A 72,089-nucleotide genomic window follows, 5' to 3' on the forward strand; every position below is an offset into this window, starting at 1 on the left:
GAGCCTCTAAAACATTAGGGGCGGGGGCCTGCTGCTGATCTGACCATCTAAAACATTAGGGGCGAGGGCCTGCTGCTGATCTGACCATCTAAAACATTAGGGGTGAGGGTCTGCTGCTGAGCTGACCCTCTAAAACATTAGGGGAAAGTGCCTGCTGCTGATCTGACTATCTAAAACATTAGGGGCAAGGGCCTGCTGGTGACCCTCTAAAACATTATGGGCGAAGGCCTACTGGTCACCCTCTAAAACATTATGGGCGAAAGCCTGCTGGTGACCCTCTAAAACATTATGGGCGAGGGGCTGCTGGTGACCCTCAAAAACATTATGGGCGAGGGGCTGCTGGTGACCCTCTAAAACAGGTCTGACCAACCTGTGGCTCTTCAGCTGTTGTAAAATTACAATTCCCACCAGGCCCTGCTGTAGGTTGATACCTGTAAGCAGTCTGGGCATGCTGGGAGTTGTAGTTTTGCAACAGCTGGAGGGCCGCAGGTTGACCATCCCTGCTCTAAAACATTTTGGGTGAGGGCCTGTTGCTGAACTGACCCTCTAAAACATTAGTAGCGAGGGCAGCCTAATAAGCATGTTCATATGATGGAGGAGGAGGAGGACGAGAAAAAGGAGATTGAATAGTGTTGATCGAGCATGATCGGCCGAACACCAGTTCAGCTCAAGCATCTTGATGCTCGTCACATGGCGGTATTCGGCCGATTACTGCATGTGCTCGAGTGCAATGCTCGAGTCTCCTCCCCGCACGTGCAGGTAATTACTGCCCTTAGTAAAGCAAATATCCAGCTCACTGAATCACCTTGGATCACCTGTGTGCACGGAACAGGCAGGTTAGCCTCTGGTATACAAATCAACACGAAAAAAGTTCCAGCACTTAAGCTCTTAAGAATAAGAACTTTGTTCGAAACGCGTCAACAGTCGCAACACTTGTGGGTGTACGTCCTGTATATTGTTTCTACTGCCTGAATAAAGATGAGGATTCTAAGCTATCAAAGAAAACGTAAGTGCTGGAACTTTTTTCGTATTGAATTATTGCCCTTCACTGTAATGCCGCAGTCATGTTGGTTACTGGCATTACAGTGATTGACAGGCCGGAAAGCGTCATCGGGTGCTATATAGCACCCGATGACATGTGTTCGGCTCAGTGTTAGTCAGGGAGAGCTGTGCTGAAGAAGGGAAAGATAGTGTAGGAGTGAATTATTTTTTTTCTGTAGAAAATTTTTTCAGAGACCCAAAAGTCCTTTTAAGGAATGTTGTTGTGTGTGGCAGCAGCAATATATATTTTTAGTGCAACCTGCGCTAAATTGCTAAAACGTTACAGACCCAAAAGTCCTTTGAAGAACTATTGTTGTGTGTGGCGGCAGCAATATCTATTTTTAGCACGTCCTAAAGTTAGGCTGCTGCAGACAGCGACATTATCTGAGCTACATCTCCTGTGTAATGTGTGCACATCCAAAAAATATCAGTGACATCCAGTGTACTTTTTCCGTAGATGGTGTCCGCTGCGGACAGTGACATTAGCTGTGCCACATCTCCTGTATAACATGTGCGCATCCTAAAAATATCTGTGACATCCAGTGTACTTTTTCCATAGACAGTGTCCACTGCGGACAGTGACATTTCCTGGGGTACATCTCCTGTGTAACGTTTCCACAACCCAAATAACTGTGACATTCCGTGTAATTTTATAATAGCCGCTGCTGACATCAGCGAGATTATCTGCGGTATTTCTCCTGTGTGTCGCGTGCACATCCCAAAAATATCAGTGACATCCAGTGTACTTTTTCCATAGACTGTGTCCGCTGTGGACAGTGACATTAGCTGCGCTACATCTCCTGTGTAACGTGTGCACATCCAAAAAATATCAGTGACATCCAGTGTACTTTTTCCGTAGACGGTGTCCGCTGCGGACAGTAACATTACCTTGGGTACATATCCTGTGTAACGTTTCCACATCCCAAATACCTGTGAAATTCCCTGTAATTTTATATTAGCCGCTGCTACATCAGCGACATTATCTGCGGTATTTCTCCTGTGTAATGTTTCCACATCCAAAATACCTGTGACATTCCCTGTAATTTTATATTAGCCGCTGCTGACATCAGCAACATTTTCTGCGGTATTTCTCCTGTGTAACATGTGCGCATTCCAAATACCTTTTTTAATTTTTTTGATACACTTCCTACGCTACTGTACGTGTGACATACTTTCAAGCATATATAACATTTAATAAAAAGAAGGCGAGTAGTAAGGGACAGGGAAGTGGCCTACGTGCTGCTGCCACCATTCTGATTTTGCCACCTGCCTGCTGCCTCTAATGCCATTCCTACAACGAGGCTTCTTGGCTTGCTGATATGTACGTTACATTAATACAAGGATATACATACCACTGGGCCTTGCTATCACACTGCTGTTGTTGGGTTCTGCCGCTGTCCCTATTCTGTCATAGCGCCACAATTGTCCCTGTTACTGCCACTGCTGCTGACCCCCCTCCCCACTCTGTTATGGGGCTACCATTGTCCCTGTTTGGCCGTGTTCACATCAGAACTCATTTTTCCATTCTTCTGATCCGACAGAAGAGCAGAAAAAAAAAGGTTCCTGTATCTTGAGCATCCGTACGGCCTGTTTCAAACTGTCAGAATTTGATCAGTATTTGTAAGCCAAAAGCAAGAGTGGGTCCAAATCACAGACGAGATGCAAATATTTCCATTGCATTTTATCTCTGTTACATTTATCTCTGTATCTTTGTTGGCTTTATTTCTTCCAAATCATCCTCCTTGGTCTCCATGTCATAGAAAAGTCAGCAAGATGCAGCCACCGTGATGTATAGGTATACCTGATTTATAGCGATTCATGACAAATTAATTTGTAATCGTAATCAAATTTCTTCGCTGAATTGGCTGAATCGAATTTTTCTAAACTTTGTTCATCGCTAATATTAAATTTAGTTTTTGAAAGTGTTCCCAACTTTCCTTGGTGTAGCTGCACTTGTGAGCGTGCAAACCAGCACTGCCAGTGATATAGTATGTTAAACATTCAAAGACTATTTGAGGCCATTGTCAGCTGAAAACACTGTAATCTAAGGCCTTTGTAACCTGAGGGTCCACTGTATATGGTCCCTTTCAGTTAGGATCTAGCTACTGTAAGTCATACAAAAAGCATAACGTATTTTTAAGCAAAAGTTTTGCAGACAATAAAGTTCTTGTTTCCATTGATTTGTACAGGAAAAATAGATGAATTGTGTAAGAATTGGAAACAATTAGAATCCACTAAACTTCAGCACTTTTGGAGTGCCCCCTCCCCAATCCAAACTTAATATAGTATCAAAGTCAACAGAAGTATTGCATTCGTCATTGTAGTTTTTCTATCACACGCATATAAACACAGCTGGTGGTTCAGCAGGAGCGGACAGACAACCTGCTGTGAGCACAGGCTCTATTCTGCCGATAGCTATGGCAAAATCAGTTTTGTCACACTGCAGCTCTGTTTAATTCAAGTCAGGCCAAATTAGTTTCAGAACTTGAGAATGTTTGTTCAAAAAAAGCAAAAATCAATAATGTCCGCCTATAAACAGCAATGATACATAATTTAAGAAAGCAATGTCCCTCATGTTTAGACTGGAAATAGTCTCCACGGCAAGCAGCTTTGAGACAAGGTTCTGGATACGTTGTTTGGATTACAGCCCGTGGCAATGCAGCAGGATGTTAATGACTCCTTAGTTAAAGTGGTTCTCCACACCATACACATTATTTGGATCACTGTCAGAGCTGTTCTATATTTCTGTACTATTGTATTGCACATCCACTACTTCTCAGTCTGCAAATGGAAGAAATTCTACCTTTTCTATGATTTTATGATCTGATGGCTGACTTAACTCAGGTCAAGTGTTTCCTCTTCTTCCTTTCTTGAAGTTCAAAATGAGGATAGCTGTGCTTGTTGCAGATAATTGCTCCAATTGGGCAACCCATAACTATATACAAGTCATACAATGTTGCTCTTTGCGAGTGAGCACATCTCCTATATGGAACACACCATCTCTCATAATGTCTTTTAAAGGCCATTTAGTGAGTTTGAGTGAGTGATTAAGTAGAACAAGTTTGTTTATTAGTCCATCATTGTTTCATCATGGTCAACTCACTCTTTCCCCTATTCTCCTTTGCATTACATTTCTCGAACACTCTCCATCAACTCAATCATCCACACCAAACACTAACTTTTGTCAACATCTGAGATTGCTGTTATAGTGGAGGTGGGCCTGCTGGGCCCTATAGCTGTTATTTCCACCCCTATGGCACATGTACAGCTACACCCCTGTACATGTATGAAATGCAATCTATGTTCAAGGTTCTCCTAGCACTGGACTATACAGCAGGAACATCACCGTCAAATACACTGTAGCAGTTCAACCCACAAGTCCTTGCATTGTAAACTTTGCAGCCAACCAATAAATGGCCAGAACAGAATAAGTGGGCATTGTATTACTTCCTTGAATTGACCTATGACAGAATGCATCAGTTTTCATATGTACCTTTCAGCCATAACATTAAAGCTACCTGTTCAATATTGTGTATAGTAGGTTTTCCTTGTGTTGACAAAACAGCTCTACTCCATTATGGCATGGACTCCACAAGGCCTCTGAAGGTGTCCTGTGGTACCTAGTACCAGGATGTTAGCAGCAGATGGCTGCTGCACGTGTTAGGACATGGATCAAGAAACTCTGGGAAGGCGGTACCAACCATAATGCCATGCATGCAGCCAATCAGCAGCCAGCCAGTCCTGTGATGTCACAGCCCTATAAATTGCCTCAGCCATCTTGGATTCTGCCATTTTTTTGTGTACTTAGTGCAGGAAGAAAGGTCAGCAGGCACTAGGGAAAATGCTATAAAAAATGTAATTGTGCTAAAAAAACGATTTACAAGTTCAGGGAAAGATTATTCAAGGTGTAGGGAATGGATAGGGAGGAATCATTCCACAGCATTTATGTTGAACAGGGTTCAGTAGGGGAGGTTACAGCCTGGATAATAGGAACAATCCTGTTACACCTTGCTGCACTGACTGGGGACCCAAATTGCCATTATACAGCTCTGTAATTCCAGCAAACAGTTTTTGTTATTGGGGATCAAGCAGGGGCATAAAGATCACAGTCGGAGAGGGTGCGACCGGGCCCAGCGGGGTGAGGGGGCCCGCTGCCCTCACACGTAATGGGAGCACTCTGACGGGGCCTGGCATAAAGTACAGTGAGAATGCTGGGCCCCATCAGAGCGCTCTTCAAACATGAGGGGGCGCAGGAGGTGGGGGGAGCTCAGAGGCAAGGAGGGGGCGCACTCACCCAGCAGTTCTTGTCACTGCCAGGCTGTTAATTTTCAGAGTGAAGCAGTGTGACCACTCTGCTCCCTGCTTCACTTTTCTTCTGAGCTCAGGCCCAGGAACCGGCCTCCAGCACAGCCAGCAGTGTGATGTGAGTGTGGGAGCGCGTCATCAGGGAAGAGGGTAAGTATGTGTTTTTTTTTTTCTTTCCATAAAGCTGCAGACTGGAGGCAAAAGGGGGGAAACAACTATAGTGAGGGGGCACAAAAGTGGGCATATTTGCTGAGGGGGCAACCTAATCTGAAATAACTACTGTGAGGGAGCACCTAATCTGTAATAACTACACATATGTGGGCATAACTACTGTGAGGGGGCACAATTGTGGGCATAATTACTGTAAGGGGGCACATATCTGGCATACTGTGAGGGGGCACATATCTGGCATAACTACTGTAAGGAAGGCACATATCTGGCCATAACCACTGTGATGGGGCACATATCTGGCATAACTACTGTGAGGGGGCACATATCTGGCATAACTACTGTGAGGGGGCACATATCTGGTCATAATCATATTAAGGGGGCACATATCTGGCATAACTACTGTGAGGGAGCACATATCTGGTCATAATCACATTGAGGGGGCACATATCTGGCATAACCACTGTGAGGGGGCACATATCTGGCATAACTACTGTGAGGGGGCACATATCTGGCATAACTACTGTAAAGAAGGCACATATCTGGCCATAACCACTGTGATGGGGCACATATCTGGCATAACCACAGTGAGGGGGCACATATGTGGCATAACTGCTGGGAGGGGCACATATATGGCATAACTGTCAGGGGGCAGATATCTGGCCATAACCACTGTGAAGGGGCACATATCTGGCATAATCACTGTGAGGGGCAGATATCTGGCATAACTACAAGAGGGGGCACATATCTGGCTATAACTACTGTGAGGGGCACATAATCTGGCATAACTACTGTGGGGAGACACCTTAACCAGCAGGTGGTGGCATACTGGGACCCAACATTGAAGATCTGCTGGACTACTGGGCAGCCAAACTTGATTTGTGGCCGCAACTAGCAGAGTTTGCCCTGGAAAAGTTGTCCTGCCCGGCCAGTAGTCTGGCATCAGAGCGGGTGTTTAGTGCGGTGGGGGCCATAGTTACCTCAAGAAGAACTCGCCTGTCCACCCAAAATGTGGAGAGACTGAGCTTTGTCAAGATGAATCAGGCATGGATCAGCTAGGATTTCCACCCACCAATGCCTGATGCATCAGACTAGATCATCCATTGTGCCACACCAACACTTTGACAAAAGAGACCAGTTTCTTCTGGCTACCTGCCTCAGCTACTATTCTAATGCTGCCATCTGCCTGATGCCACGCATCTGATGCCAAGTGCTCCTTCTTACACCCACCATCTTCAACTGGTACTGGTATTGCTACCCACCTCCCCACTCTGTCACCGGGTCACTCTGTCTTTTCCTGATGCTGCGGCCACCTCCACACTCTGTCACCGGGTCACTCCACGCACCTTGTCAATGTGCCACTCTGTGGCCTCCTGATGCTGCCGCCAGCTCCAGACTTTGTCATTGGGACAATCTGTGATCTCCTCATGCTGCTTCCACCTCACCACTATGATATAGGGCCACTCTGTGGACTTCTTATGCTGTTCCCACACTCCCCACTTCATTAGTGGGCCACTATTTGGCTTTCGTCCTGGCTGACATCATCATTTATTTGACCCTTCTTCTGATCTGTCAGAAGTAAGGCAAAATGAGACGCACAACGGATCCTGTCTATTTAACAGCTGTAAGGCCTGCATGACATGGTCCATATTTTGCATCAGAATTGGCTTATGATTTGGTAGCCAAAAGCAGGAGTGAGTACAAAACACTGAAGGCATGCAAATATTTCATTTAGGTGTCATCTCTGTTTTGGATCCACTCCTGTTTTTTGGGGCTTTAGCAATACTGATGCATTACTGACCAAATGCTGACCGAGTGAAGGCCGATGCTAAGAGCGACGCCTGTCATCTGCATGTCATACTGACTCACAGTATTGTTTCACTACCACAGCAGACTCCCTATGCGAGTTACTGCAAGACACAGTGTTCTACACCACTATAAAGGCTCTCTGCAGCCAGGAAATAGCCATTTTTTATGCAATTTTCTGCAAATAAATTCGTATCAAACCAAATATTTTCGAAAAATTCAGCTAACTGTCCGAATCAATTTTTTTTTTATATTCGCTTATCTCAAAGCAGAAGGTTTAAAGGGAGTCTTTCACCCCTGCTGTCAGACTAAGCACCCTTAGCACTGGGACCCACCAACCCACAGGCACAGCATCACAGCAATAAGGGCAACCATGCAATACTTGTCTGGGTCTCGCTGCCTGCTGGTGGGGTACTGTAGCGTTCGTGGTGCAGTGCCAAATTAAAGTAGGTACTCATTCGTAGAGGCAACCTTGACATTGTGAGTGGGCTTATGCATTTTGATCTAAACATATGCTAAATTAAACAAAAGGGAAATAGAACCCGCGCTGACTCAGTGACAAAGAAAGACACTTATGTTTAGTTTATCTCGTAAAGGTTTAAGATATATATCGTCCACTGAGATAATGCAATCAGATGACACCCGATTCCTTCCTAAGGTGCCTATGAGCAACGTTCAGAGTCCAAATGAATAAAGTCACAAAGCATGAATAAAACAAAGGCTGCAGGTACTTACTGCTCAGCGGTCTTGAGGATTTGCGGCTAGATGTTTCTCCCGCTTGATGTAAAGCTTCTGCTTGGAAAAACTTGTTCAGTATGCTCGCTGATCCTGTCTTCTGTTGCTGTCTTCTGCTTACCTGGTGGCACGCGCGTAGCTCCGGCCGGTAGCACGCGCGCGCTCCTGGAAGCATTGTTCGTTGTCCTGGAAACCTGGCGTGTGACATCACACTCAAGAGCTACAGAAGCCTCTTTGGTCCACAATACCTCCGACGCGTTTCGGAATAGTCGTATTCCTTCCTCAGGGAGAAACATCTAGCCGCAAATCCTCAAGACCGCTGAGCAGTAAGTACCTGCAGCCTTTGTTTTATTCATGCTTTGTGACTTTATTCATTTGAACGTTGCTCATAGGCACCTTAGGAAGGAATCGGGTGTCATCTGATTGCGTTATCTCAGTGGACGATATATATATCTTAAACCTTTACGAGATAAACTAAACATAAGCGTCTTTCTTTGTCACTGAGTCAGCGCGGGTTCTATTTTCCTTTTGTTTATACTAGGTTTTCCTATTTTTACCGGGATTTTTTGGCAATTATCCCTGTTTCAGAACCCAGCAGCGACACGCCCCACCGTAATCTCTTTGCAGTGTGGGTGACCCCTAAAAACCCACCCCCCCTCTCCAATTAGACGGCAGCGCTAGTATCTCTGCTTCTTCATATGCTAAATTAATGCCTTGTTTACAGTATGTATATTATGGGACTGTATACTATTTATTTTCCCAAAGTTTTTAGTTTTATTTTTTAAGTATTAAAACACAAGAAAAACTATACAATTGTGGTATCACTGTAATTGTGATGACCTGGAAAATGAATGAAGCAGGCCAGTTTTACTGGCAATGCAGTAAAATAAAAATCTCTAAAAATAAGTATGGCGGAATTGCGTTTTTTTATGGCGGAATACGGCTTTGTGAACAGAAAAATAAATAGAAAATGTATGGCTCCGGGATGGCACAGAGTAAAAAAAAAATCTCAAAGACTTAAAATCCCAGGGTCTTGAAGGGGTTAATGAGCACAGGAAAGTGGCCAGATTCTGACAGCCTTATTAGTATTCACTGAAGTGAATATTAATGAGGATGACTAAGCCATGGGGCCCTGGCTTAAGTGCCACTAGTATTGCGGGGATGACATTGCTGTGGGTCTGCATGGTCCAGCAACTATGCAGCACTGTACACAGGATGCTATGATTCACTGTGTGTTCTGACAACTTTTTATGATGTCTCACATTATGTTTTTAACAAGTAGCTCTTCTGTGGGATTAGGGCAAATGGACCAGCCTCCAATCCTGTGCATTTGGTAGGTACTTACTACTCCTTGCTAGGAACAACTCAGATGCAATTGTCTAGCTATCACAATTTGGCCCTTGTCAAAGATGCACAGATAATGACACTTTTAATGATGCCCATTTTTCCTGCTTCCAAAAGATCAATTTCATTGGCTGACTGTGCACTTACTGCCTAATATATCAGGGTTTATTTTATGGCTGGTCTGTGTATGTTATACTTAAAGAGGCTGTCTGAGATACTTTAAAACTCCAGCACCAGTAAATCTAATAAAATAACAAAAAAGTCATACCCCTTTGCTCCTCTGCAAATTCGAATACCATGCTCTGGCACAGCACTGCTAATGTCATCCTTCTGACAGTAGCAGTAATGTTCTGTACAGAGCAGGTCAACATGCAGCCAATCACTGACTTCAGCAATAGATGGGATATCATTACTGAGGCCAGTGATTGGCTGCAGTGGTAACATGAGCAGTACCCCAGACCTGGGTGTATCGGCAATTCCTGTGTTTTTTATATAAAGATATATAATATTATTTATTTTTTATACTATGCAATTTAACTAGCAGGGGAGGTAATGGTTGGCAGGAACAGAGTTAAAGCGAACCTATCACCTCATTTTCACTTTATAAACTAGCCACAGTACCTTATAGATTATATTGAATGTGTTGTTATCCATGTTAGTGCCGCTTTCCTGCGCTTTTTATTCATAAAAAAAACGTCTTATAAAGTTCTGATTTCTGCTCCAACAGTCAGGCAACAAGTCAAGGGGGTAGCCCTTCCCTCTCCTCTGGCCGTACCTCCCCTGCCCTAACGCCGCCTCTATGCTTTGTGATTGACAGCCGGCTCAGTCGCCGGGACGGCGCTTCTGAATCCTGCGCATGCGCCGTCCTCCTCATTCGCCGCGCGATCCCGTCTTTCTGGCGGACAGAAGCGCGACCATGTAACAGGATCGCGCATGCGCCGTACGCGATGCCTGCCTGTCTGCTCTCCCTCCCGTGCGCCCGCTCCACTATCTTCAGGCTCCAAGTGCCCCACGTGATCACTGTAGACTTGCCGCAGATTGCAAGCCAGTGATCATCGTGAGCGCCAGAAAGACGGGATCGCGCGGCGAATGAGGAGGACGGCGCATGCGCAGGATTCAGAAGCGCCGTCCCGGCGACTGAGCCGGCTGTCAATAACAAAGCATAGAGGCGGCGTTAGGGCAGGGGAGGTACGGCCAGAGGAGAGGGAAGGGCTACCCCCTTGACTTGTTGCCTGACTGTTGGAGCAGAAATCAGAACTTTATAAGACGTTTTTTTTTATGAATAAAAAGCGCAGGAAAGCGGCACTAACATGGATAACAACACATTCAATATAATCTATAAGGTACTGTGGCTAGTTTAAAAAGTGAAAATGAGGTGAAAGGTTCGCTTTAACTACCATGTTCCTCCCCTCTTGGTAGGAGTGGGCTTGTCTGACTTCCTACCAGGAGGGGAAGTACAGAGTGAGTTGGAGCTAGGATGAGAGGGGACAGGAGAGGTCCTGTTCTGATGCTGAGATATTTCCCCTGAGAGAGATGTTCAGGTACCAGATACCCTTCTCTTGCAACAATAACTGGTAAAGACAGCCTCAAGTGAAGCCTTGAGATTCCAAATTGCAGAGAAAACCGCTACATTTGCATCTCCAAACACTGATGTAAGGTGAGGGATGACAGCCAAGCCACCCATCACCAGCCAACTGTATCAAGTGCAAAATGCATCCATCCAACCAGCCACCATACTTCCTCAGCTGATGTCAGAGAAGAATTACAATTAAAGCCTGCTTCTACTGTATATATTTCAAGTTTCACGTTGCACTTAGTAAAAGGGACTTTGTTATGTTTAAACGTGTCCTCATTCTTCAGTTTTCTACTTTCACTGCATCAAACCCCAGGGAGAGACGGCCTCAGGTAGGACACAGTGACACTAAGGCCTCTTTCACACGGGCGCAATACGTGAGGTCAACGCATTGCACCTGCACTGAATCTGGACCCATTCATTTCTATGGGGCTGTGCACATGAGCCGTGATTTTCACGCATCACTTGTGCGTTGCGTGAAAATCGCAGCAAGCTCTATATTGTGCGTTTTTCACGCAATACAGGGGCTGCGTGAAAATTGCAAGCATCTGCAAGCAAGTGCGGATGCGGTGCGATTTTCATGCATGGTTGCTAAGGAGACGATCGGGATGGGGACCTGATCTTTATTATTTTCCCTTATAACATGGTTATAAGGGAAAATAATAGCATTCTTAATACAGAATGCTTCGTAAAATAGGGATGGAGGGGTTAAAAAAAAATTAAAAACTATTTAACTCACCTCATCCACTTGTTCGCGCAGCCCGGCTTCTCTTCTGTCTTCTTCTTTGATGCCCAGGAGGAAAAGGACCTGTGGTGACGGCACTGCGCTCATCACATGGTCCGTCACATAATCCATCACCATGGTGATGGGCCGTGGGATTAACCATGTGATGAGCACAGTGATGTCATCAAAGTTCCTTTACCCAGGTCCTGAAGAAAGAAGAGGAGATCCAAGTGGATGGGGTGAGTTAAATTTGTTTATTATTTTTAACTCCTCCAGCCCTATTGTACTATGCATTCTGTATTAAGAATGCTATTATTTTCCCTTATAACCATGTTATAAGGGAAAATAATAAAATCTACACTACACCTAACCCAAACCCGAACTTCTGTGAAGAAGTCCGGGTTCGGGTCTGGGTACCAAACATGCCAATTTTTCTCACGCGCGTGCAAAACGCATTAAAACGCTTTGCACTCGCGGGGAAAAATTGTGCATTTTCCTGCAACGCACCCGCATCTTTTCCCGCACGTCACCCGCAACGCCCGTGTGAACCCAGGCCTAAAACAACAACATTAGGACCACCACCACTCCCTGCATTGGCTCCCTCGGGGGTCCCACTGCACATGGCGTGTATGGGACAACACCACTGCAGCCAGGAAGACGAACACCAGAGTAAGGACTGGAATGCTACATTGGAATCAACAGTGGATAAAAGGGGTGAGTATGGCTTTTTTGCTATTTTATGACATTTACAGCTTAAATGTTCTATATCTTGGGCAACACCTTTAAGGAGAACCCCTTAAAAAAAAAACTTCAATAAAAGATTTTATCAAACAACTGACATATCTCATCAAATCTTGGCACCACCATGTATTCTTAAGGAAATGAGTTCAAAGAGAGTCAGCATTATGGAAGACAATATATCACTTCCAGAAGCCTGTGCTAGGTCATCTCTCATCCATACAAACAAGTTGCAATGGAGTCATAAGTGATCTGGTTATTAGGAAGAGCTGAGCAGAGCAATCATCCCATTGCATTCTGCTACTTGGTAGTCAGGGAAGCAAGGAAGGTATAAAGTGCAGCATTAAAACAGCGTTATCATTCTTTGTGCCAAGGCAATACCAGCTGTTCTGTAGATATAAAGAAAGAATAGAGAACGGTGTTCTGATGGTCATCATGTACTATGATTCTTGCTTACCTGGACTTATTTAAAGTATCTACCTACAAAAGGAAAATCCCTATATCTTTCCTAACTATATCTGCCCATTGGCTACCTTAACAGTCAAGAATAACCCCTCTCATATTGTTGACAGTAAATGCAGGCAGCAACTAGGGTCGCCACTTTTAGCAGCAATAAATACTGGCCAAGTTTTTTATTTTTTGGGGGGAAGGGGGGTTCTAGTGGTGGGCCTAACATGAGGTGTTATTTGACACGAGTGGTTTGTGCACACTTTTAGTTTTGCGCCATTTTCCCCCTGAAATTTTTTAAATATAATGCATTTTATGCATTTTTACATTATACTGTATGTATTATGCCCTCTTATATGCTGCCACACAGTGTAATACCACTTTATGTATCAATGACATAGTACAATGCTCCCTTATTTGCACCCCACGTAGTATTATGTCCCCATATGGTCCGACACAAAACATAACAACCCCTTATGTGCCCCCAACATAGTATAATGCTCCATTATGTGCCTTCTATGCAGTATGATTCCCTCTTATGTGCCCCGCAACATATGATGCACCATGAAGTGCCTCCACATAGTATGCTGCTGCATTATGTGCCCCTTATGTGTCTTCACACAGTGTGATCTATTTATTTTACTCACTTATATAGCGCTGACATATTCTGCAGCGCTTTACAGGCATTATCATTACTTGCTGTCCCCAAATGGAGCTCACAATCTAAGGTCCCTATCGGTATGTCTTTGGCGTGTGGGAGGAAACCAGAGTATCCGGAGGAAACCCACGCAAACATGGGGAGAACATAAAAGCTCTTGGTATAAAGTAGAACTGGCTTAGTTGCCCATAGCAACAATCAGATTCCACCTTCCATTTTCCAAAGGAGCTGTCAAAAATGAAAGTTGTAATATTATTGGTTGCTATGGGTGACTAAGCCAGTTCTACTTTACACCAGTTTGATAATTGACCCCATCTGTGCAGATGTTGTCCTTGGTTAGATTCAAACCTTGGATCCCAGCACTGCAAGGCATCAATGCCAACCACTGAACCAAATTATGTGCCCCCCTACGCAGTATGGTGTCACTTTATGTGTCCCACAAAGTCTGATGCCCCATTAAGTACCTCCACATGCAGTATAAAGCCCTTTTATGTGTCCTCAAAAAGTATAATGTCCCATTATGTGGCCCCAAAGTGAATACTCACTACAATGCAGTGGCCTCCAGACAGACCAGAGTAAATCACCACATACAGATCTAATCCAGTCTGTCTGGCAGTTAAGTGTGTGATAATACCACAGATGCAGATGCAGTTGAAACAGGTGCTGCTAGAAAGTACCCGCAATTAACATTGCTGGCAAAAAAAAAAAAAGTTTGACTGGCACCAGTATCTGGTTGTAGATAATGGCTGAGCTAGTGGATCCTGACTGGGTGGCAAATCTAACATAACTACTTTTGCTTGAGCAGTAAGTGAAATATCCTAAGGATAAGCCATCAATAATGTAGTCTTGGAAAATATCTTTAGACAATGAACATGTGGAGTCACTGTGGGTAGAGATACATGGAGCTAAAAACAATAATAAATTACTAATAGGAGTTTACTATAAACCACCTAATATACCAGAGTCCACAGAAAATCTACTACTAAACGAGATAGACAAGGCGGCAAATCATAATGAGGTGGTTATTATGGGGGACTTCAACTACCCAGATATACACTGCGTGCAGAATTATTAGGCAAATGAGTATTTTGACCACATCATCCTCTTTATGCATGTTGTCTTTCTCCAAGCTGTATAGGCTCGAAAGCCTACTACCAATTAAGCATATTAGGTGATGTGCATCTCTGTAATGAGAAGGGGTGTGGTCTAATGACATCAACACCCTATATTAGGTGTGCATAATTATTAGGCAACTTCCTTTCCTTTGGCAAAATGGGTCAAAAGAAGGACTTGACAGGCTCAGAAAAGTCAAAAACAGTGAGATATCTTGCAGAGGGATGCAGCACTCTTAAAATTGCAAAGCTTCTGAAGCGTTATCATCGAACAATCAAGCGTTTCATTCAAAATAGTCAACAGGGTCGCAAGAAGCGTGTGGAAAAACCAAGGCGCGAAATAACTGCCCATGAACTGAGAAAAGTCAAGCGTGCAGCTGCCAAGATGCCACTTGCCACCAGTTTGGCCATATTTCAGAGCTGCAACATCACTGGAGTGCCCAAAAGCACAAGGTGTGCAATACTCAGAGACATGGCCAAGGTAAGAAAGGCTGAAAGACGACCACCACTGAACAAGACACACAAGCTGAAACGTCAAGACTGGGCCAAGAAATATCTCAAGACTGATTTTTCTAAGGTTTTATGGACTGATGAAATGAGAGTGAGTCTTGATGGGCCAGATGGATGGGCCCGTGGCTGGATTGGTAAAGGGCAGAGAGCTCCAGTCCGACTCAGACGCCAGCAAGGTGGAGGTGGAGTACTGGTTTGGGCTGGTATCATCAAAGATGAGCTTGTGGGGCCTTTTCGGGTTGAGGATGGAGTCAAGCTCAACTCCCAGTCCTACTGCCAGTTTCTGGAAGACACCTTCTTCAAGCAGTGGTACAGGAAGAAGTCTGCATCCTTCAAGAAAAACATGATTTTCATGCAGGACAATGCTCCATCACACGCGTCCAAGTACTCCACAGCGTGGCTGGCAAGAAAGGGTATAAAAGAAGAAAATCTAATGACATGGCCTCCTTGTTCACCTGATCTGAACCCCATTGAGAACCTGTGGTCCATCATCAAATGTGAGATTTACAAGGAGGGAAAACAGTACACCTCTCTGAACAGTGTCTGGGAGGCTGTGGTTGCTGCTGCACGCAATGCTGATGGTGAACAGATCAAAACACTGACAGAATCCATGGATGGCAGGCTTTTGAGTGTCCTTGCAAAGAAAGGTGGCTATATTGGTCACTGATTTGTTTTTGTTTTGTTTTTGAATGTCAGAAATGTATATTTGTGAATGTTGAGATGTTATATTGGTTTCACTGGTAAAAATAAATAATTGAAATGGGTATATATTTGTTTTTTGTTAAGTTGCCTAATAATTATGCACAGTAATAGTCACCTGCACACACAGATATCCCCCTAAAATAGCTAAAACTATAAACAAACTAAAAACTACTTCCAAAAATATTCAGCTTTGATATTAATGAGTTTTTTTGGTTCATTGAGAACATGGTTGTTGTTCAATAATAAAATGAATCCTCAAAAATACAACTTGCCTAATAATTCTGCACTCCCTGTAGACTGGGAAACTGAAACTTGTATATCTCATAAAGGAAACAGATTCTTGGCAATAACCAAAGACAATTATCTCTCCCAACTGGTTCAGGACCCGACTAGAGGGACGGCCATACTGGACTTAGTATTAACCAATAGGCCTGACAGAACAACAGACGTGCAGGTTGGGGGACACCTGGGAAATAGTGACCATAAAGTAATAACCTTCCAATTATCATTCAAAAGAGCGTTTCTACAGGGAGGAACAAAAATACCAAACTTCAAAAAAGCTAAATTTAGCCAACTAAGACAGGCCATAGGCCTAACTAACTGGGACAAAGTCCTCAAAAATAAAAATACAGCCACAAAATGGGATATCTTTAAAAACATCCTAAAATCTCATTGTGAGAGGTACATACCGTATGGGAATAAAAGGGTAAGGAACAAAAAGAAACCAATGTGGATAAACAGAACTGTAAAGAAAGCAATAAATGACAAAAAGAAAGCATATAAAACACTAAAACAGGAGGGTAGCACGGAAGCACTGAAAAACTATAAGGAAAAAAACAGAACATGTAAAAAACAAATAAAAGCAGCCAAACTAGAGACCGAGAGATTAATTGCCAAAGAGAGTAAAACTAACCCTAAAATGTTCTTCAATTATATAAATGTTAAAAAGTATAAATCTGAAGGTGTCGGCCCTTTAAAGAGTAATGAGGGGGGAGTCGCAGAGAGCGACGAGGAGAAAGCAAAGTTGTTAAATAATTTTTTCTCCAGTGCATTCACTGAGGAATATAAACTGTCAGATGAAATGCTGAATGTTGAAATAAATTCGCCATTAAAAGTGCTCTGTCTGACCCAGGAAGAAGTACAACAGCGACTTAAAAAGATCAAAATAGACAAATCGCCAGGACCGGATGGCATACACCCCCGTATCCTAAGGGAATTATGTAATGTCATAGCCAGACCCTTATTTCTGATATTTGCGGACTCTATACTGACAGGGAATGTTCCACAGGATTGGCGCATGGCAAATGTGGTGCTAATATTCAAAAAAGGTCCAAAAAAAGAGCCTGGAAACTATAGGCCGGTAAGTTTAACATCTGTTGTGGGTAAACTGTTTGAAGGTTTTCTGAGAGATGCTATCTTAGAGCATCTTAACGGAAATAAGCAAATAACGCCATATCAGCATGGCTTCGTGAGGGATCGGTCATGTCAAACTAATTTAATCAGTTTCTATGAGGAGGTAAGTTCTAGACTTGACAGCGGCGAATCAATGGATGTCGTGTATCTGGACTTCTCCAAAGCATTTGACACTGTACCACATCAAAGGTTAGTATATAAAATGAGAATGCTCGGACTGGGAGAAAACGTCTGTAAGTGGGTAAGTAACTGGCTGAGTGATAGAAAACAGAGGGTGGTTATTAACGGTACACACTCAGATTGGGTCACTGTCACTAGTGGAGTACCTCAGGGGTCAGTATTGGGCCCTATTCTCTTCAATATATTTATTAATGATCTTGTAGAAGGCTTGCATAGTAAAATATCAATTTTCGCAGATGACACTAAACTGTGTAAAGTAATTAACACTGAAAAGGACAGTATACTACTACAGAGGGATCTGGATAGATTGGAGGCTTGGGCAGATAAGTGGCAGATGAGGTTTAACACTGACAAATGTAAAGTTATGCACATGGGAAGGAATAATGCAAGTCACCAGTACATACTAAATGGTAAAACACTCGGTAACACTGACATGGAAAAGGATCTAGGAATTTTAATAAACAGCAAACTAAGCTGCAAAAAACAGTGTCAGGCAGCTGCTGCCAATGCCAATAAGATAATGGGTTGCATCAAAAGGGGCATAGATGCCCGTGATGAGAACATATTCCTACTACTTTACAAATCATTAGTCAGACCACACATGGAGTACTGTGTACAGTTCTGGGCTCCAGTGAACAAGGCAGACATAGCAGAGGTGGAGAGGGTCCAGAGGAGGGCAACTAAAGTAATAACTGGAATGGGGCAACTACAGTACCCTGAAAGATTATCAAAATTAGGGTTATTCACGTTAGAAAAAAGACGACTGAGGGGAGATCTAATTACTATGTATAAATATATCAGGGGTCAGTACAGAGATCTATCCCATCATCTATTTATCCCCAGGACTGTGACTGTGACGAGGGGACATCCTCTGCGTTTGGAGGAAAGAAGGTTTGTACACAAACATAGAAAAGGATTCTTTATGGTAAGAGCAGTGAGACTATGGAACTCTCTGCCTGAGGAGGTGGTGATGGTGAGTACAATAAAGGAATTCAAGAGGGGCCTGGATGTGTTTCTGGAGCGTAATAATATTACAGGCTATAGCTACTAGAGAGGGGTCGTTGATCCAGGGAGTTATTCTGATTGCCTGATTGGAGTTGGAAAGGAATTTTTTATTCCCCTAAAGTGAGGAAAATTGGCTTCTACCTCACAGGGTTTTTTTGCCTTCCTCTGGATCAACTTGCAGGATAACAGGCCGAACTGGATGGACAAATGTCTTTTTTCGGCCTTATGTACTATGTTACTATGTTACAATACAGGGGCAGAAACGTTTTTCTGCAGGCCCCTTCACATCGCTTAGCTCACACCTGTTGCAGCAGTAAGCTCCATCCCATAGGAACCCTTAGCCCTGCCCCTCCATTTTTTTTTGCTAAGCCCGACCCCTTGACCTCACTATAGTCTGACCCCGTCTACCTGGAAAGCTTCACTTTAAGCTGAGGCTAGTTTCACACTGGCATAAGCTTTTCTGGCAGGCTGTTACGGCAGGGGCCCCATTCACTATAATGGGGACCGGACAGAGATCCAGCCGCAGAACGGCAAACATGCTAAGAGGCGGCCGGACAAAAACCGCTGCATGCGGTAGTGAATTGGGCCGAGCATATTTCCGGCAGCATGAGCACACATGTGCAAACGGTAGTAAGGATCCAGCAGGCTGTTCCCCTGCCGGAAAAGCTTATTGCCAGTGTGAAACTGGCCTTATTTTTTGCAGTCTAGACACTACTGCTACTTGACTACAGCTGGACTCCTATGCAGCTGAGTGCACAAGCTGTCCCTTTAGTCATTATTGCCAGCCAACCCCTTCTGGTCAGCACTAGGCCCCCTGATTTCTTGGGCCCTAAGCATTAGCTTGTTTTGGATGTTGACAAAATATAAATACACTATTCACCAAAAATTTGGGATATTTTGCTTTCGGGTGAAATTTATGGAAAAACGTAAAAAGTTCACACTACAGTGATATTATATCAAGAAGTAGTGCATTTAAGTAGAAGCATGCAATGGTCATTTCCTCATCTCAAACAATTTATTGGAACAAAAGCCAACAATAGTGGTGGTTATACCCCAACAAAAAATGGCAATGTCTCAAGACCTTGTCATGTGGCATTGAGCATCAATTACAGCTTGACAACAACATCTCATGCTGTTCACAAGTGGACTTATTGTCTGCTGAGCTATCATTTCTGCTAAGCTTGAATCGACTTTTATCAGTGAACAGCACTAAGGCCCTCTGGTCCTTCGGCAATCGTAGTTGCGCCCAGGCCCATACAAGACGATGACGCCTGTGCCTGGTGGTGTTGTCAGATCATGTAGCACATAGACCATGCTGATGTAAATGGTTTCGAATGGTCTGACGTGACACTTGGGTGCCTCTCACCTCCCTTAAATGTGCCTGGAGTTGTGTGGCATTCATCATCCAGTTCCGCAGGGCATTGTTCTAAATGAAGCGGTGATCAGTGTTGGATGTGGCCAAAGGACGTCCACTTCTATGCCTTTCTGTGACTCTTCCAGTTTCTCTGTATCTCTGTTGAAACCTGCTGATGATACTCTGTGAAACTCTAAACTCAGTGGCCACTTTTGTCTGAGAACATCCTGCTTGAAGCCTCAAAATGGTGAGGTACCGTTGGTCAATTATTAGGTGTCCTCTTGATGTTATCATCATGATGCTAAAATGTGAACAGCATGATGAGGAGGACTGTTTAAATACCAATTCTAATTGAACCAGGAAATTTTTAGATCAAACACCTGTTGTTAAAGAACAGCAAGTTGTGCAAAAAGTACTGAAACATTGAACAGTTGGAAATGTGCATTTAAAAGTTTAGAGAATATCACATTAAGTTCACCTGTAAAGGTTAAAGTGTATTTTAGGTTCATCCTGAAATTTTACCCACAAGCCAAATATCCCTAACTTTTTGTGAGTAATATATACAGTTGCAAGAAAAAGTGTGTGAACCCTTTGGAATTATATGGATTTCTGCACAAATTGGTCATAAAATGTTATCTGATCTTCATCTAAGTCACAACAATAGACAATCACAGTCTGCTTAAACTAATAACACACAAAGAATTAAATGTTACCATGTTTTTATTGAACACACCATGTAAACATTCACAGTGCAGGTGGAACAAGTATGTGAACCCTTGGATTTAATAACTGGTTGAACCTCCTTTGGCAGCAATAAGTTCAACCAAACGTTTCCTGTAGTTGCAGATCAGACGTGCACAACGGTCAGGAGTAATTCTTGACCATTCCTCTTTACAGAACTGTTTCAGTTCAGCAATATTCTTGGGATGTCTTGTTTGAATCGCTTTCTTGAGGTCATGCCACAGCATCTCAATCGGGATGAGGTCAGGACTCTGACTGGGCCACTCCAGAAGGCGTATTTTCTTCTGTTTAAGCCATTCTGTTGTTGATTTACTTCTATGCTTTGGGTTGTTGTCCTGTTGCAACACCCATCTTCTGTTGAGCTTCAGCTGGTGGACAGATGGCCTTAAGTTCTCCTGCAAAATGTCTTGATAAACTTGGGAATTCTTTTTTACTTCGATGATAGCAATCCGCCCAGACCCTGACGCAGCAAAGCAGCCCCAAACCATGATGCCCCCACCACCATACTTCACAGTTGGGATGAGGTTTTGATGTTGGTATGCTGTGCCTCTTTTTTTTCCACACATAGTGTTGTGTGTTTCTTCCAAACAACTCAACTTTGGTTTCTTCTGTCCACAGAGTATTTTGCCAGTACTGCTGTGGAACATCCAGGTGCTCTTGTGCAAACTGTAAACGTGCAGCAATGTTTTTTTTGGACAGCAGTGGCTTCCTCTGTGATATCCTCCCATGAAATCCATTCTTGTTTAGTGTTTTACGTATCGTAGATTCGCTAACAGGGATGTTAGCATATGCCAGAGACTTTTGTAAGTCTTTAGCTGACACTCTAGGATTCTTCTTCGCCTCATTGAGCAGTCTGCGCTGTGCTCTTGCAGTCATCTTTACAGGACGGCCACTCCTAGGGAGAGTAGCAGCAGTGCTGAACTTTCTCCATTTATAGACCATTTGTTTTACCGTGGACTGATGAACAGCAAGGCTTTTGGAGATACTTTTTATAACACTTTCCAACTTTATGCAAGTCAACAATTCTTAATCGTAGTTCTTCTGAGAGCTCTTTTGTGTGAGGCATCATTCACATCAGGCGATGCTTCTTGTGAAAAGCAAACCCAGAACTGGTGTGTGTTTTTTATAGGGCAGGACAGATGTAACCAACACCTCCAATCTCATCTCATTGATTGGACACCAGTTGGCTGACACCTCACTCCAATTAGCTCTTGGAGATGTCATTAGTCTACGGGTTCACATACTTTTTCCACCTGCACAGTGAATGTTTACATGGTGTGTTCAATAAAAACATGGTAACATTTAATTCTTTGTGTGTTATTAGTTTAAACAGACTGTGATTGTCTATTGTTGTGACTTAGATGTGTTGTGACTTAGATGAAGATCAGATCACATTTTATTACCAATTTGTGCAGAAATCCATATCATTCCAAAGGGTTCACATACTTTTTCTTGCAACTGTATATATATATATATATATATATACACTCACCTAAAGAATTATTAGGAACACCATACTAATACGGTGTTGGACCCTCTTTTGCCTTCAGAACTGCCTTAATTCTACGTGGCATTGATTCAACAAGGTGCTGATAGCATTCTTTAGAAATGTTGGCCCATATTGATAGGATAGCATCTTGCAGTTGATGGAGATTTGAGGGATGCACATCCAGGGCTCGAAGCTCCCGTTCCACCACATCCCAAAGATGCTCTATTGGGTTGAGATCTGGTGACTGTGGGGGCCATTTTAGTACAGTGGACTCATTGTCATGTTCAAGAAACCAATTTGAAATGATTTGAGCTTTGTGACATGGTGCATTATCCTGCTGGAAGTAGCCATCAGAGGATGGATACATGTTCTCATTCTGTTTACGCCAAATTCGGACTATACCATTTGAATGTCTTAACAGAAATCGAGACTCATCAGACCAGGCAACATTTTTCCAGTCTTCAACAGTCCAATTTTGGTGAGCGCGTGCAAATTGTAGCCTCTTTTTCCTATTTGGAGTGGAGATAAGTGGTACCCGGTGGGGTCTTCTGCTGTTGTAGCCCATCCGCCTCAAGGTTGTGCGTGTTGTGGCTTCACAAATGCTTTGCTGCATACCTCGGTTGTAACGAGTGGTTATTTCAGTCAACGTTGCTCTTCTATCAGCTTGAATCAGTCGGCCCATTCTCCTCTGACCTCTAGCATCCACAAGGCATTTTTGCCCACAGGACTGCCGCATACTGGATGTTTTTCCCTTTTCACACCATTCTTTGTAAACCCTAGAAATGGTTGTGCGTGAAAATCCCAGTAACTGATTGTGAAATACTCAGACCGGCCCGTCTGGCACCAACAACCATGCCACGCTCAAAATAGCTTAAATCACCTTTCTTTCCCATTCTGACATTCAGTTTGGAGTTCAGGAGATTGTCTTGACCAGGACCACACCCTTAAATGCATTGAAGCAACTGCCATGTGTTTGGTTGACTAGATAATTGCATTAATGAGAAATAGAACAGGTGTTCCTAATAATTCTTTAGGTGAGTGTATACAGTCCTGATCAAAAGTTTAAGACCACTTGAAAAATGGCAAAAAATCTTATTTTACATTGTTGGATCTTAACAAGGTTCCAATTAGAGCTTCAACATGCAACAAGAAGAAATCAGAGTGAGACAAAACATTTTTTGAGCATTCAATTAATTGAAAATAACGATTAAACTGAAACAGGTTGTTTTTCAGCTGATCCAAATTTTAGGACCACATGCCTTTAACCCCTTAAGGACCTAGGACGTACCGGTACGCCCTATTTCCCGAGTCCTTAAGGACCTAGGACGTACCGGTACGCCCTATTTCCCGAGTCCTTAAGGACCGAGGACGTACCGGTACGTCCTGACTTAAAATCGGAACTCCGGCGCCGCAGGGGTTAATCGGAACGGGATTTCGGCTGAAATCATTCAGCCGGCATCCCGTAACAATGCAGGGGGGGGTCATTTGACCCCCCCGTATCGGCGATCGCAGAAAACCGCAGGTCAATTCAGACCTGCGGTTTTCTGCGTTTCCGGTCCATTCGGGTGTCCTGTGACCCGATGAACCGGAAAAAGACTGCGATCGGTGGCGTAATTATACACCACCTATCGCAGTCCGAGGATTTGGAGAGGCGGTGCTGGCCCTGGTGCTGAATGCCGCTGTCCAGGGTGCTGATTGGTGCAGGGGAGAGAGGCGCGAGATTCAAACTTCCTGCGCTCCTCTCTCCCCTCCTCTTCCTGTCCAGCACCCTGACCGTGCAGCATCGTCCAGCACCAGCTCCTGTGTCCCCCTAATCGGAATCCATCACCCTCCTGCACCCATCGCCACCCAGGTAGGTTAGGGTCAGTGAGGGAGAGGCACCGTTAGGCAGGGAAAGAAGGGAAAAGTAAGTTAGAAAAAAAAAAAAAAAAGTACTTTTATTCCAAACTTCCAAACTTCCATCTAACCCTAACCCAGACCCCTCCTGCCACTTGCCCCCCCACCCACCCCCCACCAGCCACTTCCCCCCCCCCCCACCTGCCCCCCCCCCCCCACCCCCCCCCCACCAGCCCCCCCCACCCCCCACTCACCACCACTTTTTTTTTTCTGCGTGCGCTGACTGGCCGGCACTTTTTAGCGTCCGTCCACTGTTAGCGCATCGCCCGCCCCACCACCCCACCGACCGCTGATCAGCGTTGTACCGCTGATCAGCAAGTTTTAACTTTTTTTTTTTCTAACACTTGCCCATTTTTTTGCCTGGACTTTTTAGTACGCGAACACCCGTTGCCCCCACACACACGCACATATAATAAAGTTTGCCACACACGCACACCTACACGCACACACACCCATGGCCCACCGGATGTTCTCGGCCGAGGAGGCATACGCCCAGATTGCCTCCGACTCTGAGAGCCCCAGTGAGGATGAGGATGACCCCACATTCCTTTTGTCATCCGCATCCTCCTCATCATCATCTGATGACGATGAGCCACCAAGGCGGCGGAGACGCCGCCAGGCGGAGCCAGGGGCCCCACATGCTAGGGATCCTGTGGCCCACCCTAGTACGAGCCGCCCTGGGGTTCGTACTGGTTTCCCGGCCCACCAAATAAGTCCACCGGAGCCCCCTGCCGATGAACTTAGCTGGTGTCCCCCAGTGGACTTTGAGCCTGAGATTCCGGATTTTGCTGGCAATCCTGGAATCCAGATTCCCACAGTGGGGTTTACTGAAATAGACTATTTTAGTTTTTTTTTCAGTAACTCACTGGTGAATTTGATGGTGGAGCAGACGAATCTGTACGCCCAACAGTTCGTCGCTCAAAACCCAGGCTCAGTTTTGGCTAGACCCGGTGGCTGGACGCCGGTCAGTGCAGCCGAAATGAGGACATTTTGGGGCCTCGTGCTGCATATGGGTCTAGTCCAAAAACCCAGTGTCAGGCAATACTGGAGTGGGGACGTCCTATACCAGACCCCACTGTACAGTATGGTCATGATACGTCACCGGTTTGAGGCCATCCGGAAATGTCTGCATTATTCCGATAATGCAGCATGTCCCCCCCCGAAGTGATCCTGCCTATGACCGGCTGTATAAGATACGGCCGGTCATCGATCACTTTGGGGCCACATTTCAGCAGGCCTACGTACCTGGAAGGGAGGTCGCGGTTGATGAGTCTCTCGTTGCGTTCAAGGGGAGACTCAGTTTCCGCCAATACATTCCCACAAAGCGGGCGAGGTATGGCGTGAAGCTATACAAAATTTGTGAGAGTGCCTCAGGGTACACTTACAAATTTCGTGTGTACGAGGGGCGAGATTCCCGTATTGAACCCCCAGAATGTCCCCCCACTCTGGGTGTTAGCGGGAAACTCGTGTGGGACCTTATGTACCCACTGCTGGATAATGGTTACCACTTGTACGTGGATAACTTTTATACCAGCATTCCCTTGTTCAGGTCCCTTGCCGCCAGATCCACGTTCGCTTGTGGGACCGTGCGGAAAAATCAACGCGGCCTCCCTGCCTACCCCCTCCAGGTACCTATCCCCAGGGGTGAGACCCGTGCCCTTACCAGTGGAAACCTGTTGCTGGTCAGGTATAAGGACAAGAGGGATGTCCTTATGCTGTCCACAATCCACGGTAACGGCACCACCCCTGTCCCTGTGCGAGGTACCGCGGCAACGGTCCTCAAGCCCGATTGTATCGTCGACTACAATCGGTATATGGGAGGAGTTGATCTCTCTGATCAAGTCCTCACGCCATATAACGCCATGCGCAAAACCCGGGCATGGTACAAAAAAGTTGCGGTCTACTTGGTACAGGTTGCCATGTACAACTCTTTTGTACTATCCCGAAGCGCTGGCAGCACAGGGACATTCCTCCAGTTCTATGAGGCAGTCCTCAAAGACCTGATCTTTTCGGACCGGGAAAGAGCAGGCCGGAGTACCTCGGGAATTGGAGGCGCCCGGATCGTCCCTGGCCAACACTTTCCAGGTGTGGTCCCCCATACTGGAAAGAAGGGACGAACCCAAAAAAAGTGCAGAGTGTGTCACAAGAGGGGGATACGGAAGGACACCACTACTCAATGTGACACTTGCCCCGATCATCCGGGCCTCTGCATTATCAATTGCTTCAGGGAGTATCACACTTCCATGGAGTACTAAATTTTTATAATCCTCAACAGTCCACTAGAGAACATAAAACACTATGGCTCTCAGACTTTGGAGACACGGAAACAATTTTTCTTTCCCCAAAAAATATTAGTTTTAGAGCAGGCATCCTCAAACTGCGGCCCTCCAGATGTTGTAAAACTATAACTCCCAGCATGCCCAGACAACCTACAGCCATCAGCAGGGCATGGTGGGAATTGTAGTTTTACAATATCTGGAGGGCCGCAGTTTTAGGATGCTTGCTTAGTGTCTCCAAAGTCTGAGAGCCATACATATTGGGCATCGTCGCGTGCGTAAAAGTCGTCGCTATAAAAATAACTTTTGACCAAACGCCTCGGATGAACGGTGTTAAAAATATAAAATAAAAACTGTGCCAAAACACCAATTTTTGGGCAAAATTTCAATTTGAATCCATTTTGCCGGTAATAAAGCAAGGGTTAACAGCCAAACAAAACTAAATATTTATTGCCCCGATTCTGTAGTTTGCAGAAACACCCCATATGTGGTCGTAAATGGTTATATAGCCGCACGGCAGGGCATAGAACGAAGGGAACTCCATATGGTTTCTGGAAGGCAGATTTTGATGGACAGTTTTTTTTTTGACACCATGTCCCATTAGAAGCCCCCCCTGATGTAGCCTAGACTAGAAACTCCAAAAAAGTGACCCCATCTAAGAAACTACACCCCTCAAGGTATTCAAAAGTTACTTTACAAACTATGTTAACCCTTTAGGTGTTCCACAAAACCAAATAGTGAATGTAGAAACAATTTTAGAATTACATTTTTTTGTTACATTGCCTCAAAAAAGACTAATATAGAGCAACCAAAAATCAAATTTACCCCAAAAATAGTCCCAAAACAACAACCACCTTATCCCGTAGTTTCCTAGATGGGGTCACTTTTATGGAGTTTCTACTCTAGGGGTGCATCAGGGGGCTTGAAAGGGTACATGGTGTCAATAAACCAGTCCAGCAAAATCTGCCTTCCAAAAATGACGTTCCCCTTCTTCTATGTCCTGCCGTTTAGCCAAATAGTAGTTTACGACCACATATGGGGTGTTTTTGCAAACTACAGAATCAGGGCAACCCATTTTGAGTGTTGTTTGGCAGTTAACCCTTGTTTTACTCCTGGAAAAAATTGATTATATTGGAAAATTTTCCAAAAAATAGAAATTTCAAAATTGTTTCTCCATCTGCCATTAACTCTTGTGGAACACCTAAAGGGTTAACAAAGTTTGTAAACCCAGTTTTGAATACCTTGAGGGGTGTACTTTCTTAGATGGAGTCACTTTTTTGAAATTTCTATTCTAGGGGTGCAACAGGGGGCTTCAAATGGGACATGGTATAAACAAAACCAGTCCTGCCAAATCTGCCTTCCAAAACCCATATGGTGTTCCCCTCCTTCTATGTGCTACCGTTCGGCCAAACAGTAGTTTACAACCACATATGGGGTGTTTATGAAAACTACAGAATCAGGGCAACCCATTTTGAGTGTTGTTTGGCAGTTAACCCTTGTTTTACTCCTGGAAAAAATTGATTATATTGGAAAATTTTCCAAAAAATATAAATTTAAAAATTGTTTCTCCATCTGCCATTAACTCTTGTGGAACACCTAAAGGGTTAACAAAGTTTGTAAACCCAGTTTTGAATACCTTGAGGGGTGTACTTTCTTAGATGGAGTCACTTTTTTGAAATTTCTATTCTAGGGGTGCAACAGGGGGCTTCAAATGGGACATGGTATAAACAAAACCAGTCCTGCCAAATCTGCCTTCCAAAACCCATATGGTGTTCCCCTCCTTCTATGTGCTACCGTTCGGCCAAACAGTAGTTTACGACCACATATGGGGTGTTTTTGCAAACTACAGAATCAGGGCAACCCATTTTGAGTGTTGTTTGGCAGTTAACCCTTGTTTTACTCCTGGAAAAAATTGATTATATTGGAAAATTTTCCAAAAAATATAAATTTCAAAATTGTTTCTCCATCTGCCATTAACTCTTGTGGAACACCTAAAGGGTTAACAAAGTTTGTAAACCCAGTTTTGAATACCTTGAGGGGTGTACTTTCTTAGATGGAGTCACTTTTTTGAAATTTCTATTCTAGGGGTGCAACAGGGGGCTTCAAATGGGACATGGTATAAACAAAACCAGTCCTACCAAATCTGCCTTCCAAAACCCATATGGTGTTCCCCTCCTTCTATGTGCTACCGTTCGGCCAAACAGTAGTTTACGACCACATATGGGGTGTTTTTGCAAACTACAGAATCAGGGCAACCCATTTTGAGTGTTGTTTGGCAGTTAACCCTTGTTTTACTCCTGGAAAAAATTGATTATATTGGAAAATTTTCCAAAAAATAGAAATTTCAAAATTGTTTCTCCATCTGCCATTAACTCTTGTGGAACACCTAAAGGGTTAACAAAGTTTGTAAACCCAGTTTTGAATACCTTGAGGGGTGTACTTTCTTAGATGGAGTCACTTTTTTGAAATTTCTATTCTAGGGGTGCAACAGGGGGCTTCAAATGGGACATGGTATAAACAAAACCAGTCCTACCAAATCTGCCTTCCAAAACCCATATGGTGTTCCCCTCCTTCTATGTGCTACCGTTCGGCCAAACAGTAGTTTACGACCACATATGGGGTGTTTTTGCAAACTACAGAATCAGGGCAACCCATTTTGAGTGTTGTTTGGCAGTTAACCCTTGTTTTACTCCTGGAAAAAATTGATTATATTGGAAAATTTTCCAAAAAATAGAAATTTCAAAATTGTTTCTCCATCTGCCATTAACTCTTGTGGAACACCTAAAGGGTTAACAAAGTTTGTAAACCCAGTTTTGAATACCTTGAGGGGTGTACTTTCTTAGATGGAGTCACTTTTTTGAAATTTCTATTCTAGGGGTGCAACAGGGGGCTTCAAATGGGACATGGTATAAACAAAACCAGTCCTGCCAAATCTGCCTTCCAAAACCCATATGGTGTTCCCCTCCTTCTATGTGCTACCGTTCGGCCAAACAGTAGTTTACGACCACATATGGGGTGTTTTTGCAAACTACAGAATCAGGGCAACCCATTTTGAGTGTTGTTTGGCAGTTAACCCTTGTTTTACTCCTGGAAAAAATTGATTATATTGGAAAATTTTCCAAAAAATATAAATTTAAAAATTGTTTCTCCATCTGCCATTAACTCTTGTGGAACACCTAAAGGGTTAACAAAGTTTGAAAAAACAGTTTTGAATACCTTGAGGGGTGTAGTTTCTAGAATGGGGTCATTTTTGGGAGGTTTCTATTATCTAAGCCTCACAATATGACTTCAAACCTGAACTGGTCCATAAAAAGTGGGATTTTGAAGATTTCTGAAAATTTCAAAATTTGCTTCTAAACTTCTAAGCCTTGTAACATCCCCAAAAAATAAAATATCATTCCCAAAACAATTCAAGCATGAAGTAGACATATGGGGAATGTAAAGTCATCACAATTTTTGGGGGTATTACTATGTATTACAGAGGTAGAGAAACTGAAAATTTGAAATTTGCTAATTTTTCAAAATTTACGGTAAAAATTGTATTTTTTTATGCAAAAAAATTAACTTTTTTGACCCAATTTTAGCAGTGTCATGAAGTACAATATGTGACGAAAAAACAATCTCAGAACGGCCTGGGTAAGTCAAAGCGTTTTAAAGTTATGAGCACTTAAAGTGACACTGGTCAGATTTGCAAAAAATGGCCTGGTCCTTAAGGTGAAAATGAGCCTGGTCCTTAAGGTGAAAATGAGCCCGGTCCTTAAGGGGTTAAAAGGCCAGATCTGTGCAGAGATGTGGATTCATTGTCATTTTCTGTCAGGTAGTCACACGTTGTGATGGCAAAGGCAAAAAAACTCCCTTTTTGAACGTGGTCGGGTTGTTGAACTGCATAAGCAGGGTCTCTCACAGCGTGCCATCGCTGCTGAGGTGGGACGCAGTAAGACAGTCATTTGGAATATCTTAAATGATCCTGAGGATTATGGAACAAAAAAGTCAAGTGGAAGACCAAAATTTGTTTTATCAGCACTGAGCCGGAGGATCCAATTGGCTGTCCGTCAAGACACTGGATGATCCTCGACCCAAATTAAGGCCCTTACTGGTGCTGACTGCAGCCCCATAACCATCAGACGGCATCTGAGACTGAAGGGCTTCAAATACAAAAAACGTCTTCAAAGACCTTGTCTCCTTGAACGCCACAGAACTGCTCGTTTGCACTTTGCAAGAGAGCACCAAACATGGGACATTCAAAGGTGGAAGAAAGTTTTATTCTCTAATGGTAAAAAATTTAACCTTGATGGTCCTGATGGTTTCCAACGTTACTGGCATGACAAGCAGATCCCACCTGAGATGTTTTCTTTGCGCTACAGTGGAGGGTGCGCCATAATGGTCTGGGGTGCTTTTTCCTTCAGTGGAACAATGGAGCTTCAGGAAGTGCAGGGGCGTCAAACGGTCGCTGGCTATGTCCAGATGTTGCAGAGAGCATTCCTCATGACTGAGGGCCCTCGTCTGTGTGGTAACGACTGGGTTTTTCAACAGGACAACGCTACAGTACACAATGCCCGCAGGACAAGGGACTTCTTCCAGGAGAATAACATCACTCTTTTGGCCCATCATGCGTGTTCCCCTGATCTAAATCCAATTGAGAACCTTTGGGGATGGATGGCAAGGGAAGTTTACAAAAATGGACAACAGTTCCAGACAGTAGATGGCCTTCGTGCGGCCGTCTTCACCATTTGGAGAAATGTTCCCACTCACCTCATGGAAACGCTTGCATCAAGCATGCCGAAACGAATTTTTGAAATGATAAACAATAACGGCGGAGCTACTCATTACTGACTTCATGTTTGGAAGTTGGATTTCTGTTTTGGGGGGGTTTCGTTTTTTTTTGGAGGTGTGGTCCTAAACTTTTGATCAGCTGAAAAACAGCCTGTTTCAGTTTATTCGTTGTTTTCATTAAATTGAATGCTCAAAAAATGTTTTGTCTCACTCCCATTTCTTCTTGTTGCATGTTGGAAGCTCTACTTGGAACCTTATTAAGATCCAGCCATGCTAAATATAATTTTTTGCCATTTTTCAAGTGGTCTTAAACTTTTGATCAGGACTGTATGTGTATATATATATATATATATATATATATATATATAAAATGGTGTTATATTAAGTATTCTCTCTTCTGTCCCATAAACATTCTCTAATTGCTCAATGTGGAGTTCTATGAAAAGATTCTCCAGAATTGTTCATTTATGGGAAATGCACACATTTAACCCCATAAGGACGCAGGGCGTACCGGTACGCCCTATTTCCCGAGTCCTTAAGGACTCAGGGCGTACCGGTACGTCCTAACTTTAAATGAAGATTCCGGCACCGCGGGGGTTAATGGGAACGGGATGCCGGCTGAAATCATTCAGCCGGCATCCTGTCACAACGCCAGGGGGGTCATGTGACCCCCCCCCCGTATCGGCGATCGCCGCAAACCGCAGGTCAATTCAGACCTGCGGTTTGCTGCGCTTTATGCAGTTTCTGATCAGGGACTGCGGGGATCAGAAACTTTCGTGTCCCTAAAATAAAGATTTTTCACCCCCCCCCCCTGCACCCCTGCATGAATTTTTGCCGGCGGGTGGTGCAGGGGGGGGGAGTTGTGGGCGGTGGGGGCGGTGCGGGAGGCGGGCGGTGCGGCAGGCGGGATCGCGATCCCCCGCCCGCCTCCTCTTGAAAATTCGTTGGCGTCTAGTGGGTATACCAGGGTGTCAGCACATTGCTGACACCCTGGTATAAACGGCTGATATCTGTGCAGATGTCAGCCGTTTAACCCTTTCCATACCGCGGTCCGTACGGACCGCTGTATGTAAAAAGTTAACAGTAAGAGGGAGCTCCCTCCCTCTCCCATCAGGGGGCTGCTGTGCCTTTGCAGCCCCTCGATGGAGAGGGAGAGAGCCCCCAGACAGCCCCCCGACAGCCCCGTCCTTACCCTTCCCCGTCTGCAAAGTTCTGACCAGTACTGAGCAGACGGGGAAGGTTCCCATGGCAACAGGACGCCTTCTCAGGCATCCTGCTGTCCATGGTGCTGAACAGATCTGTGCTAAAGGCATAGATCTGTTCAGACAAAGTGTAAGTAAAATACAGTACAGTACACTATATATTGTACTGTACTGTAATATACAGACATCAGACCCACTGGATCTTCAAGAACTAAGTGGGTCTGGGTCAAAAAAAAGTGAAAAAAAGTGAAAAAAAAGTAAAAATCAAAAAACACATTTATCACTGATTAAAAATGAAAAAAAATAAAATTCCCTACACATGTTTGGTATCGCCGCATCCGTAACGACCTGATCTATAAAACTGTCATGTTACTTTCCCTGCATGGTGAACGCCATAAAAATAAAAATAAAAAAACTATTAGGAAATTGACATTTTGCCAACCTTACTTCCCAAAAAAGGTAATAAAAGTGATCAAAAAAGTCGCATGTACGCCAAAATAGTACCAATCAAACCGTCATATTATCCTGCAAAAATCATACCCTACCCAAGATAATCGCCCAAAAACTGAAAAAACTATGGCTCATAGACTATGGAAACACTAAAACATGATTTTTTTTGTTTCAAAAATGAAATCATTGTGTAAAACTTAAATAAATTTTAAAAAAGTATACACATTAGGTATCGCTGCATCCGTATCGACCGGCTCTATAAAAATATCACATGACCTAACCCCTCAGGTGACCACCGTAAATTTTTTTAAATAAAAACGGTGTAAAAAAAGCAATTTTTTGTCATCTTACGTCACAAAAAGTGTAATATCAAGCGATAAAAAAGTCATATGCACCCCAAAATAGTGCCAATCAAACTGTCATCTCATCCCGCAAAAAATGAGACACTACTTAAGATAATCGCCCAAAAAATAAAAAAATTATGGCTCTTAGAGTATGGAGACACTAAAAAATTATTTTGTTTTAAAAATGAAATCATTGTGTAAAACTTACATAAATAAAAAAAATTGTATACATATTAGGTATCACCGCGTCCGTGACAACCTGCTCTAATAAAAAATTACAACATGATCTAATCTGTCAGATGAATGTTGTAAATAACCAAAAAAAACGTGCCAAAAAATCTATTTCTTGTTACCTTGCCACACAAAAAAGTGTAATATAGAGCAACCAAAAATCATATGTACCCTAATCTAGTACCAACAAAACTGCCACCCTATCCCGTAGTTTCTAAAATGGTGTCACTTTTTTGGAGTTTCTACTCTGGGGGTGCATCAGGGGGGCTTCAAATGGGACATGGTGTCAAAAAAAACAGTCCAGCAAAATCTGCCTTCCAAAAACCGTATGGCATTCCTTTCCTTCTGCGCCCTGCCGCGTGCCCGTACAGCGGTTTACGACCACATATGGGGTGTTCCTGTAAACTACAGAATCAGGGCCATAAATTATGAGTTTTGTTTGGCTGTTTACCCTTGCTTTGTAACTGGAAAAAATAATTAAATGGAAAATCTGCCAAAAAAGTGACATTTTGAAATTGTATCTCTATTTTCCATTAAATCTTGTGCAACACCTAAAGGGTTAACAAAGTTTGTAAAATCAGTTTTGAATACCTTGAGGGGTGTAGTTTCTTAGATGGGGTCACTTTTATGGAGTTTCTACTCTAGGGGTGCATCAGGGGGGCTTCAAATGGACATGGTGTCAAAAAACCAGTCCAGCAAAATCTGGCTTCCAAAAACTATACGGCGCACCTTTCCCTCTACGCCCTACTGTGTGCCCGTACAGTAGTTTACGACCACATATGGGGTGTTTCTGTAAACGGCAGAGTCAGGGCAATAAAGATACAGTCTTGTTTGGCTGTTAACCCTTGCTTTGTTAGTGGAAAAAATGGGTTAAAATGGAAAATTAGGCAAAAAAATTAAATTCTCAAAATTCATCCCCATTTGCCAATAACTCTTGTGCAACACCTAAAGGGTTAACGAAGTTTGTAAAATCAGTTTTGAATACCTTGAGGGGTGTAGTTTATAGAATGGCGTCATTTTTGGGCGGTTTCTATTATGTAAGCCTCGCAAAGTGACTTCAGACCTGTAGTGGTCCCTAAAAATTGGGTTTTTGTAAATTTCAGAAAAATTTCAAGATTTGCTTTTAAACTTCTAAGCCTTGTAACATCCCCAAAAAATAAAATATCATTCCCAAAATGCTACAAACATGAAGTAGACATATGGGGAATGTAAAGTCATCACAATTTTTGGGGGTATTACTATGTATTACAGAAGTAGAGAAACTGAAACTTTGAAATTTGCAAATTTTTCAAAATTTTATGGTAAATCTGGTATTTTTTTATGCAAAAAAATTTACTTTTTTGACTCAATTTTAGCAGTGTCATGAAGTACAAAATGTGACGAAAAAACAATCTCAGAACGGCCTGGGTAAGTCAAAGCGTTTTAAAGTTATCAGCACTTAAAGTGACACTGGTCAGATTTGCAAAAAATGGCCAAGTCCTTAAGGTGAAATAGGGCTGAGTCCTTAAGGAGTTAAAGAGAGCTTGACTGTTCCCCGTAAGATCGACATTAGAAAAAAATACAACATAGAAAACAAGAGCACAATGAAGCTCTGCACTAAATAATATACAATCTTATAGATACCTACAGGACGTTGTAATATTTTGCCCACATCTACTTTGAGAAGAAATGTTTAAAATGAGGGACAAAAACGAAAAAGAAACATGATGAAATACACAGAAAACAAATCAATGACTTAGTAATTAAGAAGCAGCAAAATAATGAATGGGAGTTTTGGTAGTGTGGTGAGCCTGCTTTCCATGATATTGGAGTCCTACACTATCTGCATTGCAGGTGTGTGCAGCGGCAGAAGAGTTAACTCACGGTGCTTAAATCAGTCAAACTGTCTTTTGGAAGGAGCATGCTCACAAAAGATAGAGAAACCAAAGCCAAGTAGGCACATAGAGAAATCAAGGGAGAGGGCAGAACACGAGGAATGAAAGCGCACGCACCGAAAGAAGCCCCTGCTTTGTTCTTTCAATAATTAATCCCGTTGGAATACAATTAATGAGCTTTTCTGCGGCAGACATCACTAAGGCAAACAGCCTAACTAACCATGCATTGTTTGAGAGCGGAATATAAATATTTTAGCTCTCCCAGTGGTAACTGGGCTCTTCAAATCCCTGTTTCTAATTTCTATGAAATTTAAAATACAAGGAAGTAGCCACTCTACAGTGGGAACCTTTGCCTTGTGCCCTTGGTCATCAATCCACGCACTTTATGTTCTTGCTCTTTATTAAATTTCACTACGTTGCAAAGAAAAAAAAGGACACCCTTTGTGCATGGAGGCCATAACCTTTTCAGTGCCAAAGTACTGCAAATCCATAAAAAGATGGTAAACTGCAGCGAATGTCCACTTTCACACGAGCAGATCAAAATCCGCTTGCATTCCGTCTTCGGAGAACGCATGGATTCCGAATGATAAACAATCGATATTGTCCCCAGTATTGCTTCAGTAATTCATCCAGATTTACATGTGTAGCAGTCCGGGTGGAATCGTAGTGGAAGATGGGAGTGGTAGTGGCTCTGGCTGTTAGAGTTAGTGATGAGCGGCAGGGGCAATATTCGAATTCGCAAATATTTCGCGAATATTCGCCATATATTCGAGAATTCGCGAATTCATGATCTAGGCATTATTTTCTTGATTCGCCTAAAGAATTCACATAAAAATTCGCATGAACTGGTATTTAAAAAAAAACACGAATATTCGCGATTACGAATATAATTTGAGATATTCTAAATTTTCGCGAATTCTCGAAGTGCCGATATTCGCGATTAAAATTCGCAATTTGAATATTCGTGATCAACACTAGTTACAGTCAATCATAGTGGTTTTCATCAAAATTTGCAACTACCCCAGGCTCTGGGGCTACTGCACATGCATATTACCTCCTTTCTGTATTTTTCACGCACTCCCATAGACCATATTGAGTGTATTTAGAAGCAAATATGCACAAATCTAGGACATGCTGCGTACATCAAATACTGATGGAAATTAAATGCCTACAAAATATGGGGTATACAAAATATACGCCATATATACCAATTGCAAATGAGAACGTTGAGAATGCAAGAGGTTAATACCAAATAATCTGGTCTGCGCAATACAATAAAGGGAAACACTGAGGCATGGAAAAGCTTTTGCTAGAATGTGAAAGCTTTTTCTTTGAGATTAGAGTTAAAGCTTTTATAGAAAGTGCATACAGTAAAATTAGTGTTGGTAACCAGTAATATTATAGACTGCGCCATTAGTAAGTAATAATGCAAGTTTTCTTGCAATTATGGAGTCAAACCTTAAAGTAATCATGTACAGTAATTCAAAACATATACTACACCCAGATGGCATAAATAGAGGTTAGGGGAACAGTATCAACAATTAAAGTAGGGGCTCTTTCTGGCGCTGGTTAATACCTTTGGGACAGGAGGACTTGCTTTTTTACCCTCATCTCCTTAAAGGAGTTATGACACAAAAAGTATGCACAAGATAGGTAATAAATATAGACCGTAGGAGGTCCAATGTTAGGGCCCCAGCTAATACCAAGATAATCCTGAGAATGAGGGGTCCCCGAGTCCCCTCTCTGAATGAACAATGGTGTGCATGTCTGTCCATTGCTCCATATAGTTATATGGGACTGATGTAGAAGGCGCTCTGACAGATGTACTACCACTTTATTCAGAGAAGGAATACCTTGTTCTTGGGATCACTGGGAGATAAATACTTTCATGGGATAACCCCTTTAACATGGTCATTGGGTTACTTCCTCCACCCTTGTTTGCATATATTTTAGGGCCGATGGTTATGGCATCTTGCACAGGTTCTTACCATTAGTAAAATAAAGGATGTAGACCCTGAACTGGACCATCTCTTTCAAGGGACATTGTTGGAGGACCAAGAGCTACCTCATTGCCTTTATGGTATTGTGCTCTTGGCGGGTGAATGTTTAATAGTTTTTTTTCACTGTTTTGTACTGTTTTCATTTATTTTCTATAAAAAGCTGTAAAGTGTCTTTAAGGATGTCTTGTGCATGTGCCGCAAACCCTTGAGGAGCTGGAGCTGAGCATAGGAGTGGTAGTGGCTTTGGTTGCAGAAAGTGTATCACGGTGGCTTTTTTCACACCTTTATTCCCTTTCTTCCTTCAGGGCACTCCTCTACGTTACGGCTCCTCCTGCTTAACGGTAGCTTGGGGTGCCCTCGGCACTAACGTTAGTATGGGTGCAAGGCAGATATGTAGAGTGTGCAATAGCTGGTGTATGTGTAGGTGTCAGTAACCAGGCCATATTTAACAGAATAAACATCTATTTTTACTATATTGCAAAATGAGGGTTGTAGTACTTCCAACAGGCTCAGAACATGGTTTCAACAATGTACAGTGCAAACTTTCCCCCAGATGGCTTTGCATGGGAATAGGCCAGGTTAAGATTTAATGTACTCCGGCACTCTTCCTCTGCCGAATCCAAGGCTGACAATAATACTTTTGGTAAGATAGCTGTAATATGCTACTGCTGTGTAGTGTTGAGCGCGAATATTCGAATATCTAATTTTTTTCGCGAATATCGGCACTTCGCTAATTCGCGAATATTTCGAATATAGTGATATAAATTCGATATTTCGAATATTCATATTTTTTTTTTTTTATTGTTATATTTATTTTTTTCTCACTTCCCTAAAGTTGTTCTTACCTGTCCTTTGGATTCCTGGCTTCCTGGCTGCTCCAGTCAGTGCCCGTTGCCACTTCTGCCGACTTCCGTGCTCATGGAGCGTCCCCATCACCATGGGAACGTCTCCATATACTAGAATGTACTGTCGGATTTGAGAATTACGTGAAAAATCGCAATTCGATTATTTCAAGTTATAATAATCGAATTTCGATTTTAACTTAGCACTGCTATATTCCATATTAGGCTAGAATTAAATATAGCAGTGCTAAGTTAAAATCGAAATTCGATTATTATAATTTGAATTAATCGAATTGCGATTTTTCACGTAATTCTAAATCTGACAGTACATTCTAGTATATGGAGACGTTCCCATGGTGATGGGGACGCTCCATGAGCACGGAAGTCGTCAGAAGCGGCAACGGGCACTGACTGGAGCAGCCAGGAATCCAAAGGACAGGTAAGAACAACTTTAGGAAAGTGGGAAAGAAAAAAATATAACAATAAAAAAAAAAAAAGAAATTCAAGTTATAATAATCAAATTTTGATTTTAACTTAGCACTGCTATATTCCATATTAAGCTAGAATTAACGAATATGGAATATAGCAGTGCTAAGTTAAAATCGAAATTCGATTATTATAACTTGAATTAATCGCATTGCTATTTCAATAGGAGAGTAGCCTTTAAGTTAAAATCGCAATACACGATTATTTAAATCGCATATTAATCGCGATAACAAGAATAATGACGAATATTCAATTTCGACGAATATAAAACGAATATTCTATCGAATATTCGCGAATTTCGTCGAAATAGAATATGGCACCTGCAGCTCATCACTACTGCTGTGTACAGATTTCGGGAAATGACCGACGAGGCCATGTCTAAATGTGGATGGTGTCTTAGCAGTTTTTTACTCACAGCAGTAATGTCTATAAGTTTTGATTGCAGTGTCAATTCTCTCTCTCTCTCTCTCTCTCTCTCTCTCTCAGGATTTCAATGCAAAGATGGTTATTTCTTGATGGATCATGCAGAAGTCCTTCATTTCTGTGGCTGAAAGTCTAGTAATGAGGAGTGAAGCACACAGACTTTTCCTCCTATCTCATAATGCTGCATTAAAGATGATGGTGAGATTTGATAGACTTTGCTCAAGCCCAGAGCATTGCTAGACTATCTACAGTACTTCCATCTTGTGTGGACATATTGAGCATTTTGCTGCTAAGTAAACAAAACCATTAGTTACCTGTTCTACTTTATCTCAGTTTCCTGCCTATCAATTCACACACTAAGGGCTCATGCACTGGACCGTATGTATTTTGCGGTCCGCAAAAAATACAGATGACATCCATGTGCATTTCGTATTTTGCGGAAAGGAACAGCTGACCCCTAATTGGACAGTACTATCCTTGTCCGTAATGCGGACAATAATAGGACATGTTCTATTTTGTTGCGGAACTGAAATACGGACATACGGAAACGGAATGCACACAGAGTAACTTCAGTTTTATTTGCGGACCCATTGAAATGAATGGTTCTGTATACGGTCCGCAAAAAAAAAACTGAACTGACACGGAAGGAAAATACGTTTGAGTGCATGAGCCCTAACACTAAGAGCACTCCACCTTCCACCAGCCAGGAGATTTTACACAGAGTGTGCCCCAAGGGAACTGCTACTCACAACATACCAAGTGTGAACTCGTCACTTCACTAGCCCTAGGAAACAAGAAGGCTTGGTGGAGCGAAGAGCAGCCACTGTGAGCACTGTGACTGTTACCTATATCCCGTCTTCTACAACTCCCATCTACTCCACACTCTACCTGGGTTGCTACAATGACAACTATTGCTAACACCTGCAAAATAGGGTTTGGGGGAACACATGACACCAAGTAAAGGCCTGGGTATCTTTTAATGGTCACTTTTGCTTTTTTTTATTTTTGCACAGAATTTGAAGCAGAATTCGGTCCGAAGTTCAGGAAAACTTTGATTCGCAACTAATCCGAATTTTCTGGCATCTTGTTGTAACTAATCAAGTTTAGCTAAAATGGCGGCAGCACATGTTACAAAGCAAAGCTAAGTGAAGAAGAGACAGCCCAGGAACGCAAGATCACTCATAATACCGTGCAGGCAGCCAATCTACAGATATCCTCATCCCGCATGGTCTCCGCCATTGTGCTGTGAGCTGAGCATAGGGAGAGACGTGGCAAGTGCTCATGCACTAGGGACAGTGTTGCTAAAAACGATTAATAGTGTTGTGGTAAATATTAATAGTTGTAATCATCCTGCATCAAAGCCTGCGTAAGGAAAAAGGTAAATCCCCCTTTCCTTCAGCCCCAGTCAGAGACAAACACACGTGTTACCATCTTCCTTGAAAATCCTGAGAGACTCCCCCGCGCTTCCCAGTCTGCTCACCTTTTATTTACAAACAAAAGGTGTAAAAGGGGCTGGCCCAAGACAAGGATACAGGAAGTGATAACATGCAGGAAGTGATGTCAAAGGACAGGGTGGGGCAATCAATGTGGCTAGGACAATGCACACGCCCCATCCCTGTCAGCATTCAACACTGCTCAAAGGTGATCAGTGTCTAATAAAGATCATTCTACTGGTTCCCATAGGTTTGAAATTATCTGCGAGACATTGCTACAGCTATTGTCAGTATACGGTACTAGTATACCGACAAGGCAGATATGCATGTCTTAAAAGCAGACATTTCTCCAAGACACAGGGAGACAGATGACAAACTATAAAAACACACACACATCCTAAAGTAAAATGTCCGCATAATAAAATTTCCACAACAGTCCCTCCTCTTTGTCATATGCTCGCCAATGTCCCTCGACGGATCTCGATCTTCTTCTTTGAAATAAAAACCAGTCTTTCTAAAGTCAATCTTGACACGTCTTCTTTTCTTCGGGAGGTGACGTTTCGCATTGGTCGCCGGCCTTTTTTTTGGGATCCTCTGCATCTGGTCCATGGTTTGGTCTTCAGGGCGTCTTGTCTGTTCGGTCTTCGGTAACTCAGTCGATTAGACATCAGGAACATCTCACTCCGGCGTATAGAAGGAATGGAAACAAAAATACTTCAATTACTCTTACCGGTAATATGTTTTCCATGAGCCCATGACAGCACCTGTGAGAGATCCTCCTCCTTCCGGACAGGAAACAGGAACTTCCCAGATCTTTAAATTGGTCCCATGCCTTCCACCTTCAGTATTTGACAAGATTCCTGGGACCAGCAACACACCTATATATAGTGAAAACTAACAACATAGGCGAGAAAACATAATAGAAAAAAACTCTGCGCCAAATATATGCCAGGCATATCTCTTCTTTGGCACCATACTAAAGAGTAAATTTCTCTCTTTTTTTTTTTTTTTTTTTTTTTTTTTTTTTTCATCATCATACTTTATAAAAAATATTTTATTTCCTTTTTTTTTTTTTTTTTTTTAAGGGAGGGAATTATGTAGGTGCTGTCATGGGCTCATGGAAAACATATTACCGGTAAGAGTAATTGAAGTATTTCCATTACGCCCCATGACAGCACCTGTGAGAGACTAGACTAGATAACTATTAGGGAGGGACTACAGCCTGCAGCACCTTTCTCCCAAAAGACATATCCTGCACAGATGAAAGGTCCAACCTGTAGTGCTTGTAAAACGTAGAGGGAGAACTCCACGTTGCAGCCCTGCAGATTTGTTCTATGGTAGCACACCCTTTTTCTGCCCAGGAAGAGGCTACTGCCCTGGTGGAATGGGCTGAAAAAACTGAAGGGACCTGACAATCTGATAGTGAATATGCCAAACCTATCGCTCTCTTGATCCATCTGGCTAAGGTACGGCTTGTAACCTTTGAGCCCCTGTTCTGACCCTGAAATTGAACAAAGAGTTGCGGGGTCTTTCTAAAGTCCTTTGTAGACTCTAAATACTCACAGACACACCTTCTTACGTCTAAAGTATGAAAGGATCTTTCTCCTTCATTCTTTGGGTCCTGACAAAAGGAAGGGAGAACTATCTCCCGAGACTTATGGAATACCGACACTACTTTGGGCAGGAAGGTTTTCCATACTCTCAGATAGATTTCGGAGGTGACTTTTTTCCTACTAGCCAGGAGAGTCCCAATGACTTGTTCTGATAGGCCTCTAGACCTGAAGAATGTCCTCTCAAAATCCAAGCTGTCAGGTGGAGGTTCTTGACTTCCGGATGACGTAGAGGGCCCCAATATAATAGGTCCTGTCTTTCTGGAAGCAACCAGGGATCGGCTATTGATAGTCTCCTCAACCAAGCCACCTAAACTCTTTTTGGCCAGAATGGTGCTATTAGTATCACTGTAGCCTGTTCCCTCCTGATCTTCTGGATCACTCTGGGCAATAGGGTGATGGGAGGGAAAGCATAGACTAGGCCCTTCAGATTTATCATCGGCCTGTTGGGCTTGGGGACCAGAAATGGGGTTGAATAAAAACCCCCTCCTTGTTCGTCCTTTGGGACTGGAACGAGGACTACCTTCTCCAGGAGGTTGTCTATTTCCTCCGAAGGTGCCACCTGTTCTGGAGGATTTTGGTTTAATGAAGTAATTTTGAATGTCCTGGGTGGTAGTCTCTTGAAGTCTAGGCGATAGCCTTCCCTTATAACACCCTTTATCCAGGCGCTTGCGGTAATATTTCACCAGGCCGGAAAAAATAAGGAAAGACGACCGCCTACTTGGGGTCTGGCGTCATTGTTGAGTGGAACTTGATGTTTGAGGTCTGGACTTAAACAGCACACCTTTGGATCTATCAGAACTCCACTCCCTCCTTATCTTTTGATCCCCAAAACCTTTCCTTCTTTCATTGATCCGAAATGGCTTCCCCTGTTTAGGAAAGGACAGTGCTGGAAATCCTTTTTTCTTATCAGATGCCTTATCTAAAATATCATCTAAGGCTGACCCAAACAAAAAATCTCCTTGGCAAGGGAGGGCACAGAGCTTAGATTTTGAAGCTACATCGCCCTTCCACCCTTTCAACCATAACGACCTTCTGGCTGAATTGGACAATGCAGCCGCCCTAGCGGAAAGCCTCAATGCATCAGCAGAGGCATCAGAGATGAAATCCACTGCACTGGACATAGTTGGTATAGCCTCCAGCAGCTGATCCCTAGGAGTCTTGTTCTCTATATGAGACTCTAATTCCTCCAACCAGAGCTTTAATGACCTTGCCACCGAGGTAGTCGCTATATTTGGTTTAAAGGCAGAAGTGGAAGCTTCCCAATTCTTCCTTAAGTACGCATCAGCCCTTTTGTCCATGGGATCTGTAAGGGACCCTAAATCCTCAAACGGGAGAGCTGACTTCTTATTTATCTTAGCTACGGAAGCGTCTACCTTCGGTACCTCCTGCCAAGCTGATACTTCTTGATCGTCAAAGGGGTACTTTCTCCTGACCGCTCTAGGGATAACGAATTTTTTATCCGGCTTCTCCCATTCGCGTTTAATCAGGTCCTTGATACAGTCCTGAATGGGGAACACCCTAGACCTTTTAGGCTTTAGGCTCTCAAACATTAGCTCTGGTCTAGACCTGGACTGCTTTTCTTCCTCAAGCTCCATCGTGGATCTAACCGCCTTCAATAGTAGATCTGTATTTTCCGCACTAAATAACGGCTTCCCTGTCAAATCCTCAGAGGAGGAATCTGAGTCTGCAATAGCGCCCTCCTCAGACCCAGAGTCCATAGAATCCTCCACTATCGCCTTTTGGGCCCTCTTATGCCTGGATGAGCTAGGCAGGGATTTTTTAAACTCCTCCACAGAAGAACGTACTTCGTTTTTAACTAAATCCTGGATACTCTGCAATAAAGATGGCGACTCCTCTGCCACTAACTTATCCAGACATGATTGACAACATGTTTTTGGGTAAGACGGATCCAACTTCCGCTTGCAAATTCCACACTCTTTAGCTCTTTTGTGGGAAGCTTTCTTTGGGGCTTCTTTAACCTGCATTTAATAAAACAGCCCAATCAGTCTAACCTGACCATAATAATAACTCCCCGAAGGGAGATGGTGGGGGTTAACCCCTCTTACCCCCAGGAGTACCATGCTTGGTTCCGAAAGCTGCTCCTGTCTGTCGGTGCGCTGTTGTACTTCCCCCTCTTCTTGCATGATAATGCTATCTCAAGGGGGGCCAATGGAGGGCTGCAGGTGCCGTCTGGCGTCCGGTCCGGTCAGTATCTGCCTGCTGCTGCTCCCTCCACGCTGGCTGGCCGGCGTTCCCTTTTTCAAATGGGCCGCGCAACGCCCGCCATGTTTAAGCTCCTCCCCTTCCGGCCGGTGGAACGCACGCGTCACCTCCGGTGCGACGCGCACGCCCAGCTCAGCCAGCCTCAATGAGCGGAGAAGACGAACCTCCCCCCTCACGCCGCAACTTCGCCGGCAGGCAGGGTCACAAGGCAGCAACAGGATTCCCCCCATGGCACTAAAGAAGGGAAAAAACAGCAGACGCCGGGCTTCTCAGCGGCTCCTAGTGGAGACTTACGCCGACAGGTACCTCCACTAGGTTTCGTTTTAACCCTAGAGATCCTGCAGCCGAAAATAGACCTGGAAAGAAATCCTCCTGTCCCTGGACAGGAAACAGGAAAGAACTGAAGGTGGAAGGCATGGGACCAATTTAAAGATCTGGGAAGTTCCTGTTTCCTGTCCGGAAGGAGGAGGATCTCTCACAGGTGCTGTCATGGGGCGTAATGGAAAACATAAGTACATGTCCCATTTCCTTTCACCCGGATCCAATGGAAAACCAGTGAGCCCCAAGACCCCCCAAAGCTTTAAAAAGGATTCTAACCATCACTAGTCATAGCTCCGCCTCTGTCCTGCTCCTGTCAGTATGGGCCTGACCCTTGTCAATTGTGTCTGCTAGCCAGGCATAACCTTCCTCACAACTGGAGGATCCCACATCTACGGGTCGCCTAGCTGCCCGGACACCCATACAGGATTAATAAGCAAGGAGCAGGAGCCAGAGCTAATATTAATAATGTATCGTCTATCAACAAATGCCTCCTTGTAACAAATAAACAAAAGTGATACTCTGCATTCTTTGACTTAGTTGAGCAGCTTCTTGCAGTGACCGGTGTGGATCCAGTTGTCTCGTCCTTCGAACTTCAGAGAGGTTGGCGTCATCAGCAGCACCTGGAATGGCCCAAGATATCTCGGCTCTAGTCCCGTCCTCGGATGTTTCTTTAGCACGACCCAATCACCTGGTTGACTAGAATGAACACTGGTTATTGAGTCTGGGTCCGGAAGAGAACTCCCGAACCCGGTGGTGGACATCGGGTGATAACCCGTGGGGCTGCCTGGGGGCATACCTGATGGAATAAAAGGGTTACAGTGGAACATTCAGGCCATGGATCGGCCGTGATTTTTACCTTCTTTGCAAAAATCAGACCCAAGTACCAGCAAAGAAAAGGATTGACATTTGAGAGGTTAGAAAGTTTGAAGATCGTTGTTTTCTGCACCACTTTCCCCCCTTCTCATCGTCCTTAAAACCAGGACGAAGAGAAGCTGGATTAAACATGGTGCATCGTCTCAAGGTTAGATGGAGAGATGACATAGAGATAGAGAAAGAGAAAAGCGCTTCTCTTGGACTCTGCAGTCCTAGCGGGACGGGATTACATGACAGTGTTAGTTCGCACTGTCTGGGACTTTTGAATGCCCTGTTGCTGGAGCTTGATGGATTCGTGCAGCCACAGTTCTGCCTTCTGGAGGGAACCATGGCTTTGGAGTCTAGTGGGGAATTCACGGACAAACTTTTCCCAAATCCAGACCTCAAAGGTCCCCTCTTTGGGGATGGTCCACTCTGAACCTACAGTCCATTGGTGCCAATCTTTGAGGGGCTTAACAACTCCTCCTCCATAGATGGATTTCATGTACTGCTTGGCTATCCTATAGTCAGAAGTGGTACCCTTCTGTTCCCTACACTCATGCTCGAGCTACAGTTTCCCGCGACCTACGCAAGGAATTTTTCTAAAAGTAGGTGCGTCCACCTCCAGTGTCCGCGACAAACGCCCTGGACGGCTGCTACTCCGATTCGTTTGCCTCTGAGGTGCCCCAGGGTTTCTAGCACCGACACACGGACTCCGTTCACCCTAGTTAGACCTCAGGAAAAGGAGTAACAGCGTGAGGAAAAGGGCTCCCGCCGACACACGGCGGCCCTCTGAGTCTCCTAATGAGATATACCAGCCTCGGTTTTGGCTCTAAAAAGTGACCTGACCACAGGATAGGGCTTCCAATTGACCTGTAGTGGAAAAAGGGGTGCACAGAGAACACACAGTACCTTCTGTGGGGACGGGGTACACACAGAGAACACACAGTACCTTCTGTGGGGACGGGGGGGTGCACAGGAAACAAACACACAGTACTCCTGTGGGGAATGGGGTTACTCACACAGCTATTGGTAAGCCCGGGTGATATATATCACCTTGTCTCCTTAAAAAAAATGCTCATCAACTCACTTTCCTTTGCCGATATGATTCTATATAGTCAAGCTGAACAGCACACGAAGCCCTTTTTGCAGTGACTGATCAAAAACCTCTCACTCGGCAGCAACCCTTGAATTCAGACAGTAGTTCCCACACAATATCATGAGACCCCCAGTACTCCTAACCAAATCTGCAGAGAAAAGAGAGGGAAAGAGAGAGAAAAAAGAAAAAAGAGAAAAGCGCCAAAATATGAAAAACCTAAAAAAATTAATAAAAAGGAAAAAATTAATAATAGGCTAAAAAATAAAAATGGGTCGGTAAATAAGGAAAAACTGAAAGAAACTTCAATAAAAACCAAAAATAAATAAATAAATGGATTAGTAAAATAAGAAGACCTGTAAACAGGAGAGAAAAACAAATATAACAAACTTCAGTTACAGACAGTCCTGCTACATACATTGAGATTTAGTGAAAAGTTAATTTTACCTTAACCCAAAACGCATACAAAAACTAAAACCTCAGGAACACATACAATTGTATAGGACTGAATTAACAAATCAATGTCCTGGGGGTTCCCCTGAAACCGTACAGGAGAAATTCTACCCACCCAGTAATTGAAATGTTAATTTGCCCAGCCCCAAACAGCTTCAGATTCATTTTACCAGAGAAGCAGGATTCAACATCACAAGGTCCCAAAACCGGTTTCTTTCACATTTTAACCGTTCATATTGTGATTTAAAATCTGCTTCATTGATCAATGACCTTTGCTGTCTCTGCCTTTGCAAAGAAGCATGTCTGGGACCATTGCCCCATCGTGCTGGTGTGGTTCTGGGGTACTTAACAAACCTGTGTCTGTTGCCATTAGCAACGTTACAATATCGTGCAATGTGCCCGTATTCCCTGCATGCAAAACAAAGAATACCTCGCCTCCCTGCATAATACCTTGTCTGGGCACATGGCGATTTGATTTGGCGCACAACATTAACCATATTGAGTCCACTTACCACGGACTCATCTGAGGAATCTTCTGGCCTTGTGTTAATACGCCCAACTCCAGGGTCAGACACATTGTCCATCTCCATCCCTGAGTCGGTTCCACTATCTGAACCACAATCCTCAGACTTCTCCATGCTTACAGTGCATACATTGCCTCCAATCACGGACACATTACTCTCCAACGGTTGTTTCAATAACTCTGACAATTCCCTTACAGCACCCTGTGCTTGCATCAGGCGTTCAGATAAACATTCATTCTCCTTGCGCAGCTCAGTATTACACCTCACAGTACATTCATAATTAGCGCTGGCTTCAGCTGCCTGCTGGACAAGAGTTCTCAATTTAACAATTTCCACTTTTAAATCTTCCACTTCTCCTTCCAAACTCAGCTTCAGCCTACAAGACTCTTGATATTTATCCGCTATCCACCCAGCAGCAAAAATCAGAGCATACTTGCCTTTCCTTTTGCGCCATTTTTTGGTACCGATCAGGTTTGCTACACAATTCTGGGCCTGCAGCCATGGATCAGTAGATCCCTGCATAGCCTGAAGAATGGCCGCCGTGTCCTTTAACTTTGCTACTTCTTTAAAAATACTTTCCATTGCACAAAAACAAACCCCACAATGGTTGATACAAAAACAAAACACTAGTACCAATTTCTAGGAGTTGTCCCAATACTTTTGGCACAGAACCTTTCTACACTGTAATACCCGTATTAATTATGCCAAACAAGTCTACAATTCAGTGTAACAGCCACAGATATACAAATATTAAGCAGAATCATCAACTATAGGACGATTTCACCACTAAACTGCCACTAATGCTCACACAAGGATTCCTGTGTCAGACTGGTCACTGAGCTATAACATAACCGAACATTCAACCGATATCCAGCACAAAACTTATCAAAACAAAATCAAAATGTACATAGAAAGGTTACAAAAAGACAAGATAACTATTCTGGACAAAACTAACATTTCAGGCAAAAACAATCAGATCGCTTTCCATAGTCAACTGACTAAAATGGCCCCCAAGCACATGGTAAAGATGGCCTCCAAGCACATGGTAAAGATGGCCTCCAAGCACATGGTCATCACACAGAGGAAATCAATATAGTGTGTACAAAATCCAGCAATAAAAACAGTTTCTATATTTCCTGTTCCCTACTCCCTGAAACCAGAGCACAACCTCCACTCTGTGGGTGATTTACAGGTTAACAATATAAAAACACTCTCTAAACGCTGTCTCTAATGTACAAACACTAAAACCAATTGCTGCCTCTATAAACCTCTATAAAATTGCCTCTTACAAAATCAAAATAACATAAAAGTTAAAAGTTACAAAAAACACAATACCCTGTACTACTCATCAATGATCATACAATCTCATCATACAACCTCTGTACAATCAACTTACAAGGGAAAAACACTTACACACCCCCTGATGCAGCAGATAACAACCATATACACAATAGGTTCTTTTTAAGTAGATTTCTTTCCTGATATCAGCAGATTGGAGTACACAGATTTAAATTCACAAAGAGCAAAACTTTCTCAACAATGAGAGTATGGAAAAAGGATATTACCTTATGCCGGCCTTTTTTGCTTTTTGAAAATTAAGCTGTGTCTCCTTTAAGTTCTGCTAATAACGGGGAAAAAAATTAGCTTTCTAATTCGTGGTCGCCAACTGTTGTGGTAAATATTAATAGTTGTAATCATCCTGCATCAAAGCCTGCGTAAGGAAAAAGGTAAATCCCCCTTTCCTTCAGCCCCAGTCAGAGACAAACACACGTGTTACCATCTTCCTTGAAAATCCTGAGAGACTCCCCCGCGCTTCCCAGTCTGCTCACCTTTTATTTACAAACAAAAGGTGTAAAAGGGGCTGGCCCAAGACAAGGATACAGGAAGTGATAACATGCAGGAAGTGATGTCAAAGGACAGGGTGGGGCAATCAATGTGGCTAGGACAATGCACACGCCCCATCCCTGTCAGCATTCAACACTGCTCAAAGGTGATCAGTGTCTAATAAAGATCATTCTACTGGTTCCCATAGGTTTGAAATTATCTGCGAGACATTGCTACAGCTATTGTCAGTATACGGTACTAGTATACCGACAAGGCAGATATGCATGTCTTAAAAGCAGACATTTCTCCAAGACACAGGGAGACAGATGACAAACTATAAAAACACACACACATCCTAAAGTAAAATGTCCGCATAATAAAATTTCCACAACAATAGAAATATTCAATACCAATAAGATGGAAGCCTATATTATTCCAGTGCCCAGCATGCCAACCAATATCATCCAGTTTGCACCCCTTAGGGGACCCAGGTCTAAATGATGACCATCCTCATCTTTTGCTGACTTTACTTCTTCCAAATCATCCTTCAAAGTCTCCAGGTCCTAGAAAAATCATCAAGATGCAGGGAGAGCAGGAGATGGATGTCCCTAATGACATACAGTCAGGTCCATAAATATTGGGACAGCGACACAATTCTAACATTTTTGGCTCTATACACCACCACAATGAATTTGAAATGAAACGAACAAGATGTTCTTTAACTGCAGACTGTCAGCTTTAATTTGAGGTATTTACATCCAAATCAGGTGAACGGTGTAGGAATTACAGCAGTTTGCATATGTGCCTCCCACTTGTTAAGGAACCAAAAGTAATGGGACAATTGGCTTCTCAGCTGTTTCATGGCCAGGTGTGTGTTATTCCCTCATTATCCCAATTACAATGAGCAGATAAAAGGTCCAGAGTTCATTTCAAGTGTGCTATTTGCATTTGGAATCTGTTGCTGTCAACTCTCAAGATGAGATCCAAAGAGCTGTCACTATCAGTGAAGCAAACCATCATTAGGCTGAAAAAAACAAAACAAACCCATCAGAGAGATAGCAAAACATTAAGCATGGCCAAAACAACTGTTTGGAACATTTTTAAAAAGAAGGAACGCACTGGTGAGCTCAGCAACACCAAAAGACCCGGAAGACCACGTAAAACAACTGTGGTGGATGACCAAAGAATTCTTTCCCTGGTGAAGAAAACACCCTTCACAACAGTTGGCCAGATCAAGAACACTCTCCAGGATGTAGGTGTATGTGTGTCAAAGTCAACAATCAAGAGAAGACTTCACCAGAGTGAATACAGAGGGTTCACCACAAGATGTAAACCATTGGTGAGCCTCAAAAACAGGAAGACCAGATTAGAGTTTGCCAAACGACATCTAAAAAAGCCTTCACAGTTCTGGAACAACATCCTATGGACAGATGAGACCAAGATCAACTTGTACCAGAGTGATGGGAAGAGAAGAGGATGGAGAAGGAAAGGAACTGCTCAGGATCCTAAGCATACCACCTCATCAGTGAAGCATGGTGGTGGTAGTGTCATGGCGTGGGCATGTATGGCTGCCAATGGAACTGGTTCTCTTGTATTTATTGACGATGTGACAGCTGACAAAAGCAGCAGGATGAATTCTGAAGTGTTTCAGGCAATATTATCTGCTCATATTCAGTCAAATGCTTCAGAACTCATTGGGCGGTGATTCACAGTGCAGATGGACAAGGACCCAAAGCATACTGCAAAAGCAACCAAACAGTTTTTTAAGGGAAAGAAGTTGAATGTTATGCAATGGCCAAGTCAATCACCTGACCTGAATCCGATTGAGCATGCATTTCACTTTCTGAAGACAAAACTGAAGGGAAAATGCCCCAAGAACAAGCAGGAACTGAAGACAGTTGCAGTAGAGGCCTGGCAGAGCATCACCAGGGATGAAACCCAGCGTCTGGTGATGTCTATGCGTTCCAGACTTCAGGCTGTAATTGACTGCAAAGGATTTGCAACCAAGTATTAAAAAGTGAAAGTTTGATTTATGATTATTAGTCTGTCCCATTACTTTTGGTCCCTTAACAAGTAGGAGGCACATATGCAAACTGTTGTAATTCCTACACCGTTCACCTGATTTGGATGTAAATACCCTCAAATTAAAGCTGACAGTCTGCAGTTAAAGCACATCTTGTTAGTTTAATTTCAAATCCATTGTGGTGGTGTATAGAACCAAAAATGTTAGAATTGTGTTGATGTCCCAATATTTATGGACCTGACTGTATTCTCATTGATATTAGATGCAGTGGAAAAGGAGGAAAAGCAGATGGCAGAAGAAGAGCCTCCACCTGTAAGACAGGAGAGCACCCTAGGTTGGAAAAGGGGCCGGGGGTACTGTTTAAAGGTGTTGTGCGGCCATTAACGATGAAGACCGACTATACAGTACGGTAATTATTAAATGAAAGGCAGCTGCAGACTACCTGTATTTGGCCTAGCAGTTCTTCACCGCAGCATGGCCGCAACCTGCCCACAGCACGACTGCTCTGTGTGGCCGTACCCTAGGCAGAGTGGCCTGAGTATACCTGATTTATAACGATTTGTGACAAATTAATTCATAAAAAATGAGATTTCTTGTGGAACCGAAAAAAAGTTTTCTAAACTTCACCCATCTCTACTCAGAAGTCAATGACATCCTTAATGGGAACAGCTTGTCCTGAAGTAAAAGGAAAAAGGGATAGCAAAAGTCACTGCTTACTTAGCACTATTTGCAGCTTTAAGCTCCATTTTCCATCCTTTAAAATCTTATATAATTAGGATCATATATTGTGGAGACCTTAAAAGGAACCTGTCCCAATAAAAAATGCAATGTAAGCGACAGCATCATGTTATAGAGCAGGAGGAGATGAGCAGATTGATATATAGCTTTATGGAAAGAAATCAGTAAAACTTGTAATTTATACCTTTAAATTCCTGCTTATTCTGGGCTTTGAAGTCCTATCAGTGATTGACAGCTATCTCTGTATGAAAAGTCATAGAGAGAAGGCTGTCAATCACTGATAGGACCGCCTCCTTGTCTTCAAAGCCCAAATTGAGCAGGAATTTAAATGAATAAATTACAGATTTTACTAGATCCTTTGCTATAAAACTATATTTCTGTCTGCTCAACCCCTCCTGCTCTATAACATGGTGCCTGCAGCTCTGACACCATCTTCATCCTGACAGGTTCCCTTTAAGGGTTCTCTTGACTAAAGCAACAGAGAAGAACGCATGACTCGCCTCATGCTGTGTATAAATATGCACTCCCTCTATAAGCGTCACAATTGCTATTCCTACTTTTAGATAGCTAGGAACAGAGATTGTGCCAAGGAGACAGAGATGAAGGAGAACTGGTCAACAAGTGGGATTTTGTGGACTGTAAAAATGAACCTAAAGGTCAGATGATATATGATCTTGTATACGAGCAACACATGGATTTTATGTATCTTAAATCAGTCCACATTTATACACAATTTTAGGCCTCATGCACACGACCGTTGTTTTATTCCGTGTCCGTTGCTCAGTTTTTCGTGATTTTCCGCGGACCCAATGATTTTCAATGGGTCCGTTAAAAACTCGGCTAATGCACCGTTTGCCATCCGCGTTTGTGATCCGTGGTTCCAGTCCGTCAAAAAAATATAACCTGTCCTATTTTTTTCGCGGAAAACGGTTCGCGGACCCATTCAAGTCAATGGGTCCGCAAAAAATGCGGATGCACATTGGAAGCCTTCCGTATGTCATCCGCATCCGCATTTTTTGCGGATCAGTTGCCTGGCAACCTGTCTCCAAGTCCTTTTGGCAATAAAATAAAATAAAAAAGTACAGGAAGTTTAAACGACCAGATTGGCAAGCCTTCTGTGGTGATTTGGCGGACACATAATTTTTGGCTGTAATAATTTTGATATTTTTCTGTTCCACCAAAAAATGCCAAGGTGGAATGTTGACAAACTCATCGCTCTTGTCCATGAAAGGCCCGAGCTGTGGGACACATGGTCCCCTGTGTATCTGGACTGTGTGCGCAAGGAAGTTTCGTGGGAGAAAGTGGCCCGTCGCTTAAAGCCGAGCGAATGGGATAAAGCGGATCATAAGGTAAGTGCAAGCTATGTAGTTTTGGTGTTCTGTCCTTGTGTTGTCCCTAATGATTTTGCAGCTACTTCAATGAGTTCAGAATCATGTCCCTTTTGTGGCCAGACTTAATTGTGTAGTGCAGGGATGCTCAACCTGCGGCCCTCCAGCTGTTGTTAAACTGCAACTCCCACCATGCCCTGATGTAGCTGTAGGCCTGCTGGGAGTTGTCGTTTTGCAACAGCTGGAGGGACGCACGTTAAGCATCCCTGCTCTAGTGGTATGTACATGTAGGGGCCTAGCTATAGGGGAAGGAGGGGAAGCAGCTGCTTTTGGACCCTGACCCAGAAGTGGCCCATCCTGGAGGAGGAGAAGGAGTAAAATACTTTGTCAGGGCCCCCTCAACAGTTTTAACACATTTATATACAGTGACTGTATAGACAGTGTATAAAACTGATGGAACTGCTGCCTGGCCTGGTATAAGAGAGTGCTCTTTACTAGCCACAGGAATGTGGGCAGCATGAAAGGAAGGTGTAGCGAACAAATTACTGTTGGAGGGGGGGGGGGCCTCATTCGCAAATTTGTGGTTGGGCCCAGTCATTTCTCTGTACGCCACTGTGTCCATGTTTTGTTAGTTTTCCAAGAAACTTTTTACCACACCACACCATGTTTTAATGTCTGTTCAGACCTTACCTACTGGCCAGTCGTAATGTATACCCAGGATGTGTTTTTTGGGAATTTTGGACACATGTGGCCCTGTTGGAATTGATCATTAAACATCTGTCTACTTCCAATATCATAAAGTAGTCTTTTTTCAAGTCAGTGCACAAATAATTTCCTCCTTCCAGTAATTTTTGTACATTATATGATACCCACAACTGTCCGACTGTACGATATGCTGTGCAATATCCCCTTTTGCCATTATTGTAAAGTTATTTATTTGACTTTTTAATTTTGGATGTTTATTTGGTTAAATTTTTTGGTTCAATTTTGGTTCAATTTTTTGGTTCAATTTTGAAATTTTTTGTTGGTTTCACAGTTAAAAACACCAAGACGAGGTGGAATAGCTGCAGGGACCAGTTCCGGAGGGAGCTAAACTAAAAAAGAGCCGCAGTGGGGATGGTGCATCCAAGAAGCGCCCATATATATATATTGAACAACTAAGTTTTCTACGCCCTGTGATGGAGTTGAGGCCATAAGTCTTGTTTATTTAACAATCAATGTATTTAACTGTATATATGTCATTGTACACTATGTGAATATATATAGCAGACCTTTCTTCCGGGTTTGGTCTGCTATATACACTCACCTAAAGAATTATTAGGAACACCTGTTCTATTTCTCATTAATGCAATTATCTAGTCAACCAATCACATGGCAGTTGCTTCAATGAATTTAGGGGTGTGGTCCTGGTCAAGACAATCTCCTGAACTCCAAACTGAATGTCAGAATGGGAAAGAAAGGTGATTTAAGAAATTTTGAGCATGGCATGGTTGTTGGTGCCAGACGGGCCGGTCTGAGTATTTCACAATCTGCTCAGTTACTGGGATTTTCACGCACAACCATTTCTAGGGTTTACAAAGAATGGTGTGAAAAGGGAAAAACATCCAGTATGCGGCAGTCCTGTGGGCGAAAATGCCTTGTGGATGCTAGAGGTCAGAGGAGAATGGGCCGACTGATTCAAGCTGATAGAAGAGCAACGTTGACTGAAATAACCACTCGTTACAACCAAGGTATGCAGCTAAGCATTTGTGAAGCCACAACACGCACAACCTTCAGGCGGATGGGCTACAACAGCAGAAGACCCCACCGGGTACCACTCATCTCCACTACAAATAGGAAAAAGAGAGTACAATTTGCACGCGCTCACCAAAATTGGACTGTTGAAGACTGGAAAAATGTTGCCTGGTGTGATGAGTCTCGATTTCTGTTGAGACATTCAAATGGTAGAGTCCGAATTTGGCGTAAACAGAATGAGAACATGTATCCATCATGCCTTGTTACCACTGTGCAGGCTGGTGGTGGTGGTGTGGGGGATGTTTACTGGGCACACTTTAGGCCCCTTAGTGCCAATTGGGCATCGTTTAAATGCCACGGGCTACCTGAGCATTGTTTCTGACCATGTCCATCCCTTCATAACCACCATGTACCCATCCTCTGATGGCTACTTCCAGCAGGATAATGCACCATGTCACAAAGCTCGAATCATTTCAAATTGGTTTTTTGAACATGACAATGAGTTCACTGTACTAAAATGGCCCCCACAGTCACCAGATCTCAACCCAATAGAGCATCTTTGGGATGTGGTGGAACAGGAGCTTCGTGCCCTGGATGTGCATCCCTTAAATCTCCATCAACTGCAAGATGCTATCCTATCAATATGGGCCAACATTTCTAAAGAATGCTATCAGCACCTTGTTGAATCAATGCCATGTAGAATTAAGGCAGTTCTGAAGGCAAAAGGGGGTCCAACACCGTATTAGTATGGTGTTCCTAATAATTCTTTAGGTGAGTGTATGATGTTGGTGGTGTATTTCAGATTTGTTTGGGGTGCTTTTAGACAGGATGCCCTGTTCCACCAATATGTCTTAATTCTCACTTCACCTTTGTTGTTACTCCTTTTTTGAGGTTAGGCCCAAAATTGTGCTGAGACATTGTTGGTAGTTAATTTCAAAAGGTGTTTACTCATCTCATCCAATGGAGGCATATTGCTAGGATATGCACCCATTGTCTTACAGGTGCATGTCCCACTGCTGGGATCCGCACCTATATTGCGACCGTAGCCCTGAAAGAGAAGGAGGCTGCATTGCGCATGCGCAACATCCCTCTATTCATTTCTTTGGGGACGCATAAAATAGCTGTGCGCTGGCTCGGCTATTGGCGTCTGCCCCATATAAATGAATGGGAGCATGGCCCGTGCATGTGTGGCACCCTCCCATTCACTTCTATGGTAGAGGCGGGGATTAGCGCTTGGTGGTGGATGGACCCTGGAAAATCTGGGGTCCTCCAGCCACAGCATTCCATGCTTCGTTCTCCATAAATAGTTGCATGTCCCAGCGGTGGGACACACACCGATCAGACAATGTGGCCATATCCGAGCAATATGCCGACATTGTGTAATAAGATGGGAATACACCTTTCAATTTTCTACAGTTCAATTGGAGATGCACCGGATGTGGTTGTAATTATTTTTGAAAGTTTACGTGTTTTGGATATATTCCATTACTGTTTAGTAGGGATGAGCGAACCCGAACTGTATAGTTCGGGTTCGTACCGAATTTTTGGGTGTCCGTGACACGGACCCGAACCCGAACATTTTCGTAAAAGTCCGGGTTCGGTGTTCGGCGCTTTCTTGGCGCTTTTTGAAAGGCTGCAAAGCAGCCAATCAACAAGCGTCATACTACTTGGCCCAAGAGGCCATTACAGCCATGCCTACTATTGGCATGGCTGTGATTGGCCAGTGCACCATGTGACCCAGCCTCTATTTAAGCTGGAGTCACGTAGCGCCGCACGTCACTCTGCTATGATCAGTATAGGGAGAGGTTGCAGCTGCGACGTTAGGGCGAGATTAGGCAGATTAACTCCTCCAAAAGACTTCATTCTGTGATCGATCTGCAGCTGTGGATCATTGAAGTGCTATTATTGACTTGCTCACTTTTTTGAGGCTGCCCAGAGCGTTTTTAGATCACTTTTTTTCTGGGGTGATCGGCGGCCATTTTGTGACTTGTGGTGCGCCAGCACGAGCTATCACCAAGTGTATTTAACCATCGATAGTGTGGTTATTTTGTGCTATATCCTACATCAGCTGCAGGCTGAGCCTGTGTCACCGAAGTGCATTTAACCATCAACAGTCTGGTTATTTTTTGGCCATATACTACATCAGCTGCAGGCTGAGCCTGTTTCACCCAAGTGCATTTAACCATCAACAGTCTGATTATTTTTTGGCCATATACTACATCAGCTGCAGGCTGAGCCTGTGTCACCGAAGTGCATTTAACCATCAACAGTCTGGTTATTTTTTGGCCATATATTACATCAGAGGCAAGTTGAGCCTGTCACCCAGCGCCTAAAAAATAGACCTGACATTTCTATTCAACCAAATCTGCACAGTTTTAGCTGGTCAAGTTATTTGTAGTGACCGTCAAAGCAGACTTTTTGTTCTGGGTTGAAAAAGCATTCCCAAATTTGCCATTCTGAAAATAACTAGTTTGTGGTATTTCAGGCCTACTTGAAATCTATCCCAAAAAGAAAATCTTACATTGAAGTTATTGATAGTATCATTCAGAAAAACCTAAGACACACGCTAGCGTGCTGATAGAAGTGTCATTCTGTGATTATGCAGCGTACTCAAGTTGTGTTTAATAGTGTTTCTGGGTGTAGTAGTGCAATGACACTAACCTGAGACGGCTGACTCTCTGCAATGGCAGGTGATGGTAGCAAATTGTTCGTGACGCCAGTGCCAGTTAAACGGTGGCACGCCGTTTGCTGATAGCAGGAATAACTTGAGGAACACGTGGTATTAAAACAGAACTCCAACTTTAGTAGTTTTCATGCAGAGACAATAATGGAATCGCAGTTCCTTGGCATACAGTCGATTTTGCAATACGGTTGATGCAGGCAATACAGATTGAGCAAGGTGATTACAGAGTGTTAAACACAGGACTTGCAGTACAGGAGCTTGCACTCTATTTCTGACTGATCCTGGAATGTAGCATATCTTCCCCAAGGCCCAATAGCCTAGCTCTGGCATATATCCTTGGTTCTAGCTTCATAAAGTACCTCCTCTGTTATCTTGAGTACCTCTTGATTTCTTGAGTTTTTGCCTCTGTCTCTCTCTCTGCTTCCTCAGGCTCTTTAGCTAAGATATTCCTGTTTCTGCATATGGGAATTCAGGAGGAAATCTTCTCCTGGGCGCAGGCTTCAGGCCTGGACTTGTCTCTGACATTGTCTAATCTCCAACTGTAGATTACAGACACTAGACTCCGTCTGCCTTTCACTTCCCTGACTGGGCCTTATATAAACTAGGGCTCCCTAGCTCCCTCTACTGACTAAGAGCTGGAATGACACCCCTAGCAGGCCTGTACATGCAAGTTTCACAGTAACAGGGAAATACATAGCATTACATTGCATGACATTTTATAAACTGACATATACCAACTTCCCATGATTAAGGAGGGACGACAGCACACCAAGTGACACTTTTGTAGTGACGGGCATTACAGTCCCCGTACACTACATACCCCACTGCTTTAAGCTGAGTACGACCTCGTACTCCATCAGGGCTCGCCCAACTGGAATCTCTACCTGAAACAGCAAAAAGACACATGCAGGCATACACACATGTAATTCATCTGCATTTATATTCACATCAGGTCCAATTGGCAAAGATGAAGGGTGGTGACAAGGGGCGTCGTTCTCTTCTCCTCAGGATAGTGAATGGAACTGGGGCGCTGACCTGGCACAGCGTAACATTATAACCAGGATAGTCCATGACAATGAATAAGTCCATAATAGAACAGCAAAATGGATAAAACAGTATAAAAGTTCTTGGAGGCTCAAAGAACAAACATGAGTCCGTACCCAGGTTATTTTCCTATTAAATCACAGAGGCTCTCATGCGGTGGAGTCCATCTCTGGGCACATTTCCTTTAAAAGAGCAAAAATCTCAGAGGCTCAGGTTCTTTTGAGTCTGTCTCCGGGCACGGTTCCTTAGTATGAAGTTGCACAATAAAAGGACAGCAAAGACAAGTGCTGTAATACCCCTGATCAACCTGAAAAGGGGGTGAAGGGTAAAAGGTGCAACTAAGGAACAGGCACAACTTGGCGTGGGGTAGCAAAAGCAGGCAGGAGGTCCTGGAAACAAACGTGGCTTTGTTGGCTTTATTACTTCAGTGGCCAACACCTACCACTGAGCCGTGGATGAACTGGCAGCCGCAACAAAGGACCAGGAAAACGTAGGACTCCTGTCCTGGAAGGGTTAACACCATACTTCTTAGGTGAAATAAATCAAAAGCCTAGCAGGCTGATTCACAGTGGCATATCATAACCACTTGGCTCTGCTGGCAAGTACGGCCTGTAGTAGTCCTCTACAGGAGGATGGGCCCACATAACTGTATTAGGAGGCAGCTGCAAGGTGAAGGGGCCCCTAATAGGTATTGGCCCCATGGGCCTAGGGGTAAACCCTTGGGTGGACCGTACCGGTCCCGGCACAATAATTGTGGGATGGAATGGAGTGGTTACCGCCGCCTCAAGCGGTCCGGTGGGCTCTGCGCAGCTATTCACAGCAACCGGAGGTCTCCTTTGGGGCACTGACGGAGTGGTGGCAGCAGAAGGTGGTCTACGGGTGGTGACAGGCACCCTTACCTCGTCCTTCTTTGGCGGCGTCTGGATCCTGGCGGTCGCGATCTTTCGCAGCTCCCGCAACTTCTCCTCCAGCCGGACAATCTGCTCACCGATGCTCCCAGTGTCAGAGTCGCTGACATCTGCTGGCGCCGCCGGCGCAGGTACGGTCAACGATGGCTCGGACTCGGCCTCTGTAGGTTCTGGTGATGCATCGGGTCTCCGACCCCTCCGGATGTTCTCAAAGGTATTGCGAAGTTCTTTTAAGTTTTCCATATCTTGTATGGTCTTCTCCCGACGAGGCAGCTCGGGGGAAGGATAGGGGCTTACCCATTTCTCCAACACGGTTGGCTGCCAGAAGACGTTAGGCCCAATGAAGGAGCTCCGCTCCTGGAAGGCGTGATGGGCCGGCTCTGGAGAGCGTTCAGGTTCCCGCTCGCAGCCAGAGTAGTCTTCTCCTTCTTCTGCCTCCCAGTCCTCAGGTGCTCGCTTGGGACGGGTCACGGCAGTCGCATAAGGGCCTCGTAGGCTCTCGGCAGGGGTGTACTCCACTTCCTCTCCCTCACAGAGGCTGTGCTGATAAGACGGGAGGTAGTCTCTTTTGACAGACCTTCTATTCACGTATAGGTCTCTGCCAGTCTGATAGTCTTGGATAAACCCAAAGCCACGGGTTTTGTCAAATGACACCACCACTCCCTTTCTCCTTTCCAGGCGGGGTTGGGTGTGAGTGTGTTTTTCATGAATGGTCTTGGTTAATTCCTCATAAAAGATTTTGGTCTTTGTATTCCGCTTTATGGCGGCCTCCCGGATCTCTGTCATAAGTGATGACCACTTGAACGAGGGTTGAAAAAAGTCTCTCCACGAGCCATAGTAGGGCTCGGGTTCTTTCTCCCTTGGGCAGCAGGCGGGTTGCTCCGGTCCCGGAGAGTAGGCCGGTGGAGCCTCCTCTGGCTCTACACCAACATCAGACATCTTTGCAATTTCAGGTGCGGACATTGCAGCAACGCTCTGTTCACTTTCCAACATGCTCGATCCTTCTGAGGAGAGCGATAGGGTCGCGTCAATTAAAGCAGCCAGCTCCTCCCATTGCACTGGGAGGCCGCCCCCCAGGTATTCCAGTATATGGAAGGCGGTGTCCATGCTGGCAGACATGCAAATGTCCAGATAAGCAGTGGCGCCTGACCTTGAACTCCTTCCCTCTATTTCCTCAGAAAGGCGCCAATTTTTCCCGCCTTTTCGGGATGAAGATGACGCAGCAGCTATTTCAGCAAGCCCAGCAGCCATCTTTGGGTATAAACACTGTCTATTCACTGACAGCAAGCAGGAATGTAAAAAGTCCACAAAACCACACTCCAATGTGGCGATTTTCTTCCTCTTGGTAGCGCAACACTGCACAGCGCTTCTTGGAGGTTTTTGAAACACTTTGGGTATGATTTTCAGTCCTCAAAGTCCACTTTAAATAAACAGGCAATTTGTCACTATGGTCACAGGGCAACTGTATAAGGCACAAAGTTCACGCTTCTTGCACTAGAAAGCGTGCGTATCCTGTTCGTGACGCCAAAAGAGAAGTGCAGCGTACTCAAGTTGTGTTTAATAGTGTTTCTGGGTGTAGTAGTGCAATGACACTAACCTGAGACGGCTGACTCTCTGCAATGGCAGGTGATGGTAGCAAATTGTTCGTGACGCCAGTGCCAGTTAAACGGTGGCACGCCGTTTGCTGATAGCAGGAATAACTTGAGGAACACGTGGTATTAAAACAGAACTCCAACTTTAGTAGTTTTCATGCAGAGACAATAATGGAATCGCAGTTCCTTGGCATACAGTCGATTTTGCAATACGGTTGATGCAGGCAATACAGATTGAGCAAGGTGATTACAGAGTGTTAAACACAGGACTTGCAGTACAGGAGCTTGCACTCTATTTCTGACTGATCCTGGAATGTAGCATATCTTCCCCAAGGCCCAATAGCCTAGCTCTGGCATATATCCTTGGTTCTAGCTTCATAAAGTACCTCCTCTGTTATCTTGAATACCTCTTGCTTTCTTGAGTTTTTGCCTCTGTCTCTCTCTCTGCTTCCTCAGGCTCTTTAGCTAAGATATTCCTGTTTCTGCATATGGGAATTCAGGAGGAAATTTTCTCCTGGACCGCAGGCTTCAGGCCTGGACTTGTCTCTGACATTGTCTAATCTCCAACTGTAGATTACAGACACTAGACTCCGTCTGCCTTTCACTTCCCTGACTGGGCCTTATATAAACTAGGGCTCCCTAGCTCCCTCTACTGACTAAGAGCTGGAATGACACCCCTAGCAGGCCTGTACATGCAAGTTTCACAGTAACAGGGAAATACATAGCATTACATTACATGACATTTTATAAACTGACATATACCAACTTCCCATGATTAAGGAGGGACGACAGCACACCAAGTGACACTTTTGTAGTGACGGGCATTACAGTCCCCGTACACTACAATTAAACCTATAACTGTCACACAGCGCAAAAAAAAACAGGTCTCACATCTCTATTCAACCAAATCTGCACAGTTTTAGCTGGTCAAGTTATTTGTAGTGACCGTCAAAGCAGACTTTTTGTTCTGGGTTGAAAAAGCATTCCCAAATTTGCCATTCTCAAAATTGTGGTGAACGGGAACAATGAGGAAAACATCTAATAAGGGACGCGGACGCGGACATGGTCGTGGTGGTGTTAGTGGACCCTCTGGTGCTGGGAGAGGACGTGGCCGTTCTGCCACAGCCACACGTCCTAGTGAACCAACTACCTCAGGTCCCAGTAGCCAGCAGAATTTACAGCGATATTTGGTGGGGCCCAATGCCGTTCTAAGGATGGTAAGGCCTGAGCAGGTACAGGCATTAGTCAATTGGGTGGCCGACAGTGGATCCAGCACGTTCACATTATCTCCCACCCAGTCTTCTGCAGAAAGCGCACAGATGGCGCATGAAAACCAAGCCCATCGGTCTGTCACATCACCCCCATGCATATCAGGGAAACTGTCTGAGCCTCAAGTTATGCAGCAGTCTCTTATGCTGTTTGAAGACTCTGCTGCCAGGGTTTCCCAAGGGCATCCACCTAGCCCTTCCCCAGGGGTGGAAGAGATAGAATGCACTAACGCACAACCACTTATTTTTCCTGATGATGAGGACATGGGAATACCACCTCAGCACGTCTCTGATGATGACGAAACACAGGTGCCAACTGCTGCGTCTTTCTGCAGTGTGCAGACTGAACAGGAGGTCAGGGATCAAGACTGGGTGGAAGACGATGCAGGGGACGATGAGGTTCTAGACCCCACATGGAATGAAGGTCGTGCCACTGACTTTCACAGTTCGGAGGAAGAGGCAGTGGTGAGACCGAGCCAACAGCGTAGCAAAAGAGGGAGCAGTGGGAAAAATCAGAACACCCGCCACCAAGAGACTCCGCCTGCTACTGACCGCCGCCATCTGGGACCGAGCACCCCAAAGGCAGCTTCAAGGAGTTCCCTGGCATGGCACTTCTTCAAACAATGTTCTGACGACAAGACCCGAGTGGTTTGCACGCTGTGCCATCAGAGCCTGAAGCGAGGCATTAACATTCTGAACCTTAGCACAACCTGCATGACCAGGCACCTGCATGCAAAGCATGAACTGCAGTGGAGTAAACACCTTAAAAACAAGGAAGTCACTCAGGCTCCCCCTGCTACATCTTCTGCTGCTGCCGCCTCGGCCTCTTCTGCTGCTGCTGCCGCTGCCTCGGCCTCTTCCTCCGCCTCTGAAGGAACGTTGGCACCTGCCGCCCAGCAAACATGGGATGTACCACCAACACCACCACCTGCGTCACCAAGCATCTCAACCATGTCACACGGCAGCGTTCAGCTCTCCATCTCACAAACATTTGAGAGAAAGCGTAAATTCTCACCTAGCCACCCTCGATCCCTGGCCCTGAATGCCAGCATTTCTAAACTACTGGCCTATGAAATGCTGTCATTTAGGCTGGTGGACACACACAGCTTCAAACAGCTCATGTCACTTGCTGTCCCACAGTATGTTGTTCCCAGCCGCCACTACTTCTCTAAGAGAGCCGTGCCTTCCCTGCACAAACAAGTGTCCGATAAAATCAAGTGTGCACTGCGCAACGCCATCTGTGGCAAGGTCCACCTAACCACAGATACGTGGACCAGTAAGCACGGCCAGGGACGCTATATCTCCCTAACTGCACACTGGGTAAATGTAGTGGCGGCTGGGCCCCAGGCGGAGAGCTATTTGGCGCACGTCCTTCCGCCGCCAAGGATCGCAGGGCAACATTCTTTGCCTCCTGTCTCCTCCTCCTCCTACTCAGCTTCCTCCTCCTCTTCTTCCACCTGCTCATCCAGTCAGCCACACACCTTCACCACCAACTTCAGCACAGCACGGGGTAAACGTCAGCAGGCCATTCTGAAACTCATATGTTTGGGGGACAGGCCCCACACCGCACAGGAGTTGTGGCGGGGTATAGAACAACAGACCGACGAGTGGTTGCTGCCGGTGAGCCTCAAGCCCGGCCTGGTGGTGTGCGATAATGGGCGAAATCTCGTTGCAGCTCTGGGACTAGCCGGTTTGACGCACATCCCTTGCCTGGCGCATGTGCTGAATTTGGTGGTGCAGAAGTTCATTCGCAACTACCCCGACATGTCAGAGCTGCTGCATAAAGTGCGGGCCGTCTGTTCGCGCTTCCAGCGTTCACACCCTGCCGCTGCTCGCCTGTCTGCGCTACAGCGTAACTTCGGCCTTCCTGCTCACCGCCTCATATGCGACGTGCCCACCAGGTGGAACTCCAACTTGCATATGCTGGACAGACTGTGCGAGCAGCAGCAGGCCATAGTGGAGTTTCAGCTGCAGCACGCACGGGTCAGTCGCACTGCGGATCAGACCCTCTTCACCACCAATGACTGGGCCTCCATGCGAGACCTGTGTGCCCTGTTGCGCTGTTTCGAGTACTCCACCAACATGGCCAGTGGCGATGACGCCGTTATCAGCGTTACAATACCACTTCTATGTCTCCTTGAGAAAACACTTAGGGCGATAAAGGAAGAGGAGGTGGCCCAGGAGGAAGAGGAGGAAGAGGGGTCATTTTTAGCACTTTCAGGCCAGTCTCTTCAAAGTGACTCAGAGGGAGGTTTTTTGCAACACCAGAGGCCAGGTACAAATGTGGCCAGACAGGGCCCACTACTGGAGGACGAGGAGGAGGTGGAGGAGGATGAGGATGAAGCATGTTCACAGCGGGGTGGCACCCAAAGCAGCTCGGACCCATCACTGGTGCGTGGCTGGGGGGAAACACAGGACGATGACGATACGCCTCCCACAGAGGACAGCTTGTCCTTACCTCTGGGCAGCCTGGCACACATGAGCGACTACATGCTGCAGTGCCTGCGCAACGACAGCAGAGTTGCCCACATTTTAAATTGTGCAGACTACTGGGTTGCCACCCTGCTGGATCCCCGGTACAAAGACAATGTGCCCACCTTACTTCCTACACTGGAGCGTGATAGGAAGATGCGCGAGTACAAGCGCACGTTGGTAGACGCGCTACTGAGAGCATTCCCAAATGTCACAGGGGAACCCAAGGCGAAGGCAGAGGAGGAGCAAGAGGTCGCCAACGCAGCTGTGTCACGGCCAGCTCCTCTGAGGGCAGGGTTAGCATGGCAGAGATGTGGAAAAGTTTTGTCACCAAGCCACAGCTAACTGCACCACCTCCTGATACGGATCGTGTTAGCAGGAGGCAACATTTCACTAACATGGTGGAACAGTACCTGTGCACACCCCTCCACGTACTGACTGATGGTTTGGCCCCATTCAACTTCTGGGTCTCCAAATTGTCCACGTGGCCAGAGCTAGCTTTTTATGCCTTGGAGGTGCTGGCCTGCCCGGCGGCCAGCGTTTTGTCTGAACGTGTATTCAGCACGGCAGGGGGCGTCATTACAGACAAACGCAGCCGCCTGTCTACAGCCAATGTGGACAAGCTGACGTTCATAAAAATGAACCAGGCATGGATCCCACAGGACCTGTCCATCCCTTGTGCAGATTAGATATTAACTACCTCCCCTTAACAATATATTATTCTACTCCAGGGCACTTCCTCATTCAATACTATTTTTAATTTCATTTTACCATTATATTGTGGGGCAACCCAAAGTTGAATGAACCTCTCCTCTGTCTGGGTGCCGGGGCCTAAATGTGTGACAGTGGCCTGTTCCAGTGGTGGGTGACGTGAAGCCTGATTCTCTGCTATGACATGAATACAGATTCTGCGCTGACATAAGGCCAGATTCTCTGTTACGGGACCTCTCTCCTCTGCCTGGGTGCCTGGGCCTAAATGTGTGACAGTGGCCTGTTCCAGTGGTGGCTGACGTGAAGCCTGATTCTCTGCTATGACATGAAGACAGATTCTGCGCTGACATAAGGCCAGATTCTCTGTTACGGGACCGCTCTCCTCTGTCTGGGTGCTGGGGCTTAAATGTGTGACAGTGGCCTGTTCCAGTGGTGGGTGATGTGAAGCCTGATTCTCTGCTATGACATGAATACAGATTCTGCGCTGACATAAGGCCAGATTCTCTGTTACGGGACCTCTCTCCTCTGCCTGGGTCTAAATGTGTGACAGTGGCCTGTTCCAGTGGTGGGTGACGTGATGCCTGATTCTCTGCTATGACATGAAGACAGATTCTGTGCTGACATAAGGCCAGATTCTCTGTTACAGGACCTCTCTCCTCTGTCTGGGTGCCGGGGCCTAAATGTGTGACAGTGGCCTGTTCCAGTGGTGGGTGACGTGAAGCTTGATTCTCTGCTATGACATGAAGACAGATTCTGCGCTGACATAAGGCCAGATTCTCTGTTACGGGACCGCTCTCCTCTGTCTGGGTGCCGGGGCCTAAATGTGTGACAGTGGCCTGTTCCAGTGGTGGGTGACGTGAAGCCTGATTCTCTGCTATGACATGAAGACTGATTCTGCGCTGACATGAAGCCAGATTCTCTGCTATGGCATGAAGAGACTGATTCTCTGCTGACATGAAGCCAGATTCTTTGCTATGGCATGAAGAGACTGATTCTCTGCTGACGTGAAGCCAGATTCTCTGCTATGGGACCTCTGTCCAATTGATATTGGTTCATTTTAATTTTTTTAATTTTAATTTTAATTAATTTCCCTATCCACATTTGTTTGCAGGGGACTTACCTACATGTTGCTGCCTTTTGCAGCCCTCTAGCTCTTTCCTGGGCTGTTTTACAGCCTTTTTAGTGCCCAAAAGTTCGGGTCCCCATTGACTTCAATGGGGTTCGGGTTCGGGACGAAGTTCGGGTCGGGTTCGGATCCCGAACCCGAACATTTCCGGGAAGTTCGGCCGAACTTCTCGAACCCGAACATCCAGGTGTTCGCTCAACTCTACTGTTTAGCCCTTTAAAATATGTTCAATGTTTTTTTCACATACCCCAAAGTAAAATAAAATAATTGTCTGTTTTTCAAAGTATTCACAAATAATGTCAATCTCATTCTCCCATTTTTAACTAAACCAGGGTTGCTTACCCTGCGTTACTCCAGCTTCTTGAAAAATACAACTCCCACCAGGCCCTTGTGTAGGCTGATTCATTTGCGCCAGGCATGTCCATACTGCGGCCCTCAAGCTGCTGGTAAACTACAACTCCCACCATGCCTGGATAGCTTACAGCTATTAGGAGATGCTGGGAGTTAAATTTTACAAACATCTGGAGGCACATTGGTTGAGCAGGCCAGATATAGAAGGACGGAATATCAGCACTTGGTTAGCTCCTGAATGTGTCTACAAGTTTCTGATCAGGCTACCAACCAACACCCCAACATTTTTTGGGTTAACTTATGCTATTGCCACACAGTACAAAGCAACAGTTCTTCAATGGTTAGTTTATGCTATGTGTCCTTTTTTTTAAAGTTTTTCTGACTTTGAACCCTTTTTAGATATATGTTCCCTCACCTTATACCGTATATAGTAGGCATATATAATTTTTGAAAAATAATAGGATTCTGTATGTTGGTTCTGTAATTTTTGAATACATTAATATACATTACAATTTTTCTTCAACCTACATTACTGTGGACAATTTGGAAGAGACAGAAGCCAGGAGATCTGTTACAATGAAATAAGCCATGCACATTACTGTTTGAACTATGAATAAAAGATATAGCTTACCTCAACGTGACAATGAGCCTTTCCTCAGGAGAAACGCTGCACCTCATATTGGTGTCCATGAAGGTGAGGACTGTACGTAGAGACAACAGCAACCAATCAAATGTAGACACTGACATCCGACAGAACGCCCCAAACTTCTCAGGATGCTGCCGTAGATCTTGGTAGAGGGTATGAAAGTGTCCTTTCCGGTAGCGTTGGGAAACAATCGGATGAACCCAAAATCGCCGCCTTCTACTCGGTTCCTCGTCCAACAAAAGGGAGCGCTGTCCCCATCGACGAGAAACTAGCCAGTGCAGTACAACTTCTTCCTCCAGAGTCATCTGCCATGGTAAAACCAAGACGCAACAAGGAAAAAGCAAAGAACAGCAAAGCAACCAAACGCACCTCTGTACCCTATAAAGACTACAGAAAATGGCCACCAAACAAACCACAGGTGAGCAGCATTTATACCTGTATCCTGGGTGTGGATATAATTATTATTTTTAATTGCGGTCCGCAAAAAAAACGGAAGACACACGGAAACACAACGGAACCAAAAACGGAAACGGATCACGGAACAACGGAACACCATTTTGCGGACCGCAAAAAAATACTGTCATGTGCATGAGGCCTTAAACACTAAATCACTAAAGTTAGGATTTCCGTTCTCCTGATCGGAAAAACAGGTCAAAAAATGTACACTGTTGGATCAGTTGGCATCCATTTTAACCATTTCCATCTGAGATCTAGTTTTCTAAACAAAAAAAAACGTCCTGCATGCAGTAATTTTTTCCCATCTAAGGCTACTTTCACACTAGCGTTCGGAGCGGGTCCGTCTGATGTTTCATCAGACGGATCCGCTCCTATAATGCAGACGTTTGCATCCGTTCAGAACGGATCCGTCTGCATTATAACTTAGAAAAATTTCTAAGTGTGAAAGTACCCTGAGCGGATCCGTTCAGACTTTACATTGAAAGTCAATGGGGGACGGATCCGTTTGAAGATTGAGCCATATAGTGTCATCTTCAAACGGATCCATCCCCATTGACTTACATTGTAAGTCTGGACGGATCCGCTTGCCTCCGCACGGCCAGGCGGACACCCGAACGCTGCAAGCAGCGTTTAGGTGTCCGCTCGCTGAGCGGAGGCTGAACGCTGGCAGACTGATGCATTCTCAGCGGATCCGCGTCCACTGAGAATGCATTAGGGCTGGACGGCTGCGTTCGGGGCCGCTTGTGAGCCCCTTCAAACGGAACTCACGAGCGGACACCCGAACGCAGGTGTGAAAGTAGCCTAAAAAAACCTGATCTCAGATGAAAATGGCTCAAACGGATGACAACTGATGCAACAGTATCTGTTTTATAAAGGATCCTGTGAAAAAAAAGAGATCCTATGCATAAGGGGAAGTTTGCATCAGCGTTTGCAATTCCGTTATTGCTTTCCTCTATAACATGGTTATAACGGAAAATAACGGAATTGTAAGACGGAATTCAAAACGGAAACCTTTAGAGGCATTACGTCTTGATCCATCATAATAAAGGTCTATGGGCAAACATAACGGATCCGTCTGGTTTCTGGTTTCCAGGATGGAAAATAAGTCCTCCCACAGGCGCCGCCATCTTGATTGAAGATTTTGCCTAAAACCCATCGTGCGGTGACATATGATGTCACCACGCTGGGCATGTGATAAAGTCATCAGGGGCCGCGCAAGATTTTGCGCTCGATCTTCAAGCAAGATGGCGGCGGCCAGCTCGTCACAATCAAATGTATGAGGTATTATTTCATTTTTATTTTATTTTTTTATTTATTTTACACTGTGATATTACTGTCACATGCTGCAATCAGCTACAGTATGAACGCAGCATCAGAGGGGTACAATGAGGGAGCGGTGCAATTCTTTAAAGGACAGCAGATTGGTACCTATGACACTGGCTGACCTGTTACATGTGCACTTGGCAGCTGAAGGCATCTGTGTTGGTCTCATGTTCATATATGCCAACATTGCTGAGATAAATGAAGTTTTAATATATGCAAATGAGACTTTAGGAGCAAAGGGGGTGTTGCTGTTACTTCTAGAGGATCTGCTCTCTCTACAACTGCTGCACCTTCTGCACTTTAATTGATATGGCCAGGCAGTGAAAACATCATAACACCTGACCCTATCATTCAAAGTAACGGCTATGCCCCCATTGCTCTGAGAACCTAATTAACATATACTAAAACTTTTTTCTCCAGAAAAGTGGACACATATGAACATGGGACCAACACAGATGCCTTCAGCTGCCAAGTGCACATGTAACAGGTCAGCCAATTTCATAGGTACAAATCTGCTGACAGATGCCCTTTACATAAGAAAATTTATTCAAAGAATAATAAAAATGACATTGGACCTTGTGGCTGAAAGTCTGCATCTGATAGCTGAGAGTATAAATGTGACAAATGGCAATGGCCATGGGTCCCTTAAAGCAAATTTTTTTCGTGACGCCAGTTGCTGTGAAGCAACAAGGGCACAGGGCCCCTTTTAGTGATGTAGTAGATGGTACCCAGATGTAGGAATACCAGAGTGGAGTAGGGTGGCCTAAATGTCCCTTAACCCCTTCCCGACACATGACGTACTATTACATCATGGAGGCCAATGCGTTCCCGCAAATTGACGTAATAGTTTGTCATGGTGATCAGGCGGGCACCAGAGTGGTGTGCGCGTGATCACTGCAGGGGCCCGGCAGTCCCTGGTCTGCGCTGACCGCGACATAGAAGGGGTGAGGGAGCGCATCGAGTCCCCGTGCTGCTGTGGCGGGAACTCGATGTGCCAGAAGGCAGCCCAATGCCACGCAGAGGCTGCCCAATGCCTTGCATGGCATCGGGACCTGCCTTCTACGGGTGCCGAGGAGATCCAGCCTTAGGCTGGGTCTGCTAGGCAACCTGTTAGTGTACTACTCACTGTAGTACACAAACAGGCAATGCATTACAATACAGATGTATTGTAATGCATTGCAGAGGGGATCAGACCCCCAAAAGTGAACATCAGAAATAAAGTAAAGAAAAAAAGTAAAAAAAAGTGTTTTTAATAAAATGAATAAAGTTTTTAAGTAAAAAAAGAAAAAAAAATGCCCCTTTCCCCTTATTTTATAACAAAAAAAAAAGAAAAAAATCCCACACATATTAGGTATAACCGCATCCGTAATGACCGGCTCTATAAATATATCACATGATCCACCCTGTCTGATAAACACCATTAAAAAAAAAAATATTTAAACTGTGTAAAAAAAGGAATTTTTTTTGCATTTTGTCACCTAACATCACAAAAATTGCAACAGCAAGCGATCAAAAAGGCATATGCCCCCCAAAATAGTACCAATAAAACCGTTACCTCATCCCGCAAAAAATGATATCCTACCTAAGACAATCGGTCAAAAAAATAAAAAAGTTATCACTCTCAGACCATGGAGACACTAAAATATGATTTTTCTTTGCTTCAAAACTGCTATTATTGTGCTAAAGTGAAATAAAAATAAAAAAAGTATACATATTAGGTATCGCCACGTCCGTAACAACCAGCGCTATAAAAATATCACATGACCTAACTCCTCAGGTGAACACCGTAAAAAAAAAAAAAAACTGTGTAAAAAAAGCCATTTTTGTCACCTTACATCACACAAATTGCAACACCAAGCGATCAAAAAAGCATATACCCCCAAAATAGTACCAATCAAACTGTCACCTCATCCCGCAAAAAATTAGACCTTACCTAAGACAATCGGTCAAAAAATAAAAAAGCTATGGCTCTCAGACTATGGATACACTAAAATATCATTATTTCGGTTTCAAAAATGCTATTATTGTGTAAAACTTAAATAAATAAGAAAAAGTAGACATATTAGGTATTGACGCATCCGTAACGATCTGCTCTATAAAAAAGTCACATGAGCTAATCCCTCAGGTAAACGCTGTAAAAATAAATAAATAAAAACTGCACCAAAACAACCAATTTTTTGGTCGCTTTGCCCCATAAAGTGTAATAATGAATAATCATATGTACAAGACGATATAAAATAAAAAATAGGGCGTTCAGAAAATGGAGATACAAAAACCAAATTTTTGTTTTCAAAAATGCTTTATTATGTAAAACCTAAACAAACATCATAGAAAGTAGACATATGTGATATCATTGCGTCCGTAACAACCTGCTCTATAAAAATAGCGCATGATCTAACCTGTCAGATGAATGTTGTTAAAAATAAAAAAATAAAAACGGTGCTAAAACATACATTTTTTGGTTACCTTGCCTCACAAAAAACTTAATATAGAGCAATTAAAAAT

This window comes from Bufo bufo, chromosome 1 (genome assembly GCF_905171765.1).
Source record: "Bufo bufo chromosome 1, aBufBuf1.1, whole genome shotgun sequence".
NCBI classification, from domain to species: Eukaryota; Metazoa; Chordata; class Amphibia; order Anura; family Bufonidae; genus Bufo; species Bufo bufo.